Source organism: Aethina tumida, chromosome 3 (assembly GCF_024364675.1).
Source record: "Aethina tumida isolate Nest 87 chromosome 3, icAetTumi1.1, whole genome shotgun sequence".
Lineage (NCBI taxonomy): Eukaryota > Metazoa > Arthropoda > Insecta > Coleoptera > Nitidulidae > Aethina > Aethina tumida.
Window position 1 is genome coordinate 36,133,873 of NC_065437.1, and position 72,089 is coordinate 36,205,961.

Sequence of the window (72,089 nt, forward strand, 5' to 3'; positions counted from 1 at the left end):
AATTGATGAATGCTTAATTCCGCATTTTTTCATATTTATTACAATCGATTTTACGTTTTCTACTACATATTGAAAAAGGTGGAAGAAACTATGCAGTTTTATGATTGTAACACAATAGTAAACAATTGATAATTAATAAAAAATAGTTAATTAGCATTTCTTAAATATTTAAGATAGATAACTCTTGTAGTATTACGGACTATAAATTCACACAATGGACAAACTATGTAAATTACTTCTGTTTCAGATTGTTAACCTTGTAAACGGTTATTGTGTAGGAAACATTTTATTAACCATGATTAAGCCATTTACATATAGTTGATAATTTAAAAAAATATAGATAATCACACAATCAATATTTGTATAATAGAAATACTGAGAGTACTTCTTGTATAATTTTTTTTCCATTTGCGACTGGAGAGTTTTCCATCGAACAAGGAACACAAAGTTCAATTACATAATTTGCGATTATCGTCAGTACAACACGATAATAGATTAGATTTAAATTTGTCTCCCAGCATGTAACACGGTCGTCTCGGTTTTTAAAAATTTCACCGCGTCTCGCGTACGTGTACGACACAATCACGAGTGAGAGTGACCCGTAGAAAGTAAAAGTTGTACGCCGTTTGAAACAGATGAGTCAGAACGACGCGATTAATTTGTTTATTTGGCACCTCCTCCGCCAAGATTGGATTCCATTCACCATATAGTGTTAGTGAACACAAGCAATTATTTATTTATTTTGGTGAGAAGACAACTGAAGCATTTTTAATTTTATTAGATTTCGTTGAAATTTTTCCTTTTAAAATAACACGGAAATAACTTTTTTTCGTTACAGCCAATTATAGAAACTAACCAGTTGCAGGTAGTCATAAATTTAGTGTTAATTGAATATTAAAATAAAAATGATTTAAACTCTGATTTATCTTTACTTTAAACGCCTGTGTAGCCAACTCCTGAAATTGGAAAAACATTTCAAAAATTCATTGTTTAATAATGCTTCTATAATGTGCGCCATGGAGGAGATGAGACCATAAGAATACCGAATCGACCCCAGAAAGGTATCGGGCTCATAATTTCAGAAAATATTGGTACTCATAAGATACTTAGAAGCTGCAACTTTCAGATCTTTATCTTCGTGAATTGATTGATCTAAATACCGGATATGTTTTGGGGTAAGACAGTAGCTTCTGGGAAAAAAATAAAAGCTGTATCTGTTCTTAAGAATCTTAAAAAAACGAGGTTATAGTTTTAATTTTGAATTTTTACCATGTTACGATTACGATAAAAATTTGAAACATAATTTTATCGAAAATTGAATGAGGAAATCAAAAAAAAAAAAAAAAAAATAGCTTAATATTTTTATCGTTATCTTAACATGGTTAAAAATCAAAATTAAGAAAATACCATCGTTTTTTAAAGTTCTTTTTTCTAAAAATAGATCTTATTTTTTTTCCTAAAAGCTATCATCATGCGCCAAAACATATCTGGTATTTAGATCAATCGATTCACAAGGTGTTGAGAATAACAATTTTTACTAATTTTCAGTATTTTTTGATTTATAAAATAACGGTAACAGATAAAGATCTGAAACTTGCAGAATTTCTCATTCAATTTTTTTGTTCAAAAATCGATTTCTTTTTATGATTTAACTCTTGAAGTGATAAAATACAGAACTTTTGCGATTGCTGTGCTGATAAAAACAACAAAATAAAACAGAAACACACATATAAAAATAATTGTTTTTCATATAATGAACTTTAATCATTATTATAAACTTTATTTCTAACACTATAATGATTAAATCAGTATTAAATAGTATTGTTTATATAATTCATCTACGTTTTAGAGAATTTAAACTTTCCTTTAACTTTAAAGTTTAATTTTAATTTAAAAGTGCGAGAAATTTTCTCTGATGTTTCGATTTTTACAATAATTATTGAGTGACAAAACAAATTCTTTCTAGAATTATAATAAATTATCTATTCTTAACTTATGACAATAATAAGACTATGTCAAATTGATTTTATCTTATTTTACGTATTAATTTAAAGGTAATTATTATTGCTTATTAAAGTACATTTACAATATAAACGTTATAAGTTGCAGAATGGGTCATCTCAAGGTCCCGGAAGGCCTACATTTAGCGTAACTTCCTTTATGAAACAAAAGGTATGAAATCAAATATCCTTACAATTAATACACTCAGCTTTTTATTTATCTAATTGGAAGTGAATTCCCTTGGAACTCATTTATGTTTGCATAATTGCAAATCGAGTATTTGAATTATAATAAAAATATATGAATGGGCTTATCGACTTAGGTATTTTCTAAATTTAGATCCGCCAGTGGCGTAGGTTCAAGTATGAATGGAAAATCCACTGAATGCGAGTTCATAGTTTTTTTTTATAAATTCTCTTAATAAATGCAGACAATTATGCCTGCAGGATGTGTTATTATATATTTTTAAGTGTTGTTAAAAATGTAATATGTTTGTTATGTTTGCTTACTTTTATTGCGGAATTTTATTTTTATTTTCGTATTTGTTAAAAAATGATTCACCAACAAACAAGCACATATTTTTACATACATTTGGAAACTAAATATTACAATTAAAAGGTGATATTTCTAACGCCACTTCACAATGATGCCTCTGCAAAAGCCAATTAATAATCAAATATGTGTTTGCGACTCAACATTGTACAACCTAGTAACATTTATAAATAATTATTATTAAAATTTCTAATTAAACTTTCTGTGTTTCTTATCCTGGAAATTTAAAACATTTGTGAAACAAATATGAAATTTATGAATGCATAATGTGATAATCAGCCATAAAAGTTTACGACTTGAACCTTTTCATGATAATCACCTTTTAACAATTGAAATTCAGTTATCGAGAGAAAACCTGCAAAAGAGGATCTGATGTGTTAAGAAATTTGTAGTTAAAATAATCGTCATTTTGTAACCCAGCGTTGAATCGTAGCTCATATTGGAGTTTAAGTGCTGTTAAATCGAATCAACAAAGGGGCAATTGCAAAATGAATATAAATATTATTGACTCATTCTTTAGAAATGTACAACAAAAAATGAAAAAAGCTCTTTCATAACAGCAGTACGAATTAGTAAAGATCATTCGAATGTTTACTAGATACGAGTTAATACAACATTTATCTCTCGGTGACAATTGTCCACCATTGGACGGGATCAAGTCTCGATAATTCGGTATTTTGTAACAGTGTGTAACAGTTGTGGGTCACAGCAAAATTGCACACTTCTACCGAATGCCAAATGTTAATTTTTATTTCATATTCACGAAAAGTACAACCGCCCAGTCTGTAAATCAAGTATTCCTGAAACATTTTCAAGTTGTTATAATTCTAAACTTGATCTAATTCACCGCAGTTGCATAAATATTATGTAAAATAGTATACAATATTGTAAATATGATGTCACTTCAATTATTATATAGTTGCAATGCTCCACTGATTTAGTTACAAGTACTGAGAATTTTCACTTTTACAAATTGCAGAGCTCGCTGTAAAAATTTGTTCGTCCAACCTCAAAATGTCTAATGCCATATCGATTTATTGTGGGAATAAATAATTCATGCCTTCTATAACATATGTTAAAGTAATCAAAACTGCAATGCGTTACTGGTGAATTAAAAGTCAATACAATTTCTCTTAGAGAAACTGCAATATCTACATGTATATTGAAGAAATGCATTATTACTTTGCAAACAAACAAAAGCCGACTATCAAGTTCCTCAAGTTCCTTGGCATCTGAACTACTGGACTAATCTCAAACTATATAATATAGTTTTTTTGAATTTGTATTATTAAAATACTTTAGTTCACAAAAGAGTTTATTTTTAAAAATGTAAATTCATTGAATAACAGAATAATTTATACAACCCACAAATCTACGAATTTCTACCTCCGTATATTTAGACCGCAAAAGAAACTATACCATTCTGAAGTCATCTATAAATGCAAAATATTTTTCTACCACGTATTTTAAATTTGATTCTGTAAATTACTGTCTCACATATAAAATTGATTTTAGAGTAATTTTACTTTCATAAAAAATACCATTTGTTCCATTTATTACACAACATAGTCTAATAAAATGGACATTATCGGGTGTAGGATCAATTTATTATTAGAATACGGTGTAAACAATAATAACAGAATTAAGAAATGACTATTGTCCGTAAAGAAGTGAAATTCAACGCCAAATTTTTACGCAACAGTAATTCATCAAAAATTATTGTAATTTTATTATAAATGTTCGTTAATTATTTTGCCATTCAGTTTACTTCGAAACACACAAACACCGCAAACTGGTGAATTCGATAAGGCAATTATTAATTCTTATCGCACTAATAACTCCATGGTTTCGTACCAATCTTTGGCCGGATTTCTTTTTTCGCTTCAATCGACGTGCATCATTGAAAATTATGAAAATATACCTACATTATCTTGCGGTTTCGTTATTTTACAAACCAAAATTAGCCTGATTTTTATGAAATTTACTATTGCTTCATACACGGCGTTACTATCTTGCTGCTGCTTTAGTTGTTGAATTTATATATCGGAGATTTGAACGTGTGATAACATTAGGAACCTGCATAAAGAAATTTCAATTATGTAATAATTTTGACGTTTTTATGAACTGATACTTTCTACCACGTTGAGAATTATAGGAAATTAATCTGATTTATTTATACATACATAATTACTAATGCTTGATACAAAACATACAACAGATAAATTATTAGAATGTATATTATTTATTCCGGCCTGGCAAGTGGAAGATATAAACAATAGGAGATCAGGCATTCCGTAACATAACATTGTCTACGACAGATGGGAGAGTACACGCATTATTTATGACTTATTTATGCAATCTGTTATGATTTTTTTTAAATCGTTGCAATAAATAATGGAGCATTGTATTGCATACACATAGTAGGTAGTATTTATTGAAAATATATTGGAAAAATCTGTATTGTGTTCTTATATAGTGCTTAACGTGGGAAGATGTAATTTATTTAACAGTCCCAGCTCTTTAATTAACATATTAAATAATAATATAATAACATTTAATGTTTCAATTTCTCGTTTCATTTAGTTTTTCACCACTTATTAAAAGTTGTTAAATAATGGCAATATAGGAAATCTCAAATTTGTTGGTTAAAATTTATAGTCAAGCTTTTTGATGAATTAATAAGATAATTCGTCGTTTAGCTAAACCCGCTTATTTGTTGCTCATTTCCCTTATTACACAATTCAAAACATTCATCACATGGGGCTATTATTATTCTTCATTAAAATTTATTAATGGAAAGTCACTTAGGGCAGATTATATATCGCGTAAAAATATTACGTAACACACAATATCCACAACAATGATAAAATTTGGATTAACGAAATTCCTGCATACAGATTGGTTTTATTCATGAGATGTTGGAAAGTAGAAGATGCGAGTTTGCGCGAAAAACATTCGAACATCTCAATTTCGGGTACCACTTTCTCCACACATCTGATGCTTAATTATTTTAATTACATCTACGTTTTTGTTCTTTTGTTATCCTTGCATAGGTGAATTAATTGTTAAATACTTGATGCTATTTAACTTCTATTAGTATTATTAGTAATAATTAATTTTTAATGTAATTTTTCATTTGTGTGAAATTACAAATCTTTTGTATATTCGCTCAATTAATTATTGTGTTGCTTTAAATAAGAACATGGACTAAGAAAGTGGCATTTTAAATATCTTCCCCAATTACGCAATACAATATTCGCGTGTTTATTAATAATTATATACAAGATAAGAGGCAAAAAAGTATGTTCGAAAGTTTAATTTGCTCATAAATTTTAACAATCCAGTCTTACCCTTGTCCACAAAAATTGAGATAAATATGAGAAATTATTAATGACTCGTTTAGAAATATAATCACTATGAGCATAGATGAAAATTTCCACTGTTATCCACTGCAAATGCAAATTGTTATCTAATTACCATTATCTTACGTGTTCATTATTCACTTAATTAATTTAATTAGAAACAGAATCGATAAGTGACTTAAAGGTGCTTTCAAAAATATCTATAATGGGTGGATCTTTGCAATCATTAAATCAGTCGATAGATAATTCGTCTGTAATTAATCTCAGCATTTCACAAATTAATACCTGAAAGTCATTCTAAAAGTTGGAATCCGTATTTAGTTTAGATGTTTAAGAATGTTTACTCACAATACTGTCACGCACACTCTTACGAAATCCAGCTACGAATTCTTTCAGATCCCCTGGAAGAAAAAGTATCCTCAACAACAGTAGATGAACAGTACCCTGATGAAACGTATACCCCGTTCCAAAGCCAGCCCTTGGGACACTCCAGACCCTTTTATTATCAACAAGAGGCCGCGGCCGCTTACAGTCACAGAGCTCAACCACCTTACCATCAACAAATCGGATATGACTCCCCAGTAAGATACAACGGTTTCAAAGATGATTCCTTCAGACAGGCGTCCTCAACTTCAGACAGCTATGGACTGTTGGGTTCTGGCAACTTCGGAGTGATCAAGGGGGGAACTTTTTATGCGAATAACAAAGAGGGTGGGGATTATTCCAATTTTGAGGGCGACTTTAACTCCTACTTCCATAATGGTCACGGTAGACCTTCGTATCACATTGGTGGGCCACCAAATCCAAGACCTTATCAGCACGAGCAGTTCGCCAACTTCAAGGACTTTGCCGACATCAACACGCCAACTGACAGGCAGTACTCACAGTATGTTGTTGTGTATGTCAACAAGAACGGCACAAAAAATGACGAAGAAGTGAAGAATAATAAGCCAAAGAATATTTTTGAAAGTTTACAGTTGTTGGACAGGGAAGATTCGAATTCGGAAGACTATAATACAATGGAAGATGAGGAAGTACCTGAGAAGAAACTTTCAATGTCTAAGAGAAAACTCAAGCAGCTTCTACCTGAGAAAAAACACAAGTTGAAGAAAACCAAGACACCAGATAGAGACTACGAACCACTTTTAGCTCTAAGTTAGAATCTGTTGTTAGTTAAAATTCGTGTGAAATATTCCTAAAGTTTGCTATGGGGTAAATAGCGTAGCAATCATTTCTTCAATTTCTTTCACAGTCAAAATGTGTAAGTGAAAACAACTTACAAAAGAACAGTTTATGGTTTACGGCAAAAAACCGCCAACATTAATTAATTAATTACCATACTTCATTTGTGATTTGTGGGCCTCGTCAAGAGCTTTAATATTAATGTGGATAGTATTATTACCATCTATGTAAGTAGCACTACGGTACAATCACATTAAATTATTGTAAACTCAGACAACAGGCCTTGTATGAATGTATTGCTTACGGCCAGTATATCATATGTATGATTATGCTTGTAAATCAGTGTCCCAGTGGGAAAAAGTCACGAAGAGTAGTTTATTGAACTTAAATAAAAAAATTATTCCATTTAAACGTCACACTCGTATTGTACTTCTTTTCACTCTGAGGCACAATAGTTATTAAAAAGTATATTATTTAAAAAACATATATTTGAGGTAAACTGGAAATGTGTATTCAGTAAATGAGTTTATTTAGTTTATCTTCAATCTAGGCCACTGTAATTATGTATATTTCTCATGTTTTCATTTTTAGAAAAAATAATTCAATTTAAAATGAAAATTTCAAAAAATAATAATAATGTAATTATACGACTTATTGTCTGGATTTACTTAATTATTTAATTGATATAAAATCGGTTAAATATTTACATTAAAATTGATTGTTTCTTTTTTAATGAGGTGTTCTTCGATTCTATTGCAACTAGCTGAATGTTTAAGTTATTATACAATTTCTTTTTAAAATTTTTAAGAAAAACTACCTCGCATTGTTTTAAGGAGTAAGTTTAAACATAAGTTACCAGGTGTGAATACGCCATATTCAAATTTATTCTTTTGTAGTAATAGTATCAAAAAAATCAAACTTAGAATACATGACTGAGTATTATTTGTAAATTCTAGTATAGGAATCAATAAAGATATATTTTTGTATAATTCAGTTTTTCTTTGTTATAAGAAGAAACTTTGCATAGAAAATTTACCTTTGAAACATCAATAGATGGCGCTTTATTAGAAGGGAATATTTTGTGACTATTGATCAACAGAGGGCGCAATCGTCAATTTAAATTTCTATAAAAAATAAGTATAAAAACTTTGGAAACTTATTTAATATTAAAAAATATAATATTAAATTCTAAATTTCTTAAAATTATCTACTCCCCTTATGACTTCACTCCACTGTGGGTAAGGAAGTTAAATTAGAAATAAATTACTTTTATAGCCAGCGGAAATGTTAGTTATCGTTCTTTCTTAGTCATTATCAAAACTAAACCACAACATGTTGCATATCACAGGATAAGTTTAAATATTTGCTGTACTTCAAAATTATACATCATAACAAATTAGGTAAGTTGTTATATAATTTAATTAATCAAATATCACTGTTATTCTACAGTGACGGTGAAAATCTATATTACAGTTATCCATTTCACGATTAATTAAAAATGGAAATTCCTATCCATTTCGCACGAAATCTCATAGTCGAAGAAATCTGTAGAACTGTTAGTCTGAATTTTCTCAGTAGATGGCGAGAACATTTGTTCCATATGAATCCTACAGGTTGACCAGTCCACGTGAGACAAACTTTTTAACAACAATTGTGGGTAGATATTTAAAAAATTATTGGTATATTTTTGGACACTTTTATTAAATAATATAAAAATGTGTTTATGAACGTATCAAATTTGATTGTAAATATTTACTCTTCAATTAAAAACTCAAAGCTAATGCATTTATTCCGATAATTCCTATTGTGTTATTCATATTTTTCGATCGAAACAAAGGTAGGAAACAAATTCCATTTCGCATTAGCAATTAGAGAAGCGACAGCAACAAAACGTATTCAAAAAATCATTAATAATTATGAGCGTAAAGCCGGAGAGGAGTCGCTCCCCTCTGATGCGATGCATTACACGGCGAACTCGCCACTTTATTTTATTAGGGGATGCGTGTTTGTTGGCCATACGAAAAAAATGCCTTGCAATTGGTTCCGGCCAATTTACATTTAAGCTCTAAATTCACCAAAATGCTTTGTTAACGCTAATTGCCAAATTGAAAAATATATTAACCGCATTTTTCATCCCGTAAATGTATCTCATTTGGAAATTTTGCACGCGTGTCCGTGATTTTGTTCCGGTAATGGATAAAGTGAGTGAATATTGAAGTGATAAATGCTTTTGTAAATCCTTTTTTACATTCGTATATCCGCTGCCAATAAACAGCGAAAAATCTTCTAATTGTGAAATTTCCTAAAAATGATTTATATGATTTAATCGTAAATATATAATGTTATCACCTTACGAACTTTTGTGTGAAATAAATGTGAAAAGGAAATATGAATGAAGTGAATAAATGAGTGGTAAAGTTTTTCAAGAGGATTTTATTGTTTGCACACATAGTAAAATCATGATGAAATATTTGATGAAACGAGTGAGAATTTAGAAAGGTGTGATTTGAATAGGTCGGTTAAACTGGGGACCTCAACGGTTTTCCGGCCCTCCTCTCTCTCTCTCTCTGCTCAATCAAGCCTCCGCGTACAAGACTGTAAAGCCATAAAACGCGATTTATAAGTTTATTGCTGCTGCTGCTGCTGCTTCTCATTTAAGAGACTACAAAATGTAAGCTTTTACACCTTCCACGGTCGGAAAGTATTCGGGGGCCCTTTTTTTATCTATTTTGGGCTTCATCTAAAATATTATGTAATAATTCAACGGGCATACTCCATAATAACTGGAATTGAAATCTGGAAAGGGTGTAAAATTTTATAAGTTACAAACGAGCTTCGCTAAATTTATTGCTGTCTTATTTCACATCTCACATCAACCGAGATGTACGTACTTCTAAAGCGAAATTATTTTACTTGTTTTCGTATTTTTATGCGCCTAAGTTTTAAATTATTTCAAAACGGCTAATAATTTTAATCATTTTTCTAAATGATTATAATGTGGAAGACGGATTGCGAAGGCAATGAAAATTTAAAGAGGATCTCCAATCCTCTTGGGTCAATGAAAGTCAGATCGCCATTACAAGACTATAGTCATAATGTTAAGAGTTTTATTAAGATAATATTTATATCTGCGCTGATCGAATACCGAATGAGTACCGAATTCCGACTACGGACGCTTCGAAAGCCAAAGCAAATAGATCGGGCGGCGTAAGACATTTATTTGTTATATTACGTGTGCAATATGGTTTAGTACGGCGTATCACTCTCTATACGGTCGGAACTAATTTGAAGTTGGCGGAAGGATACATTTGTCATAGAGTCCCTTGTGGGCCATGATCGGGTCGGATGAAGTTATGAGAGGCAGAGTGCACTAGATCACCTCTCAGAGAGCGCCGGAGACCGGAGAGCGTCGCCGACAGAGAAGTCCGAGTCACGCACTTCGCGAATTCCGTGAGTTAAAGGGGAATGGGGACATACAAAGACCAGCAGCACTGTATGGAGTATGCGAATCGCACATAGGGACACTACACGTCTTACATTTTTTATTAAACAATGATATTAATTTCGCAATTAAAAAATAAAAGTTTCAGCACAGTATTACAGAAAAACATTAAGTCATAATCATCATCTGTCTTCATGATTAAGGAGAATCACGACTTCCTGTATATTGTAGTGCTCAAGATTTAGTTTAGAAATGATAATAGAATAGCTTCTTAACTGATTATACCTAATTATTCGCATTAACAAAAATTGTAAGCCTTTTAATTGTTGCCATATTTATTTAATTTTTCCTTTGTTGTATGTTTAAATAAAATTTCTCATCCCAATGTGCGGCTCGTTTTCCGAAAGGGGTCCGACGGACCGTGAGTCTCCCGAGACTCGACCCAACAAAAATCATCTCCGTAGCCATTCCCCTGCAAAAATCATCTCGTTCCTGTGTGTGTCTACGTATGGGTGGGTGTGGAGTGAGAAGATGATCCGCCGGTCCGATGGTCCGCCGGTGGACAGATAAGGATGGACGACTGCCTGGAATAAGGAAGGCCCTCTAGACGAGTGAATTCATGTAGAGAATTGCTCTATGAGAAAGAAAATCACGAAATGAACTTGACGTCGGCGTAGTGATGATAAAATAATCTAAGGTTGATGATGCCAGGCACTGATACGATATTTCGAATATCGCTTTTAACACTAATTGAATAAAAAACAACAATATTGTTAACACACATACATGGCATATATTTATAAATATTTAACAGAACGTTGACGTCACATATCGAAGTTTATGTTTTTGACGGTTGTTTCTTATCGTCAGTAGAAAATTAACTTTGCTGGTGCACCAATAAATAATCTATAAAATACACCTACATAACACCATAATCGTGTCCAATATAACTGTTTATTCAAACATTAAAATATCATTTTACGAAATGAGTCATTTAGGTTTATACCTCCAGTATGAATTAATAATGATTTACCGGTACGAAGGATATTGCTTTTCGGCAGAAATAATTAAAATAACATCATTTCCAGACGAATTTGGCTAATGCGTAACAACTGATGAATGCCGTTAGTTTAGTGCAGAATCTTTAATCGTGTGAAGATGAGAGGACTGGCAACAAGTCTGATTCTGAGTGTGTTTGCACTGTCTGTTTATTCAAGGCACACTAAGTATAATGGTAAGTCAAATATGATCTCTGTATATTCATAAAGTAATAATTTTTATTATAGGGTGCCCGATATATTTTGATTTAAAAATGGAGGAGAGGGCACCCGTGTTTCTAACATCTTCAGCTGGTGAACTGGAATTAGCACAACCTTCAAGAGGGCAAATTCGTTACAAAGAAGGGGAAGACGTTTATATGGCTTGTCCTGGGCCCAAGAATACTTTTACAAATTGTAATATTTTTGGTTGTTAAAAGACATAATATAGTCATACAGAATATTTTCAGTTTCCCATAATGAGACGAAAGCTAATTGTCAAAGGGATGGGACATTAGAAATAGGATCAAAAGCTGTTTCTATAGACGATTTACTGTGCAAGAAATCATCTAAAGCAGAAGTTTCTCTAACTTCAAAAAACTGTGGAAAAGGTGGCCGCATGTCTTCAATTGGTTATTACGTTTTTAAGAAATGGTTAGGAGTGATAAATATATGCTACAATGGACAAGAAGGTTTAACGGAGTTTAGCCAACATTACCTCTTTGGAAACGAAATTAACTGTAAGTATTAAACTTCTTAGTTCATTTACCAGTTTTATCCTTATAAACGTTTTTAGATGCTTCCAAAACAAATCGTCGGCCTTCCTTTAACGCTGCCGGTTTAACGAAAGATGTTCCTGCAGATGTGGTCTACAAAAAAGCTTACCAAAAATCCCGTTTCAACCAATTACTAAAATCAGCAAAAATAGCTTCGAAATACATAACCGACAAAGAATATTTGGTGCGAGGTCATCTGGCTCCAGATGCAGATTTTCTTCTGTCAAGTAGCCAATTTTCCACGTATTTTTATCTGAATGTCGCCCCACAGTGGACTTCCATTAATAACGGTAACTGGAAGAGGGTTGAGAATACTGTTAGAAAAGCCGCAGCTGCTCAAGGTACCACATTTAGTATCATTACTGGTACCCATGGAGCGTTGCGACTGGAGCAAACCAATATAACTTTGTACAAAAATAAGATTCCCGTTCCAGAGTATATGTACAAAGTTGTTTATAATGAAGAATCTAAAAAGGCAATAGTTTTTGTTGTTATAAATAATCCATTCATAAATCATGTAGCGAAGAATGACTTGCTTTGTGATAATATTTGTGCTGTTACCGGTTGGAATGATAAACAATGGGATAATATAAAGAGAGGATATGTCATTTGTTGTGAATTCAAAGATTTTCAACGAAAAGTTTCTGGTGTTACTCCATTGCATGTAACAGGTATTCTTCAAAAATGAATGTAACACTTTAATAATCTTTAACTATCATTATTTTTGTATTATTATTTGTGATAGAAAATAAATTCTCTCTCATAATTTATTATTAAATGTTAAAGTTTATGGATGTATATAGTTTATTATATAATTTTATAATAGTTGATTTAATAAATAAATTTGGTGTATTCAATTATATTATTGTTTTTATATCAACCTTCGATTAATTAAACAAGATCAAGACCACTTTGAATGGGGAATGTCACCGCAAGCTCATTCAACCCGTAAAAACTAACGAATAAAAGATTTTAAATGCGATCCACAGCGGAATGTCGGTGATGCGACAGAATTGAGCCTCTCTAAACAAGAGAATGTTATAAAATAGATTTAGAATATGCACCGGCACCATTAGAGATATCGTTGGGGCGGTCGTCGAGGCACCCCCTCGACGTGCATGTTTTATGCCCTTGGGCACCCCGATATGCAACTCGCTAATGTATGTTGCAACACCATATGCCCGCGTTAGAGGACCTGTCGATCCATCGACAACCCCTGACGGCTTTATCGCCACCCCCGCCTCGATTTGTTACATATTTTACTTGGTCTGATTTTCTCCGCTTGTTTGTTTGGGCATTGTGGGATCTAACCTACTAATTTCAAGCTAGTGAGCACCCCTGCATCCTGTTTTTCTGATTGGATTTTGTTGTCCGGAGATGGATGCAAAGTATCATAAATTTTATATTTAATTAATTCGTGTGTGGTAGTACAAAAAAGTCAAACAAATCTTATTATTTATCCTAAAATTATATTTTGTTTTTGATATATATTTCCAATCTCTTCTGTAATTATAGTAAAAATTTATTACTCATTGATCCAAAGTTAATATGCGATTCGTTTGTATTTTTTTTGTTGATACCACAGTTAATATTTAAAAAACATTTGTCTACATCAGCAATTAAAGGTCAAGTTGCCTGGCGTATAAATGAATTACATAAAGCAAGTTTAATGCAAAGTTTGTAGTCTACAAGTTTGCGAAAAACCGTATCAGGTCGCCTAAATGAATTTGATCGCACTTATGTCAGTTAGGTTGGAAATTAGCATTCATTATCAATTCATCATTTCGGCCGTTTCATAGGGGCCCCCAACTGCGATATGATAGCTGCCGGTCTGAATCATTGGATGAAGTTGATTCCCGGAGGGGCCGTTACAGGTTCGGGGCCCGTCTCTTTCACACTAAACTTAAATTGGATACTGGTCACTTTCTATAATTCAACTTCTATATCTCATAATACAAACGTTGCGCGGCCATTTCTTTACCCCCGACACAAACATATTAATAAAGTCGTTCAATAGTTAATAGATTACTGCAAAAATAGATAGAATAGATATTTTCTCTTACATATTTTTCAAATCAAATTAATTTAATTTTTCGATTGAGCCAAGTTTTTTAAGAAAGGCAAAATCAGTTTTACCGGTTCAAATGAAAACTGAAGGGTTTGATATGCTCTTACTAACAATATTGCTTACATTCGTCACCATAAACGGTTTCCAGTCTAATTTTTTGTTTTAACTGTATCTTCAGTTCATCAGAGAGTTGCACAAGATAAAGAACAATTTCGGCATCCAAGGATAAGATGTTGATTACTAAAAAGTCGTGTAGAAGAGAAAAGTATTTAACGGCATTTGAATCTTAAACAAGTAAGAGAAAATATTAATATTTGATATTAAATCTGTTAATAATCACCATTACGTAAAAATTGTAATTAACGCGACGTCCCAAATAGGTGGCAGATGCAGAGATCTTAATCTCTAAACCGATTTCTCTTAGGTTCACTAGTCGCCCTATATCAAACTCGCTAATTTGATCAAAATTCTTATTATTATAGGTAAACGAATGTCTTACAAATGAGCTGTAGCTTACAGCAGCTAATAATATCCATTTTTATTGAATGTATTTTGGAAATAAAAACGTTTTTGATATAAAAACCAACAGACCGATAAGGTTAAAAAACTAAATGTTTAGTATCTTATTCAAATCAAACATTAATACAAAATTATTATTGTTTATTTCAGTATTGGATTTCTATATCACTTAATATATTGAAATGTGATTTTTTACGGTATGTTCATTTCATAATCTTACATACATTCTTTCTATTTCACTCATGTTAATACCAATGTGAAAGTTTGAAAAAAAAAAAAATAATTTTCTTATTTGTCTTATTCGAAAGTGGAAATAGAAATTAATATTTTGGTATCGATATGTCTTAGTACTAATTGTGTTGTACTTTCCTAGATATGCGTTGATATTTTTGACATAATTGAGACATTTGTGTTTAAACTTTCATTAAATTATATTAATATTAATATAATAATGATTATTAATATAATAATAATAATAATAATGATAATATATGATATCTTTGGTATATCTGAGACTGTATTGAATCTTCCTAGTTGGAACAAAAACAGTATGAATGTTATGTTTTAATATGATTTTTCCAATCTTATCGATAACTTTCGTGGGCCACCTAGTGTGGTATTATTAATATCTATGAGGTCTCATTGCACGTCTTATATTATATGTGGCACGTATACTATTGGGTCGTTCGGTTAGAGTTTCGATGACCCCTTGTTTGTGTCTAAGATGATGGTTAGATAGTTTATGTAGATACCGATCGGTGTGTGTAGGTTTTCGGTATACTGTATGATCTAAATGTTCACCCACTCTTTTTACTAGGACATTCAAAAAAAGTATTTGGTTCTCCTTCTCCATTTCCATTGTGAATTTGATATTGTTATGTTGAGAGTTTAGGTGTTTTACAAACTGATTTAGTTTGTTGTTCAAACTTTTCCATAGAGGAATTGACGATCTACATTAGTAAGAGGACTGTCCAATGCTAATCCTTCAGTTTGTTCGAAGTTCAGTTTGTTGCTCCAAACGAAATAGCTTTCAGTAAAGCACATATGGAAAAGATCCACTATATCTGGAGAGAATATTTCTCGTATCATGTTTAAAGATTCATTGACAGAAAGTTTAGTGAAAAGTGGTGCTACGTCGAAACTGACCAGTCTGTCTTCTACATCAAGATGTAATCCTTTCAATTTCTCAACAAAATGAGAGGAATCTTTGATAAAGGTTGAGGTGTTTCTAACATGAGGTTGTAGCAATCTGGAAAGATACTTAGCTAAGTTATATGTTGATGATCCAAAAGTTCTAACGATGGGTCGAGTGGCACATTATCCTTATGTATTTTAAGCGGACCATATAAACGAGGAAGAAACGCTTCATATTTGATTAATTGTTTTTGGATATCCACTGGTATGGATAGCGTTCTTTGTGTTGGATCTTTAGTCAGTTCTCGATAGCTTGTTGGGTCCAGCAGTTCTTCCATCTTGTTTTTGTAATCCTCGGATTTCATTATAACTGCTACATTTCCTTTAACTGCTCGGAGAACTATGATAGTTTTATCAGTTCAGAGTTGTTTCCATGCAGATTTCTTGGGCTACTTTTTTGGTAAAGTTCTGGCACAAGGAGTAATGGTAAAGTTTCCACCTTTTGCAAGTACAGACGTACGTCTGTACTTTGACGTCTGAAGAAACGTGTGGAAACTTTGCCATTACTCCTCGTGAAATACCGGTAGAGAATAAAATTTATCAACATTATAACTTGACCAGAAAATGTAGCGCAAGAAATCTGAGAGATAATTATACTTATTAATTATTGGGTTGAAATTAAATACCAAAAATATATTAACCTAATTCTGAATGCATAGAACTCTATAATTAATTAATTTTCTATAATAATTATACCAAACAACGTATTTCTGAAAAAGGATCGATTAATTAACAGGGTTTAAAATTGAAGGATGCGTCATAAGTTGATGGAAATATCCAAAACAATATGAAAGCAAACAAGTTAGAATCGTACCAAGTAAAATATGTAACAAATTCACGCAGGGGTGAGGATATATCCGTCGGGCTAATAAATCGAATCGAGAGGTCTTTCAGTTTACGCATATGGCATTGCAACTTCCGTCTAACTAGATTCTGGGATGATGGGGGACTTTAGGGCCCAGGTTGTCTTAAAATAGTTATTTTTTTTTTTTTTTGAAAATGACTTATTCAGCATTTGTACATATTTTGGAGGCGGGGAATCAGGGAGAGTCGAAAGTTGGACGAAGTGTCGTATCTCGTCAAAAAGAGCGACGACGGAACGGGCACCGGCTGGAAGTTGGCTGTTGGTATCTGTGCCTGCGGACATTATCCTAAAGCATGCACATTTGGAATAGCGGGTCTTGGAGAACGGCGCGCCGTCCCCCGTTGGCGATAAAACTTTTTCTAAGAAGCAAAACTGTCATCAGCACGACGTGTATAACAATGTGTTGCATTGTCGTGCCGAGGCAAAACGGCACGCTGGCCGCCATTTGTATTATAATATTTATTATTTGTATCTCCCATCTGAATGTCGCGTTGTCCCTTTAGCCTCGTAACGCCCGTGCAGTCTCACGGTCTCATAGAAATGTTATTTTATTTAACTCTCGAAACGTACTCCCCAGACTACTCTTTTTCAAAGTCGCGAAATGGTTCTTTCTCGCATCTTTTATGACAACAGAAGTGTTTAAAATTGCCTCCTCGGAGACGGTCATATCATTTAATTTTCATGGCGTTTCTGCCGCTCCCACCATTGGCAGCCGGCGCTCAAAATTAAAATATAATGCGTCATAACTATGTTACGGTTTGCGTTAACTTAAATCTTTCGTATTTTTCCCCAAACGGCCTCTGAATTATTTATCGTCGAGGCGAGGTTTATTGTTACACCGCCACGGGCTTAAACTCCTTAATGTTGCACTTTTAATAGTGCATACCGAATAAAAGAATCAATTACAACAGCCGCTGCTTTATGTACACATAATAAAAGTTGCCGTAATTTAATAAAACGGCCAAAAATTATTTCTATATTAAAGGCTCGCCCACAAGGAATAAACTTTTCTTTTGTTTGGAAGAAAGACCGACCGGAGTACGAAATTAACTTTTACTAAAATGCCGAAACTTGCTGCAAGGGTGTCATTGTTTACCTAATTTTCTGCAATAAAGATCCTCGCGAAACCCCGAATTCTTTACTCTTCTTTATTCATGTTCTGATAAAATTAATAAAAACATTTCTGGAAGCACTTTTTCGAGAAATTCGTTCAAAAATATTGCACCAAATTAATCAACTTGAAATTTTTTCATCCTCAGGGAAAGTTCTTATTATAATATATCAAATATTATTTACACTTGTACGTAAGTATACTTTTCAATTTGCAACGCCAATTGCTTATAATGCTAACAAGTGTTGTTTCATGAAACTAAGGTAATCCGCCATTCATTTGTATTATCAAATACATAATATTGTATATGATACAATAAAGGTGACGTTTTTTTCTAGTTTCTCCTGAAGAAAATAGAGTCTCAGTATTTTCTAAATACCTACAATTCAATTTAATAATGATATTTTTTACGCCATTTAATATTTTTTTAAATTATTTTAAACTTTTCATATTCTTTCTAATCTCAGATTGTATTTACAGTGGACTCTTGTTAATTCAAATCTTCGATAATTCGAACCTCGAATGTATTTATATTTCTAACAAGTTGAAACCACTAAAATTACAGAGAAACCAGTTGGGAGGAAAATATCTTACTTTTAGTTCATGTAAATCCAGTTATTAATACAGAATATTTGTCACAACAAACTAATTTATGGCATTCAGTAGGTTGGAGAAGTGTAAATGAAGAGTATCTGCATCCTCACCAAAGCACAAGATTTTTAAGATTACAATTATGACATCATGAAAATATCCACATATTCTTATCAAACATAATTTTCTTTGATAAGGTAACTTTCACAAGAAATTATGTTTTTTACATATACAATAAACATGTTTTGGTTGATCACTTATGAAAATCATATTAAAACTGATCAAAATTAATAAAAAGTACCTTTTTCCTAAATTGAGCAAAAAATATAAAAAAGAGAACCCCCCAGAATCTTAATAATTGTGTCATTATGAAAAAATTAAATTAATTTAAACATGATTGAGTCGTAGGTGACAGAAATATAAGAAAAAAAAACAATTTTTGAAATATAAATAGAGAAACTTTTTCTAGAAAGGACAGATGTTTAAATATATTATAGTTATTTTATTTTGATTGAAATGAATGAAAATGTAAATATTGCTTAGACGACTAGCAACAAAATCAATGTGTCTCAAAATGAAATTAATTTTTACTCTAACCCAATAAGCAGTCTAAATAAAATTTACTTAAATTTCTTTAAATGTTTAAGTAAAAGAAATGTAAATAATATATTGTCGAAATATCGATTAAAAATCGTTGTATAAACAGGATCAAAAATTGCAATCGTTCATTTGTTTTCAGCTACCAATAAAAACGTAGACAGCACCAGTTCTTGTGATTCCTGGAAACGTATATACAAATATATTATTCATGTTCGATAGAGACAATAAGTCCCCCATTATGGGGCAGACTTCTACCATCTCTGTCTAACTTCCGAAGGGTCAAATGCTTTTCTTATTGTATAGATTTGACGTACTTAATTTATTTTTCATTGTATCAGAAGTATATTAATAAAACTTTATCCTACATAATTAATTTATATTTAATTGTAAGTAAATAAATTAGTTTTTATTAAATAGGGATTAATATTTAATTAATATACATACGTAATGATACATACAGTCGAGTAACAGTTCATATTTGTTGGTACCAATTAAAAAGATGCTTATTCCAATTAACGGTCATAATGAAGTTAATTTGTGTTTTTAATTAAATATGCCAACAAGGGGCGAAACAAAAAAAATATATAGGAGGAGTGAGGTGCGGGAAGTTTAAGGTTTTCCAATTAAGGAGCACAGTGGCTGAGCAAGGTGCATAGACAATAAAGAATTAAATTAAAACGCAAAAAGTTGGCAATATCCACCGGAGATATGCTCAGTCCCGGCCGCCGAATTCATAGCAAGCGGGTAGAAAATTTTTCTGGGTCTGCTAATGAATTTAGGCTCCCGTCCGCAGAGTTGCTAGATTGCCTCAACGCTGCACCGGAATTAGTTCGGGCCCCCACACTCCGCCCTCCGGGGACTTAACTTGCGTCGTTGACAATTTGAAACTTATTTTAACATTCATATAGAAGTATGTGTGCCGTCCCTAATTTATATGTATATTTATTAGTATCTGCATATCTTGTCGGGAGCGTGAAAACGGACGGGGTGAGTGAGACTCGCACCCAAATATGCCCGGTTACGTTGAGAAAGTTGATTTATTTACGCCCTCCTGGAGAGGTCATTCATTTTACACACACTGCTGTTGTGTGTATCCAAACCCTTCGTTCGCGAGACCGGCTCGCCGTTCTTCAACCCCTAGAAAATGAATTAAAATTCGAGTTTAATGAAGCTATGTGTTTCAGTTAGGTGAGCGAGATCGACTTTGTTTCGGATCGCGAATGTCTTCGGCGCCATGGGATCACGTTAATTATGAGAAACAAGTCCAGCGTTGACGCGTCATCCCACTGCGACCCACTGCGACCCACTGCGACCCACTGCGACCCGCTGCAGCCTCGTATCTTTTCATAAACATCGCCGTATTGTGACAAACTTCGCGTTCTATTTGTGATAACTGCCGCCACATTCCCATATTGCATCGAATAAACAGACAATTCTCTCTTGGTTTCCCTTACTCCGCATGTCTGTCATACACCTGCTGTGTACTAACTGTATTAACACTACTGTACCAATTTATTAAAAGTCTCGATTTATTGGATGTATTTATTATCTCTTTTCAAAAAGGTATCATTTGTTATGTATTATTATATTTTCTCGTAAATCTGTAAAACAGTCGGAGATATCAAAATCTGGTTAGTGGCAATTAAATCTGGAAATGCTCGTAACAGTGTCTCAATATTCTGTATAGAAGAAATTTAAATACATAATACATATATTGTATAATATTAAATGAAAAAACATGATATAGATGATAAAATTATCCACCCCGCGGACGTTCTAACGTAATTACGTCGGAAATTGATTCGGAAAGAAGCGGCGAATTGAAAAGTCAATCGAGCGAATTTATCCGAACGGCAGGCAGCATATATGCATAAGTAATAGGGAGTTGTAATACAACTTTCATTAATCATGTATCCTGTTAACCTCGGTCCCGGCGGGACCGCGTTCAACGTTATTCCTTATTTTTCTCATATATCACGGGGAAAGTCCTGACACTTGTCAGGCCGACCAACAAACTCAAGATTGCTATTCGGGATCTGCTTTGCAATTTCAAGTGCCAATTATATATTCCCGACGCATAAGCAATTCTCAGCCACCCGAGAAATATCAAGACATTTGAAATTATCCGTCACTCTTGGTCCGAAAATTTCACGTCACGCCATTGACTCAAGTTTTTTCTCGACCATGATCCCACCGTGATCCAATTACATCCGGGATTATTAAAAAAACAAACAAATATCTTACGGAACGATCAATTAAACTTAGTAGAAGTAAACGCATTAGTTGTGCCGCGTGTGCGGCAACCAAACGGACAATTGATATTGGGGGACCCGAATAATGTCGATTGACACCGCTCCCATAAAAAAGCAAGTGTGAGAAACAAGTTCTATTTGCCCGGCATAATTAATTGAATCTCTTTGAAGGCGCTTCCACAATAGATCTCAAGTACATCGGCCGACAATCTGGTTAAATATACTGGAGGGTGCAATCAACACGGATAATACACCCTGGTCCAGTAATCGCATTGTGCGTACTCATTGGCTGACTCATGTTTGCACAGTATTTATTTATGTCTTCTGCTTCGTTTCATTTTAATCTTTCCATCGTACTGTAAATAAACCTAAACAAACACTCGTTTGATAATAATTTCGTTCCGAACAACTATAATTATTTGTCAAAGATCAGTCGATGGAACGACGTGAAATTGATGGCGAAATTGAACCCGACTTCGACAGAATGTGGGCGTCCTAAAATTCATAAAATTTTTCCTTTCGTAATGACGAAGTCGTCCATGAAAGGAACACAAAAAAATAGCAGGGAGACTACCATACTAGTCTTATCAGCGTTTAAAACTTTAATGGTACTGCATTAAACGCTAAGCAACTAATTATTGTTGCACACGCGAGAGACTTCGACCGGCCCAGATCACTTAACCAGTAAATAACATTTTAGTTTCAAAATTTAACTAGTATCGGTTCCCCAGAGGTGACGCCATGCATCATTTTACTGTTTACCTTCAGTTTCGTTGTTTACACGTTCCTTTTTACGTTGTTTATTTCTGATCGCGACTTGCATTCCACGTTTTAATGTTTTATTCATTACGAATTTCACGTGTGCCGTAATTCCGATTCCCCTGGTGTTAACATTTTAAATAACGCGGCCGAGGGTTGTAAAATATTTAAGCGATACGATCTGCAAACAGCCAAGCGTTTTATTAATTTAATTTTATAAAACGAAAAAAGTCGATTATCGCGTTTAACTTCGGATATGATAAAATCATAAAAATATTAGATAGCAATAAACATTTTTAATATTAATGTTTAACATTAAAATAAAATAACTGTAATGAATAAAATATAAAAGATAAAATTCTGGATAGCTAGTGAAAAAGGTAATTATCCTTTTATTCAATAAAATAATCAGCAATTATTAATCAAGGCTGTATAAACAAATTTATGACTTCCTTTGAGTCTACAGCGACCTACGAACTTGCCTTGTTATTAAGAAGCATATTTATCAAATCTCGCAGTGACCGCGGTTTACGCACGGAACTACTCGAGTTCTATGTATGTACCAGTCCCTACAAGTAACTGCGATATAGTAGTAGTACTGGGAATTATTCTGTTTTTAGATCTGACAGAAAATTTTCTGTAACTGGCCATCAAAAATTCTTTCTCTTGTTCGATTTTAGACTTAAAGAGTATTTCTAATTTGATTCCTCTTATTGATGTTCTTGGTGTTGTACTGAAGGTAAAAAATTATAGTACTTAATTATCTTGTTAGTTCACATACCACCAAATATCAATTCCGATGACTTTGAGGTTCCATATCTGATGGAAAATTTTTACACTTATGTCATTATTATATTTCTATTTGTCTTGCAAATGGTTTATAACTGTTGGAAAGAAACATTTTTATTATTAGCATTAAGTAAATTGTTCATGAACTCAATTTGGGACCTAACATACAGATAGTTCTATTAATTTATTGCCCTTCTGGTAGGTGGACAATATTTAACAATCCACATGCAGAATCTTTCTTGGTCAAGAAGTACGGAACAAGTTTACCAGCTTTAATCCACTGTCCAGACCAATGTTGTTGTAATCAACACATTTTATTGTCGCGTGTCGATCAATAATAGACTCATTTATGTGGCGTGGAAGAAGGGAATTGCCAATTATTAAACGCCTAATTTTGTTATCCTCACTTAATTTAATTCAACTTAACTTTTTCGTGAAATTAATTGCATAAAGCCTCCAATGGTTAATGCATAACAGGTTAGAGTTTCCATTGGTACGGGTTCTTGACGACATTTACATTGTTCATCTTCATTACATTTATTGCAAGTTGTACGTCTTCTCATTTTCTCTAAACGCATTGAGAAACTTTGCATCAAATTATATAATTTTTATGCAAGTTATTTCAAATAAATTAAAAACCAAAAACATAAATTACTTTTTCCTAATTTAACATTATTGTCTTTTCTTGATCACTTACCTTATAAAATGTTTGCAAATGCATTAATTACTTTCTGATTACAATATAGTTTTTCTAATCCTAATTTGTATTCAGTTTTGTGTAACGAGTGTTTCGCTATTATTAATTTAACATCGAGCATTAGCTTAACCGAATTGGGATAGGGATGTAAGGGTGTCGACTGAAAATGCTAATATTAGCTTCGTTAAAGTACTTAAATAAATTCAACAATTAAGATCCAAATTAGCTTACACCTCAGATAAGAAATTTTCCAGTGGATCCCGTTGCAAAGCCATACTTAGCCTCTGCTGAACTTTCCTCGCTTTAAGCTCGAATGGATATCGCCGCCGAGCTCGGGGAATTTTGGTTTAACAGCGTTCGTTAAGAAAATTACATTAAGATGGTTAATTTAAAATGGATTCTTTCGTCCGAATTAAATTATTAGGTTTCATATTAATACACCAACACAATTGCGTTAAGTCGACGTGAACGAGCACAGTTAAAATTCGATGATCGTCACTCAATTTAACGCGTCCCGACCAATGCTAATGACTAAATTGCATTGATTCCTCCCGACGAGCTTCCAAATTCATTACATTCATTCATTCATAAGTTCATTTATTTGAATTCTTTTAAATATCTTTAAGGGTTTCTTTCTGTTTCATGAATTAAACAATTTTTTTATTATTATTTATTCGTTATTTAATTTAGTAAATAAATAATGTTTAATGGGTAGCAGTAAGAAACTTAACTATTACGAAATAATACTAAAATTTAAATTCATATTAAAAAATATGGGAAATGTATATTAATAGCTGATTCACAAACACCAATTTATTATCCAATTTATTGATAGTACTTTAAATATTAAACGTGTCAATTTTTTACCGGTACTGCCAACAATTTTATTTTTATGTTTAGAAATGTAAAAATATGTAACCTGAAAGCGATTTGATAATGCATAAATTCCATGATTGATCATTAAGTATTATTTTCAAAGTAAGATCAATCCATCTAAAACATATTCTTTCCGTAACCTGACTTATAGTGCATAACAAAGGAAGTTAATAATGTTAATACTTAGCAAGTCAAATTTAAATGACCAAACTTTGTTTATATGTTGGTAATGATTTAGTTCAATAGAATCAATTAATATCTTAATTAATTATTAAAATCTTAATTAATTAATAAATTTATTATTATTAAATGTAAATGTAAATGGTCGAACATTTTCATCTTACAATATTAGAAGATTAATTTTAAGAAAAGTCAGTAAAACAATTTCAATTGAACTTCGAAAGGACTATTTATCAATAGATTTTGAAAAAATTAATACGATTTTTATAAATAAAAAATATATTCACAAAAAATAAGAAATTAATATAAAAAATATGTTAAGCAAAGAGGAGGAGGATTTGAGGAGTTAATAATGTTAATACTCAGCAAATCAATTTTAAATGAACTAGAATATTAAAACTTTCATAAATTAACACGATTTTTATACAAAAAATATAGACAAAAAAAAAAAAATTATAAAGGATAAAGAAATTCGATAACGATTCATCACCAAGTATTTATTTCATCCAACAAAAACATTCTTCATATCACTTTATTCTTATAACAAAATAAAATACTAATTTTAATACTCAGGAAAAAAACATAACTGAACTTTAAATCAACAGATTTTTGTATATAAAATATCAACAAGAAAAAACAATACATACCAACGATTATGTTAAGTTAAGACTTCTGCCCAACTTTCCTAAGGGAGCTTAACTGTCTACTCTTGCAGGTCTCTACCGTCACTCTCGGTTCCAGAACCATCCTTGCTTAGCTGATTCCACTCAAGTACTATATGTATGCAACCATTAGTACTACTTGCGTTTCACATGAACACTCCGACATATTATATACACACTATCGTTCATAAGTAGAGCAACTTTAGAAATTTTTATTTATCTTGATAAAAGTGTACGTTTAAATATACATATGATTGTCAATTATGCACTATGTTTGATAAAAACAATACAACAATATAATTGTTTATTAGTGAGTTTAGTTAGGTAAAGTAGAACAACTTTAAAATAAAACAACCTTACATACATTTAGCCTTCTTTTATTTAATATCTAGTAGCATGCCAATTTTTTCTAATAATTTCCAAACACCTTTTCTTCATTGATTTTAGTAGCTCTTTTTGTATAGATCAATTTTTCACAAAATTTTTCCATTAGATTGATGTCTGGGTTTTGTGCTGGCCAAGGCATAACACGTACTCCTTAAGAAGCGAACCATTCTTTAACTAATTTAGACGTGTGTTTCGGATCGTTGTCGTGCTGGAAGGTTCATGGTTAAACTCATGTTACCTTCAGCCAATGGAAGCATATGATTTTACAGAATGTCATGGTAAACTAAACGATCTATTATCTCGTCTAACATAACCAGTGGGCCCATGCGAAATCTAGAAACCATAACGTCTCCACCATGCTTCACAGTTGGTCTAGTGTATTTGGGATTATACCTTTCATTAATTGGTCCTCTCACCTATGAAATGCCATCAGATTTAAATAATCGGAGTCGACTTTCATTGGAAAATTGTTTTCCATTGCCCATCTGACCAGTTCACATGTTGTCTTGCAAAAGGTAGTTTCACTGTTCTATAGTTTGCAGAATTGAAGGGCTTCTTTGCTGGTTTTCTACCATAGAGACCTGTCCAAAACTCTGTTAGTCTTGCGCTTTTTACTAATTTTCGTAACACCTTCTGTTAAAATTGGAAATCGTTTTCGAAATGATCGATTTGTTTAAATTGAAATATACTCCAATTTTACTCTGCTTTTCACCATTTCGGAACTTTTCTAAAAAATTTGTTGTTTAATTTGTATTGATAAATAGTCACTTCTTGGCTCAAAGCTGTAAGGAACGATGTCGAACACAGAAATAAATTGTAAAATCAATTATAAAAACTATGTAAATAAAGATATTCGTATATAAATTGAGGTACGCAATGTTTGGGCACTTATTAATCATAAAATTAATTTAAATTAAAAAGAATTGATCTTTTAATAGAATGATTATGTTTTTTGATTTCTTGCTCTACATATGAGCGATAGTGTAGTTAAATCGAAATAAAAGAGATTCTTTTCAACCATTACGATGTATCTCGGAATCAGTTTTGGACGTGTAGTTGAGAAAAGAAGTTTCACCCCATCGTCGGACCTTTCTGTTTAGATGCCGTGTAAGATGGGAAACAGAACCAAGTGAAATGAGATAAATTAAGTTTGCATAGTCCCGTAGTCTCCAGTCGACAGAGCGGCCGTTTCATTTGAATTTGTGATAATGTCGTGAGTAATGCAAGAGAGCGAGGCAGACATGTCCTTCGCGCGCGCCGCGGAAGGATTCATCGCTTTTTAGTTGCATTGTTTAGTTATACATATATCCGGATTCCCAGGACTGTAATCACTTTTTACGACGTGCCCGGCACATTCTTGGTCTGATTATTATTCATTAATGCGCTGTCAAATGTGTTTAACTGCCCGGGTCCTGCTCCTCTGAGATATTAACATGTTAATATCGAGGCTAGCCTCGCCATACTACTAATTATGTGGAATTCCGAACTTTGTTTGTCAGGAGCATATCCATACATATTTTAACGGCTTTGCCAACAACAATTTTTATACCTTTTAAATTTATTCTCAACTAAATTGTCACAATACTGTAGACCTAGTTTGGTGGGGGATTGACTAGAAGTGGTAGGAAAAAAATAGAAGCTAATTAATTACCGGCGCTTAATGAAGTGGTGGAGACAGCTGTATCGTGTTTTTAATTAAATTTCGAAATTAATATCGCCGAACGGGGCTGTATATCATCGGCAGCGTAGCACCACACATCGACAAAGCCTCATAGGAAGGTGAGGAGACGCACCCCCTGAGTGACGAGTAATTAGCCAAGGTGGTTGACGGTCGGCCGCCGAAGGTGTGGTTGATTTGTTATGGCTTCCGTCCGTCACTCACCTCGAAATATTGCGTTCGAGATAAAAACACGTCGTAAAGTTAGTTGCATACATTACGGCGCGGGCCTTATCAACTATCGGATGGGGTGTGACATCGTGCCACCATAAATAATCTTAATTAAGACAGGTGTAGGGAGGGTCTCGTGTAAAGTGTCCGGTGACATGTATTATATATGATCGACAATGTCCATTATAATTCGCTGCATTTGTTACATTTTTTTTTCGGTTTCACCACATTATTTTCATCAGGCTCCAAGGAAATGATTTAGGACCACGCTAAAACGCAACACGCTCACAAACATACATTCGAAATTAATCTCGTTAAACTTATATTAGGCAGTCTTAAAATATTGAGTTACCAGTTCATTGTTAGGCGGAACCAAATCAACGTCGAGTGATAAGGACAACTGGATGTAATTCTATCTTCCGCCATCTGTTGACTCGTGTTACTACGTGCATCGAAGTCCCCTGTAAATCAAAATTGCTCTATCTAATCTATGAAATAATGTTGGCATATTTCATTTCTAAATTTTTATACTTTATATTAGCATTGTATATGTTCTTGAAACCAATATCATCTAAAATTCGAAACATTCATGGTATTCCAAAACCACATGGGGTGCTAATTGAAGCGTTAATCTAGCCAGCGAGCATAATATAGGAAGGAGCACGTACGTGCGACACACCAATTTGACTATGTTATTAAGAATATGCGTGCCCAAAAGCCATGAATTATATCGGAAGATTGTCGTTGGTGACAAGCCGCTAATACGAGCTTTCCTTGCTCAATATTTCATAATCGAATTAAGGCGTCTACCTGCCTTTGCACTACGAGCATATTAATTAAACTGTTCACCTGACATTGTGTTAAGATTTCGCATAATTTATTTGATTAACTGTGTCCTTAGCTATTCCGTCGGCATTTCACTACATCTGCATACTAAGGACATAATTAAATTATATTAAATATACATACAATATGCTGTTGTTAATCAAAATTTGAACAATTTTACTATAAAGACTACTGAATGTGTCTTTTTGAAGTAGACTGATTAAATAAGTATAAAGAATATGAAAAGAAACTGAAGATACATTCAATTTATTCTGATAATGTTTATCAATATTTGTCAAAATGCTTTTTAGAATACTTATAATTTGTTTAATAACATAAAAGTAACACATCGTTTTAAATTTCTAAATCTTTTTATTTATCGTTATATAATTTTTGAATTGAATTTGTAGATTTCGATCTGCAGTAAGAATTTTATATTTTCCAATGAACGTGAGAAAGAGCCTTTATCAAATTCCCGTGTATATATATCGTCCGGTGCAATAATCCGACAAAATTAAATAAGCCCGTCGGATCGCATACATTTGCCTGTTTTTATTAAATTAAAACGAATAAAAAGGAACGGAACACAAAAAGCTGCACCGAACCCCAAATCCTTTGAGGTTGTTGAATCAATTTCGCAAAGCCCCGGAGATGCCTCATGGTGGAAGTGTTAGAATTCTGTTTATGTAACGCATCGCAAATTTACATTCGCTAGCGTGTGATACATACATGCCGCTTGATATCTTTTGCGGTAGAAGATGGTCCGCAGACCGTTTTCTTTTGCGGCCATCTTATAACATATTCAATACACGATAACGTAAACAAACATGGTAAATATTTGATAAATACACCGCACTGAGTGCGCAACAAGAAAGGGCCATTTTAAAACACCATAGGATATATCAGGGCCTTACTAATATTTCTTCGATAGTTTTCCTTTTCTTTGATCGGACTTCATAAATTATTGATCACAAGATTTAAATTTGCCGGACTACCGCTTCTGTTCAAGGAAAAAATAGGAAAATAAAGGAAAAGGGGAGATATTAGGAAATGTTAAATTTAGTAATAATTAGTTCATAAAAGTAGTTGAGGAATGAAAATAATATCACAATAACGTATATATAAACATAAAGGTAGGAACAGAAAAATAGATCCCAGAATAAATTAAATAAAAGTATTTATGGCAAATATGGAAAAAGAAAGGAAAGAATATGAAAGTTGTGGATGGAAAAGAAATTAAATAAAATGAAACAAGTAAGTAAATAAAGTCAGAAGAGAGATGTAAGTTAATAGAAAGGATTTCAGATTAAATTGGAAGGCGATAGATTCTCTTACAGAATATGGAAGTTTCAATATACATTTAAAACATATGAGCTAAAGGACACGATTAGAGTTTTCGGGTTAGGAAAAGAAGAAGAAGAAGAAGAAGAAGGGAGTATAGATCATATATAGTTCAGATGCGAAAGAGAAGGAAGAGAAGAAACCAGAACAAAACGACGAGAAAACACAGTGTAGTATATCTACGGGAATAATTATAGAAGAGGATAATAGGAATAAGGAAGATAGAATAACGTAACCCCAAAATTTGTCAGGATCGTTAAGTGGGTAAAAATGGATTTGGCTTTATAATCTAGAGATTAGGTAGAACTAGGCATGAATAATATTTTATTCATTTATATATTATATTCGCAAAAGATAAAAATAAAAAGTTAATATTACTACGTTGTATTCCCCATCTCATCAAAGCTTTTTGCTATAGCCACTGTTCGGAGACGGGTTTAAGTAAATTAGAAAACAAAGTTGTTCTCGCGTTCGATTACGAAATTTAAATAATTAATTAGCAATCGATAATCTTAAACGGGCGTTGCATTTAAGAGAAACAAACCGGAGCGTAACATCCCTCGGCGGGGCCGGATTCTAAGACGCGTTTCTCCAGGGTGTTTCGGGGCAGCTACGGCACCAGCCACTCATTACGTTGAGCTCCCCGTTTACGGATCCTCTTTCAATTAGAATGATCGAGAGCTCCGGAGTCTCGTTACTGGCCTTCGCACTTCATCACCGATTATGATGGATGAAGCAGCGGCGCATTAGTTGAAGGGATTCGGGTCGGCGCAGTTATGGAAAAATAAGCGACCGAAAGATTTTATAGCCGGTACATAAATCACAAGTAGCGATCCGGTTTCGTTGCTTCGAATGTGCAGTCTCTATATGGGATTGCAATATGATAATCTTCTTTCGTCTTTTTCGTTCAAGTCATCGTTTATCATTAGCCATTAAATCTAACATATGAAATTTTTCTCAAGATTTTGAAATTTATTAACAAAATACACACATTATTTAATTGAGTGGCAAAATGCACATTTTTGATTAGTTTTTTTATACAAATATATTATTAAAATAATATATAATTTGAAATATGGAAATAAATCTGCATATCAGTGTGTAACATAATAAATACAAATATTGGACATGTAACTATCATAAAACATTCATAAACATAATAAATAGACAAACAAACTGACAATTAAATAAATAAATCAATCAATATGTTAATATAGAGTTAAATTGCATATTAGAACGGTCATGATATGTTTATAACTAGTTGTAAAAATATACAGAATATTCAATTTTTTGGGATACCAGATCTCACTTTGATATACCGAGTGTCCTAAACGTTATACACAACCAAACTTATATGGAATCACCGAGTAATTACGGGATTCATAAGGAAAAAATATTTTTAAAATAAAAAGCTGTTTATCCGAATCAAATTTACTACAAAACTATAGACAAAATCATTAAAACAAATTTTATATGGAATAAATAACAAAAATGTGTATTTCTCAGATTTTAAGAAAAAGGGTTCTTGCTATTCTAATAATCAGCGTTGCCATCCCTAGCATCGATACAAGCCCGAATTCGACGTGGCATGCTTTCTGTTCAATTATTAATATCTTCTTGAGAAACATTTCCCCCTTTATCTAAAGCTGTCTGTGTTGCCAGAAATATTTTGACGAGTTTTAATTCTTCTTTCAATGTTATCCCATAAGTATTCAATGGGATTAACATCCGGCGAACAAGAAGGCCACTTTAATTTGGTCATTTGGTATTAATCAAAAAATCTTCAATTGTCCAGTTTTCATGTTCCAAACACCAACTTAAGTGGCCAACTACCTTCTGCTAAATAACAACTTTAGCCTGCACAAGTTGCATTTGAAGCTCGGCAAAAATGGTTCTAGTCTTCTGTAGTGACTCTTCCACTATTTCTCCTGTGCCTATTTTTTAGGGTTCCCAACTTCAGAAAGCTTGAATACGTTTTCGTTTTCCTGTGACATGCCTTGTTCTGAGAGAACAATAATTTTTCCCCATCTAGACGTCGGATAACCACATACAAGGCATTTTAAATAAAATTTGAGAAAAGATGTATGTATATACAGTATATACAAAATTAGACCTACTACTTAATAGTTGTTCTAACATATTTTAGATGATGAATTTCGAAAATATTAAATTTTGATTCGTCCGAAAATAGTACTGATTTCCAGTTTCTTACTGTTACGTTCCGATACTAATGAGCGATTCTTTTTTGGAAGATAGGTTTTTTTTTGCTGGACGTCCTCCTAGCAACCCTGCCTCCATTAACCGACGCTAAATTGTCCTCGAACTAATTTATTTATCTCTATTATTTCTAATAAACATTTTTGTGACGATCTAATATTCTAGAGGTTTGTCTGTTTCGTCCATCTCGTTTTCGATTCTCTACATTTCCATGAACCGAAACCTTTAATTATTTTTGATACCATTTGTTTTGATACGAGAAATTGTTCGCTTATATCTTTTTGAAATCTTGAATTTCTCTCCTACTTAACATGAAAAATATATGGAACATAAATGAACTAATATAAATGTAGTAGCGGGCATAAATAATTGCTTTATAATTTAGTTTTCAGACATATATTGTTACACCTAAAGAAAAACTTTCAGTAAATTTAAACACCCCAACTTTTTTATTTGGTGAACACTTATACATCTCTAACATTTGCCAATAAATAAAGAAATAATTCCTAAGAGCCTTGTTATTTTTGGATAAACTTTTGGGGTGCAACGTCAGTAACGTGCACACCGACAAACTAAACTTTTAAAACAAAAAACTTGGAAATGTCAAATTTCACGGAATAATCCCGTTTTCCGTTGCCGAATATCGAAACTGTTGGAGTGAGAATCCTGGGGGAAAGACGGTCGACACCAGTTTCTAGTGTTAACAATTCAGCAGTTTTATTTCTAGCTGTCGCACTAAAGTGTAATAAAATTCAATATCCTTCCCCTCTCTACTTACCTTGTTTAACAGCTTCTGTGAAAACTAACACTTCAATATTACAGCTGAATTATTCACCGACAGATTCTGTCTGAGGAAACAGATTTGACTTAATTAATCCAAAACTACAATTTGGTTCTTGGATACTTATTTCTAATTTTGTCTTATTTACATAAATAAATTTTAAAAATAATCAAAGACGCCCGACTGGAAAACAATAAACTGGTATATGAAGTCTTGTTGCAAAATTTTGACAAAATCACTCAATTCGTCAATTTATAATAAAAAATATTTATGTGTAACTTTAAATTAAATTAGTCATTTAATTTCGCCGTATATAACTTTTTATGGTACGTTAGATTCAGTTCAAAAATTCTTAAATACAATTTTCTCACATTTATAAACTTATTACACGAGAGTTAATAATGGATAAATAAAATATTGCAGATTAATAATTCGCGGTCGGCCCGAAGTCCCTAGACAAGTTTGTATTATTCATAAAGTTAGAGTAATACAAGTTGGGCCAAAATAAGGTTTTTAAAATTTCATGAGACCACTTCGGCGTGTTCATGTTTTAGGAAGGCCTCACCGCAGTCGTCACACATACTGTTTATAGACATCGGCCGGTCATATCAATAACATCCGGAATAAATGCCTTTACTGATTTGATTTCCGGCCGGTGTTTTAGTGTGGAGCGTCTTCCCAGGGAAATCAATTTTCGCTTCACGAATGACCAGATAAGTAATCAAATGGAAATATACGTCATATTAAAATACTAACTTAATTTTCTGCGCGACAACATCTGCGCTAATAGAATTTTATTGTCACAGTTTTTCATTTTTGAGGTAGGTTTTTGATAGGTTTATGCTACCTGTAAAACTTTAGTATCTGTGAATTTTACAATAGATGACCTCGGTGGGGCATTAATCCAATGAGGTGGGCACATTCATCCTAATGTACCTCATTGCATGACACATGGAATGAAAATTAAAGTGACCAACTACCATACGCAATGACATGCATCCCAAGTCAGAACTCCAGATGTTCAACGTAGAGACCTCTCCACAGGAAATTGTGTATTCAGTCTTTCTCTACGGTACCTTCCGGCATGTATCCGATCATCATGGACAAACAAAATTTGAACTCCTTTTCACTTATATGGAACCCAGATTTCTAAAATAGGCAATTATTCATATTAATGAAAGAATCTTTTGTGTCTGCATTATATGATTATAACTCACTCATACATAAATTGTACAAAAATAGCGCAGTGCCTGAGTATATAATATATAAATACGGTATTAATTAAATTAATATTAAATAAATTAAGATTTGCAAGAGGGATCCCCATAAAAGAAATTCCCGAACGTCCAATCAGTCTTGGCACAACCCCGGTATTTATTTGGGCCACGGCATGGCCACAACTCAACCATTTTCACTAGAATCATTAAAAGCCGTGAGATATAGATCCGGTTTTTGGGCAGTGCGGCAAAAGGCATTGTTAAGTAATAGGCTTAATTGGTGTTTTCCAGTTGCGCGTCCGACTCCCGATTCCGCTAACCGATGTTAAAGATGCCCCATTCATCTTGCCGGGGCATCGCGTCCTCCAGAGATCCCGCCAGCGGGAACGGTAGAGATCGGGGGATCTCCTCTCAGGGGCACTATGATTCTTCCGCGGAGGCCTCCCGACTTCGTTCACGGACTTGTTCCAATTCTTGTTCGTTTAATGTAACATTACGACACAATGGAATCGTTCACGTAAATTCACAAAACCATGTTTATTTTAGCGTTTTCGATTTCTCTTCGAAACGCTCTTGTGTGGGGGTTGCAACTTCTCGCCGGGTCGAGCCCCATTTCCCGAGTGTAATTAGAATATGCATGGGATCGACTCGGTTTAAATATTTGTTTCTATTTTGTTGTAATTTGATTCTCTTTCTTTATAATATCATCAAGGAATACTTTGTCCTATTGCTCTGTAGAAATTTAATAATTTTGTGATTTTTCCTCTGTAACCAACTATTTGGAAACTTGACTAGAAATGAAAATAATAAAAATAATTTTTATATCCTGAAAAGAACTATATAAATTTTATGTAATAATAATAAATATATATAGAGATTTCCGATATACATATATTATTTTTTGTAAAAGGGAGTACATAAAGTAAACACACGGTTAAAACTCTTGGACCTATTTTTGGGAATAAAATAGAATAACATGTTATAAAAAATTATACATAATTTGTTGCTTTATTACAAAGGTATTTAACATATCTTTTTATTTGGTTAAGTTTAACACTGGTAGAAAGAAATATAATAAGAAACTAGAATAAAAAAGTATTGAAATTTGTAAATTTGCAAAATAATGTACTTTAAAACACATAAATATTTTAATACATGGAGGAATACATTTCTCTGTTCTAAAATAGTGAATTAATCCATCGTGGCATTGAAAGAATTTAATTCCTGAGGAGTTGGCGGCTGTCACTTATCAAACCAAACCTGGACTCGACTGTTTGTCTGCCTGAGTTTTATCGTTGTATGTATATTAGAAAAATTGGTGCTTCAATAAAAATGTCTTTGGGTAATGTTGAGGGGGCAATTAAAAAATAGAATTTATTTGCAAATTTGATGAATCATTGACAATTATTTAATATTTCTATTCTTAAAACATTTTAATTACAAATTAGACAGAAAGTTCTTTTTGAATTATCATTTATTATACAATTAAAATGTTTTTGCCCAAAGTTGAGAATCTGATTCCCGAACAAAAGCAACAAAAACCACAAAACAATACGTCTTACTCCGTTACTGTCACATAATCTGTTTTTCCCTCACACACAGATTTGAATCCAACCGGAAGCATTGGGAAGCATTACAATTCGACCATTTTCCTTAAAGTGGAATTTCATTCGCAAGCTCTCCTTTCATTTTTACCATGCTCTACCATATTGCCATCGCCTAACAGCATCCTTCAATCCGTCTTCGTCGTATCCTCCAGCGTATTTTTCGCACCTGGTCGTCGTGTTCATCATAGAGTTAGTCTCTAGGTCGTTTTATCACGTCAGTACTCACTTTAAAACTTTCCTATTTTAACAATCCCGCTTGAGTCCCCAATTTGTGTGATTAATGTGGGACTTAAAGGAAATACGGAAAGTGTGGTTATGGCTTATATTAAGTACTAACGTGATCTCGAGCTCTTCTGGCATTTAAGTACACCCGGAAGTACCACATATATACAGTACCGAGCAAAAGAAGAACCTATTCATAATTTTATTATTATTATTATTATACACACCACTCTCTATACTTACACGTACGTCTTTAAAAGAAACACTCTGTACGAACTGAAGGATGTGGACATTTCTGTACATGTACGCCTGAGAGAGGACCACTTGTGTTTCGAAGAAAAACAGAAAAGCCTGTCTTGCGTTGGCCATTCAGAATCTAAGCTGGATTATTACCAAGTGGAATATAGTACTCTTTCTTGACGAAAGCAAGTTTAACTTGCTTTAATTTAGATGAGATATACGATGGGTGAGGCATCCAAGTAACACGATCCAAAATACTCGGATGGTACACTTAAACAAGGCGCAGGAAATGTGATGGTTTGGTGATGCTTTTCTGGTAGTGATCTTCTCTCTACATTAAAAATAAATGGAACTATGGATAGATACCAGTACTTAGAGACTCGCAGCAGTACTATTGTAACGGAGGAAAATATGTCAATTATATGGCGATTCCAACATGACAATGATCCAAAGTATATGGCAAAAATAGTAAAACAATGGTTCTAGGACAATGAGATTACAGTTTTGAAATGCCCACTACAGTCCAGATCTTAACCCCATTGAGAACCTTTGAGACGTCATGTGGATAAGGAAATTCGATCCAAACAAAAAGACAAATTCAAAAATTAGCAAGAATTATTTAGTGTAATTGTGTTAGCATGGAATTCAAGTACAAGCGATTACATTCAAAGATTATTGGCTCTATGAAAAAGATATGCTTAGAGGTTATAAACAATAAGGGATATGCCACCAAATATTAACTTAATTTAATAAAAAAATAAATTTGTTTCTTTACTTTTGCTCCTCCATATTTTTTATTTTGAATGAACTTATTAATATTGTTTAAAACTTACTTTTGTTTTTATAACAAAAAAGTTAAAAATAAAAATGTGTCTCTACTTTTGATATATAAAGTGAGTCGATATGATAACAATATATAAAACAAATTTATTTTCTTAAGGAAACCCGTAAGTTTTTCTATACTTAATTTTAATATTTAATTTCTAAAATAAAAGATGAAAGATAAAAACTAAAATTGTTTTCATGTTGACAATGTTTTATTATAAAGAAGTGCAGGCGAATGTAAATTTCATGGATTTTGTGGATTAGTATCCCCTATAAACAATCTATAAAACAAATTACAGGGGATACCATGTTTTGTTTGCCATAAATACACCTTATGAATAATTGATGGCATCTTTTAGGGGATCATTTTTTGTTTCCGAAATTGTGTGAGGGGTAATGCGAAATGTTTTAACCTGCTTTCCGTGTCTTGGTGCGTTCCACTACTTTACATCCATTTCCCGAACGTAACGTTACTTATGTCATTTTACGCATTATATCAATTTCAAAAAAATTGTTTCTTATGGATTTCGTGATGACGTTATTGTTTTGATGCCGTTACCCGGCATCAGTTCTCGTTAGGCTCATTTAATTTACAGGGGGGGGGGGGGCAGGGGGGACGTAAAATAATGCTTATAGAGCATACTTAAAAAAAGTAAATATTTATTAGCATGTGCAAAAATCCCGGAAAGATTTCTTCATGATAATTACGAGGTAATTTAAATATTTATCAGCAGAAACCTTAATTATGATCCCATTAGCACATAAATAATGAACGGTGTAATTGCTGGTCTCGCGGACTGAAACTTAATTTCGGACGAGAAATTCTTAGCGTCTGCAAATAAATTTGATATGACATGCCTAATGTATTCCAAAACAAGATTAGCGGCTTCCCGTATATTTTAAAAGCTTTGCATTTTTTAAAAATGGAGACTTCAACTTTAATTCCAAGTGACACGTATGAAGTCCCGTCCGCCGTTCCCAGTCAATCTAAATCTGAAGGGGTCTCGGGATTTTGCATAAAACATCGGAATACACTTAATCAACTGGATGTAATTGAGAGCACCGTCGAAGGTTCCACGTGATTTTTAGTGAAACCGTAAAATAAATGGTTAAAACAAAAATAAATTCTAACATGTCGTGAATTTTTATACGACTTAATGGCTTGTTTTTACGTCCGCATTTCATCCCTTAAATTTTTCAAAACGAATACAGAGCATTTTCGAATGATATTTATTCGTTTTGAATTTTTCTGCAACGGTCGCTAAAATTTATTGTTTAATTCGTTTATGCGGTTATGAATCAATAAAAATTTTGACGTTTTTATGATGGAGCCTGCGTTGCAAATGTACGTTAAGGGGTCAAACGTAGTTTATGATCATCCTCCATGGAGCCACACATCACGCTCAATTAATAGCAACGATAATCTTATTTAACGAGACCCAATTGCATCACGGCAATGTCATATGACTAATGGGTGTTCAATTGCGACATATGCATAGCTCCGAAGCAATTAACTACAATTGTGGAATTACCCCGTGCATCCAGCCCTACAAATTATGACCGTTAATTTTCAAATCAATAAAGTTCACATAACCGACCATCATTGTGTTTGCGTAATGCATTTAAACGTTGTCCACTGTGTGTGTGTGTGTGTGTGTGTATGTGTCTCTTTTAATTTTCTCGTTTGTGGATGGCACCGTTCACTGGTCATCAGTAACTAGAAGACCGTGTCTGCCAATAATTAGGTTACGGTGCGTTTTTATGCGCTACCAATTCCAAAATCCGGTTAAACCTATCAGACACAAAAAGTACTTATTTGAATTTAAACTAAACCGACATTTGATTGTTATAATTGATTTACGACGGTAATTAAACGAATTGTGGATTAATTAATTACATTCATTTTTATCATGAAACTCTCCCTTCAAACAGAAATTTTATCTACATCCACAACTGGCAACTAATTAACACTTTTCCTAGACGACCGTATAATCATGAGTATCTTAATTACATGCGTTAATTACCGGTAAGATTATTAATTATTTTGCTACATATTTCATTAACTAATTGAATACTTGTGTTTACGCAGCAACATGAAAACCATTTTAAAATTAAAGTAGCGTGTCAATGTGGACATTAAACAAATTAATAATGATACCTTCGCCCTAACCCTGTTTGTAGCTGATTCGATTCTAATACTTTATATAAAAAATATATTAATTAATTATACTAAAAATACACAATAACTTAAAAAATCATGACCATACTTTAACTATTATTGAAATTAGTATATAAATATACTAACTGTAAAAAAGGGCAAGTCAATCGGAAAAAGTATTGTCGGTTTTTTGTTATTTTTTCTTCGTTTCTTTAAGATATGTCAAACAAACGTGTACTTAATTTTTGTCACAATTTGTTTTATTATTAATTTATTCTAAACGTTTAACAAGCCTAGAGTACGAAAAAGAAATAATTTTAGGCAATTAAGCGAGTTTGATAGGAGTAGAATAGTGGGCCTTGTTTCGAGAAATAGTACGACGTTTGAACAGAAATGTGAGTATTGTAATACGATGTTGGCAGTCATGGATGGAGTGAAGAGGGCAGAAGAGGTAGTGCAAGAGCCACAAGACAATCGTCTTAGATTACTGGTACTAAAGGAGAGGAAGAGTTCAATGAATGAATGAATGAAATTTTTGCTGATAAAGGTAGACCAATTGGTATTCGATTTGTTCACCTTCGCGTAAGGTCGCCCAACAGTGATGTGACGAGTGGAATCACTGTGTTTAGTTATGAATCATGCTTTTGCTTGAGCATGCATGTGTTAGTAACACGGGAACGTAATATGTTATTTTAATCAATTATTATTCTGTAATAGATTAATATTTAAAAATGAATAAATTAATTATATATAGGCGTTTTTTTTACATTAATTAAATGATTTCTGCTTCTTAATGACTACACTATTTTTAGTGACGTAGTTAGTTTTATTTAATATATTATAATAAATATTAAATAATTATTTATGGTAAAATTAAATGTAAAATAAATTATATAATTATTAAAATAATTTTGATGTCAAACACAATCGGACTAATTAACTAAATTCTAAATTATTTAAAACAAATTGTGGTGTGTATGTATGTTATATGCATATTTCAAATACATAATTTATTTAATTTTATTATTAGAAATAATTATACAATTATAGAATAAGTAAATGCTAAAAATTAAAAAACCAATATATTTATAGAAACATTATTGCAGATATCATATTACTCATTTTGTTTGGACAATAAAATAAGAGTAAACATTTATTTTATTTCTAAAATGCGGAATATAATAATAAAGTATAAAAATACTGGTAAATGTTAAACATTAGTACTCAGAGAATGAGATAATTTTTTTTTATATTAAAGGTTTTTTTCATATTATTTAATTGAACTGATTTTAAAAATTAATATTCAAAAGATATTTTGATTAAAAACAAATATTCTGTAACTTTTTTACGTATCACTACTTCACCATTTGAGTTCTGTATTTTGTCATTATTATTCCACTTTAAAGGCAAATTCGTTTTGGCATAGTAAACATAACTGTTTTCAATATTTCATTAGAAATGTCCATTTTTATCCATACAACATACTATTTCCAATCTGATTCATAGATATATTTCCTATTGCGATTGTAGGTTCCGTTATATAATTATATTTAGCAAATTTCCAATCTTTACCTCATGATCTGAGAAAGTGATAGATTATTTAAAATTATTTTTGACACTGATAAATAAATGTACTCATTCTAAAATAATAAATTTAATATAATTTAATTATATCTGCATATAACTTATATTTATAACAAATCAATAAAAGTTTTATTTCAAATTTGAAGGACCAAATATTCCTTAAAATATCATTATTTTAATTTTAATTTATTAAGTGTATAAATGTAAAACAAAATTATTTTAGGACAATACAAATTGACGTTAATTTTATTATTCCTTAATAATAATTTGTGTGTGTGTGTGTGTGTGTGTGGTCCTATTAACACGTGAAAATTATGAGAGGAATTTTACGGTCACCTAAAATATTCACACTCGTAATCAAGTTATTTATTCGAATGTTTAAGGATTAATTTATGCAAATGGGCAAGCAATAAAAGTTGGCACGTGAAATATGGGCATTATCCTCACGCACACGGACAACGCATATTTTAACCGTTAGTGGCCTAAAAAAGAACGGCGTAGCAAAGAAGAGTCACGGTTAATTAAAATGTCTTTTGTGGAAAAGTGCTTTAATATTTAATAGTTAAAGGTTTGGGGTAAGTGCTTTAATTAATACAATAAGTTAATATGTTTTTACATTGTGGTGAATGCGCAGGTTTTAAATTAGTTTTCTACTAAAGAACGACTTGATGGCGACGATTCAACGTTGATGGCGATCGATACTTAATGAAAATGGAAGTGCAGAATGGAAGGATCGAATTAATATTATCGTATCGGTGTGAAACCGAGAATTAGCAACGAACCGATCGGGTGCGGACGTTCGGAGCGCAATAAAGGTAATATAAAGTGTGAGTAATAAAGCGGAATGGGGCCGAACGGAAACGGAATCGAAAACGGATGTGTTTCAAATGAAGTGTCTTCAAATTGAACATTTTCGCAGTAAAACTGCGATTTCGGCCATTGAGATGTACGCCGTGTTTAAGCCGACGATACCCTGGGGTGAGATTGCTCCTGTTGGCACGCATCACCATCTCCGTTTCTCCTTCACTCCAATTACTATTGAATAACATTTAAATTTGTCATTTGCCACACTCCAACACTAAAACCTCTTGTATTATTATTGTTGTAGTTAACCTCTAATGTCACATTACTTACTAAAACAAAATGATAAATGAAATAAATTTTAAAGTGTGTTTTATTTGAAAGAAAGGTAAGAATTAATGAAATTAAATTGAAAACTTAAAACAACTAAGTTTAAGAAAGCAATCATTATTGGAAATCTGTTAAAAAATCCTGAACAAAGTGAAAAAATAGATTTATATTTTTTTCTAAGGTGGTGGTACCGCGTACTATATTAATGTGAGAGTAAGGTATAGATCTTTGTCACTAAACTTATCATTTCAGAACTACATAGTGTATTATAAAAACATCGAGGATGAATAAGATTAGTGATACAGCTTATGGATAGGTGAAATGCTTCATATTACTCCTGAATCATCCCATGCTGATTCAGGAATAACATCATCATCATCTTTTTAATGAAGTTCAGTGTAACGTTGTTTTTTAGTAATCTATAATAATAATTCAGACAATCTCAATTATTATAATAGAAAAGAGGGGCAAAAACAGATTAAATAAGGCAGATCATTAAATTGGTTGTATCTAAAAGACATATTTGTTTTTCTAATTTTATTACTTAGTCACGTCGGGAAAAAATAAAAACCTAAATTTAAAAAAGAATAGTTCTAAATGACCAATCTAATAGAATTCAAATGTCAAAAGAAGATGAAGATAACCAATTGTAAGATAAGAGACAAAGTAATAAGTAAAAAGGGTCAATAAAATTGATTGTAACTGAAAATATTTATAGACACATTTGTTTTTTTTTATTTTATTACCGTCACATTAGGAATCATAATCTAAATCGATAAGTGGTATTTTCAGAATACATATTATACTACTAAATTAATAATTGAAAAAGAAAACTCTCTTAATAGAATAAAACAGTAACGAATGCTTTCAAAGATTTTCAAATGTAGTTAGAAAATACTAAAATAGTATTAAGAAATTAATAAATAACTAAAAGATTAATAGAGTTCAAAAGGGCCAACTAATTGGATTCAAACCTGAACGAAAAAACATCCAATACTCCAAAATTCAATCCACAATTCTCATTCTCTTCCGCATCAATTTAATGTACTCTATCGACACGTTGCTAAAGGGAGATGAAGATAAGAAGAAGAAGTCTTCACAAATGTAAGGTAAGGTAAGGGAATCAAAGGAAGAAGAAAAAAATGAAAGGCAACAAATTTCATTTTAAGTAAAAAAGTATTTTTACATAGATATTCGTTTTCTTTAAGACCTAATAGACATTACATGACTAGAAACTTATAACGTGTAATTGTGGGCAAAAATCGCATTCACAATTATAGAAGCCTGGTCCCGACGATACGTACACGGTATATGTGAAATCTGATAGACACCGCGGCCTCTCAATCCGAAGTCAATTTGATTTTCAGAGTTCCGCCTCTCATGGGAATCTAATCTGGTCTAAGCTCGACCTGCAAGTGGCCACGATATGATGCGGCGAGTTAGCAGCAGCAAAACTCAATATTCAGCGGACTGGAAACCTTATTAAGGTTGCCACTCAGACGGAACTGGATATGTCATATCGTATGCAGATGGGTCCGTGGTTACAACTCGGCCGCCCACGGCCCACGTAATTAAGCGTCTTGCCGGCCTTATTTGCGAGCTCCGCTCACCCCTACGGGAATCCTCCGCGATCTTCTAATTCCCATTTACGACTGATGTGATCTGATTTTAACTTGGGCATCGATGCACAATTTTCCACTTGCAGATCTTTGATCTCGCCACCGACGGATGTCTGGGTTTTGCATCTAAATCAACTGCTTTTATACTGCATAAATAAATACGTTCGTTGCATTTTCGCATGAACTTGTTTTGGGCGTGGAAAACAGAGAGGCGGAACAAGTTTATTTGCTCGGGTCATGTGTAGTTAATGGCAATCAAGAGACAGACACTAATCAATAGAAACTAATTGTTCAGATTGTGTTCGTAGTGCATCCGAGACTAGGAGACAGACATTCGAATGATTAGCAACGTTGTCAGTCATTCCCCGAGTGGCGTCAACCCAGCGCTTCGTGTCAACCCAAATTGCATAATTAGATTGTGTCTGTCTCTCGGAATGCCCTCGTGATAGATATCATTAGAACAATTATAAACCCCTCCAGATTAAGTCTGTGACTTTCAGACAGATCATTTAATTAGGCGGAATCGTGCTATTTGTACTAAGGATCAGCTATGGATCAACCGCGAACCAAGGAACTTACACGCCACACTTATTAGCTAGACAAACAGACAAAAATTCATGTTTAACGCCGCCAGCGTTTACTATTCTTTTTCCTAATTATGACACGGCTGTGTTTGCATTTAATTATGTGACGGAAAAACCTGGTGCCAATCCCAGTGGGGTCTTTTTCGACGCCCCGAAAAAGTTCCCTTAATGTTATTTCAGAAATTGTCCATTTAAGTACTTCCATACTTATAAGAAAGCATGTTGCAATTTTAATAAATATTTTGTTTTGGTACGTGAGTGAGTTTCACCTTAGATGTCATTGTACGATAATTCTACAAGGGGATTCGTGCATGCGGTTAATCATAGAGTGGATTGGACATATTTGGCAAAGATTATAATGCAGGACAGGAAAAGTAAACAATTTTTCATCGAAGTTGTCACATTTCGGCAAAATGGGCACTATTGGACGTTTACCGACCAACTTGATTGATATGTCCCCGGTGGTTTCTTTCAAAACAGAGAAATGACAAATGTTTTAAAAATATAAAAACTTTTACATGACAAAAGTTTCGGTGAAAAATTACGGAGGATTGAATTTGCGTTCGATGTGTGGCTTTACACTGGCTTGTTTCGGCAAGTTAGAAAGTTAAGTCCGGTGGGATTGCATCTACTGGGCAAACATCACAGGGAGCTATAGAAAGAAGAGTACGGGGGGCGGAAGGTTGTGGCTGCTCGGGAATGGACAAACGTGAAAGAAGCGAAACTCAACGAATACATCGGCTTTCCATGTGTGTACCTATCATTTTGCATGAGTGAATTTATTTTATTTGCCGTCCAGAATGTGTATTCTGTGGATTTACCACTGTTCACAATGTGTGATTTCACTTTGGGTCCCGTTCCCATATGTTTATTCTCGTTTCTTTCTTGCCGTCCCCGCACTTTACATATTACATCAAAGTTTGAAAACTTAATTGTTCTTATTATTGCGGACCTTCCCCTGGAGAAATGTCGACGGCAAATTAAAAATTAAAACTTAATTTTCGTTTGTGACATTTTTCTAATTGTAAGCTAACATACTTCATTATTTAAACTATAGGTTCAACAACCATAATTATACTATACTTTTACAATAGTCTACCCATGCGATTACTTACAACTGATGAAAATTACACATATATGTCGGCTTCAAAAAATTATTTGAATCCCTTTCTCGTCCACTACATTCGCCTGATTTGGAATTTAAAGGTTTGGACCAATCGGGGGAATACAACAGATAGTAAAACCATCACATATATCGAATTGAAAATTATACAGTATTGTATACAGTAATTTGTGTCCTGAATATTATGTTCAAAAAAATGTATATTAAAAATTAACTTTCCTTCATAAATTTAAGAATTACATAGTTAAAATTATTTGTTTTGGGTTGGCAAAAAGTAGTGTTATGTTATGTTATTTAAAGTTTTATTACTACAAATAATTTGTAATTAGTATTTTAATTAATTCTACACTAATATATTGTAAAATTCCCATTATTAAGAATAACTTCCAAACACCTTTTTTTCATGGAAAGTAACATATGGTCAATAATATTTGCATCCATATTTTGCCAGGAATCTTGCAGAACCGTGAATAAATCTTGCTGATTACTATACTCTTTGACTAATTTTGTTGTTCACTATCTCCTATAAGTTTTCAATGGAGTTTAAATCGGGAAATTGACAAGGCCAGTTCATAACATTAATTATTTTCCTTAAAAGCCACTGCTTCAAATATTTTGAAGTGTTCTTCGGGTCTTGTTGGAAAAAAAAGTTTTAGTGGCATATTTTTATCTGAATAAGGCACCATGTTCTTACTAAACCAGTTTACTTTCGGGTATACTGTAAAAGTAAAAATTATTGAGGATTTTGTAGAGATTAGTAAAAAGTTGCTCTACTTTTTGCCAGCTGAATATTTAGTTGTTTGAATTGTAGCTAACAGAATTAATTTTAATACAAGAAATATCCTCCGATATGTTTGCATACGGTCAATTTATATAATTTTAAAGTTGCTCTACTTTCTACCAATATTGCATATTGAGTGAACAATATTTTCTTAATTTTAATCCTTACAATATTATAATTCTTACAATATACTTGTAAAAGCCAATTACTTTTATTACAAGCTTCGTAATGAATTTTTGAAAGTTCTGAAAAGGGTGTAATTTAATTTTTTTGTTATAAATTTGAGACAACATAAGATGAACACAAATATTCTATGATTTATCGACACGAATACGAAAGCAAATCCTGTAGAAAATGAATAAATTGAATCTTATGGAAAAATTGTTTTTTAAATGAATTCGATCCATTTATATGTGAGCAGCGTATGGTGTGGGCGGCGGCGGGGGATCACGGAACGATAATAATTCATTTCGTGTTGCCGTGCGTTCCCTCTGCGAGAGTGCTAAGCCCGTCTGAAAGTTTTCTTGGATGAGAGGCTGGCAGGTCAGGTCCGGCACCGATGATTTATGGAAAATATTACGGACAGGTCGGTGGGTGTGGGGTGGTTTGTTACAACGAAACTAACGAATTCATTCAGTCCCGACGGACACGACGGACCAATGGAACGCCTCATCGATACCATTAGGGAATGGGACCGCGGTCACTTCTGCAATGCGAAATTTATTTCGAATTGTTCGGACTTTTTCTTGTATGACGTTAAAAATGGCCTGGACGGCGAATAAAACATGTGTCAGACGGACGAAACATTTATAACGGACGGGCGGGATCGATGTATTTGTATTCCGAAGGTGCAAACGGTGGGGACGTCGCCCTTCCAAGATTGCCCATCAAAATTACCATCGATGTCTTCAATAATAATGGAAACGTGATTGTTTTAGCACATGGGCGTAACAAATCGAATAGTCAAAAATATGGCAACGATAAATAGTGGATGTCCGGTCGAACTCTTTGTATTCCCACGTTGTTATCGATGGGATTCCCCGGCGGCCCCGCCGAAATCCTGATTGAAATCGGAAATCGCCACGTCCGTTTCCGTTGCGGTTTCTAATTCATCTCGGGTCGAAAGGAGCGTTGTTGTACCAGAACAGTGGAAATCCACTCGTGGCGCATACATTTTGTATGACGACACCTTAGCCTTATTACTTTCAGCTCGCGGCCGTTGCACCACTTCAATTTTCCGACGGCGATGCCCGTTCTGTAAATAATCCGGCGGGTTTTTCAGAAATGTGGACTGGGGCGCATCCAAAATTTAAAATCACTTACTCCGAATTAAAGTTTGAATTGTTCTTTGTCTAGTAATTTGTAAATTTCAAAGGAACGATTTATTTAGTAATTGTGCTCCCCATGATGATGTGTATATCATCATCATGCAATTTAATTAATCATAACGATTTATTAAATTGCAAATAATCCATATGAAACATGCATTTTAATGCTGTTTATTTGATATTTAACACGCGAAGTCATGAAAATTGTAGTTTATGCACTCTTATTCATAAAATTTTAACGAGCGACACGTAAATAGATCATGTCAACTAATTGCAGTACACATTACGTTTTGATGGAGACAAGATAACCTGTATTTTAATAATTACTGTTTATTTATCATCATCAGACCTTTGTCAACATGAAATTTCAAAAGTATAACTTTATATATTGTCTACCATTAAATTTAATTTTGAATGTATGGATAAATGTTATTGTCTTCTTTAAGTATCAAGTATTATTCACAAAATTGGTACTGACTTTGTGTAAATTCCTTTCATTTTTAATTCAAGCAATAATTATGGTTGATCTACCATCAGACCTTTCTCAATATAATTTTTTTTAAGTATACCTTCTCGTAATCTCCTCCAATATTTGTAACTTTTGATGTAAACTTCGTTTTGATCTTGTGTTAAAATTTATAGCAAATTCCTTCCATTTAAAATTTCGAAAGTATCACTTTATATATTATAAAAAATTGCTGCTGTTTCTATACCTATCTATCTTAATAATAATCGAAATAAGAACCCTTTAAAACAATCTATTTTTGCCAACAAGATACCGGTGCAATAGAACTCCGCTTCTGGAAGCGACGAAGTATGTTTTCTGCGTCATTTTGATTTTTAGAACATTCCTCGTGTAGGACGTTGTCGAAATGTTGAAATATGACGGATGACGCAGATAATTGTACCTCAGTTCAATTTCTGCAATGTTAGTTGTTCGACGTATAAGCGAGTAATGTCACGAAGACAAATTTATGCATTCGGATTCGGTCTCTTTCTGGCGCTGCTTGAAATGTAACAAGAAAATTGCACTAATTTACAATTTGTCTTTCCATAAATAGTCAAATTATTTTAAATAATAAACGAGTTTACGTTTAGATAAAGCGAAACACGTGCTTTAAAAGTGTATTTCATCTCACATCAATAAGATGAAAATATAACCAATTATTCATCAAAAAGAATCCAAATAACAAAAAATGCAATAACTTCTTTGACAACCTAATACATATACTAACACCCAGAACACGGATATTTTCATAAAATATGATAAACAAGTAGATACTCATTGAAATATCTCAAATAAGCATGTTTAAATTTGTTTTATTTAATAATTTATATTGTACTAAACGTTTAACATGCCTAGAGTATGAAGAAGAAATAATTTTAGCTAATTAAGCGAGTTTGATAGAAATAGAATAGTGGGCCTGGATGAAGCAGAAATAGCTCAGCGTTTGAACAGAAATATGTGTATTGTAATACGATGTTGGCAGTCATGGATGGAGTGAAGAGGGAGAAGAGGTAGAGCAAGAGGTTCCGGAAGACTCAGAGCTATCACAGAGCCACAAGTCCGTCGTCTTGGATTATTGGTACTAAAAGATAAGATGAGTTCAATGCAGATGATTACTGATGAATTTTTTACCAATGAAAGTGTTAGTAAATCGGAGAGTGATCCTCGCTTTGCTGTGGTGTCATATTCATACACATAACACGTATTTAATGTTAGGGTATGCTATTGCTTATGGTAACAGGTCCTGGACTAATTTTTCAGCGAGGTAATACCCGTTCACATATTGCAACTGATGTTCTAGAAATTTAGTTCTGTTCGTTGGTCGTTCTTATCTGCTTAGCGATTTTGGTGTTTTTGACCACTGGTATCTATATTTTATCAAGCTTCAATGTTTTTTATTTTCCATTGAAGTTGTTTCCGTGTTTATGAATTTCAATTACTTCCCTAATTATTCTGTTGTGATATCCAGTTGTTGAGGCCAGCAATTGTGTATCTTGGAATTTTATCTTATGATTTCCATCTAACAGTGCATGTTCAGCTACACCAGACTCGTCTGATTGTTCTAGTTTACAGTTTCATTTGTATTCCTTAATTCTAGTAACTATTGAACGTTTTGTTGTATCGATGTATACAAAAGCATGGTATGCCGTATATCCCAGAAGTTGTTTGATGGTCTCCCCTATCTTTGGCAGATCTGAGACTATGTTGAATCTTCCTTGTTGATATAAAAACAGTATGGATATTGTTTTAATAAGATTTTTCAAATTCTACTGGTAACTTTACATATATATGGGAAAAAAGCTTTACCAATTGTGGGCTCACTAAGTAAATCTTTATTAGTATGTGGTCTCATTGTATGTCTTATTTCTGAACGTTTGTATCCGTTGTCCTGCAGTGTTGTTATGTTAAAAGTTTAGATGTTTTAGAAACTGATCTTGTTTTTATTGTCCATGTTTCTATATCACGAAAGTATCATCATCATCGTAACGATACCAAACAGAAAGTTTGTGTTTCGAAGTCTCAATCGCTTCAAACTTTTCCATAAAGAAATTGGCGATCACTGGACTAAGAGGACTTCAGTCTGTTCGTAAAATTTGTTGTTCCAAACGCAATAGCTTTCAGTAAGACACGTACGGAAAAGAACCACTATATTTGGAGGGAATATTTCTGATATCATGTTTAAGGATTCATTGACTCGAACTTTAATGAAACATGACGCTACGTCGAAACTGACCATGCTCTTGTGGGAAAGCATTCATCGGTACTACAAAACGTTTAATAGTTACTAGGATTAAGGAATACAAACGAAACTGCATCCTAGGACAATCAGACAAGTCTGCTGTAGTTGAACATGCACTGTTAGATGGAAATTATAAGATAAATTTCCAAGATACACAATTGCTTGACTCAACAACTGAATATCATAACAATTCCAACAAACGTCGACCAATAAACCCGAACAACTATAGATATGGAAATAATGGCCATGTAAGACTCCACCTTTACATTTAATATTTTTTTTTTAATTTTTTATCAATTATTCTGTAATAGGTTGACATTTTTCTAAAAAAAAAAAATTGAATAAATCAATTATTGTTTATCCATTAGTACTAAACCTTAGTTGAAAGTACAACTTTGTATATTTTCCACTATTTCATAGCTGAAATTTTGATCTAGTTTTCTTTATGAACCAACTGTTATTCATAAAAATTAGCTTTGACCTTGTGCGAAAAATTATCGCAAATTCCATCCATTTCTACATGACTCAAGTTTTTTGCTTATTCGTTCTGAAAATACCAATCCGATTCATAAAAAATAATTATTTCCCGAAATGGCAAATAATGATTAGTATAATAAAGCAAGTCATTGATTTATAACCTGATTGTTTTTGAAAAGAAACATGAATGAATCGCTGGTACATAAATCTCGATTCAGGCAAACAGCGTCGTATTTCGCGAGCCGTTTTTTGTAATACCTGTAGCCAAAGTAATTGCTCTCCGGACTGGTCCATATTGATTTATGCCCGTGCATAAAAAACCACGAACATGGCTTTTCTTTTCGGTGCCATTCCGTCGCGTAGTGGTAACATCTCTGTTGAGTGGCGGAGTGCACAATAGTTTTAACAACAAAAGACGTTGTGCCGTGAGCGTCGTCAACCTGTCCTCTATGTTCGTCTCGTCTTGTCAGCATGTCCCTAGGGCCTGTACCATTGCAGCCGCCGCCTCGGATGACGGAATAACTTTACTCGCAACACCTACAGCACGACGAGTGAAACGCGCCTCTACTTACCGAAAGAGCTTTCTTTTGCACCTTCTGCTCCTTCTTCCTTCTGCCCGTCATTGTTTGATTTTCGCGCTGACAATACGCCTATTTTACATTCTGTCCGGAATCGGATTTCAAGCTCCCTTTTAAATAAACTTTATCTATGGAGATACACTGAATTTTATTTACGCCACTTTTACATTATCCCATTGTTGCGACCATGACTATTTCTTTAGGGTGTTTATTCTATACTCATCTCTGTATAATCACAGCCAATTTACGAATTTTATTCGATACTAAACATTAGACTGATTGTTAGGAAAAGTTTTTTTTTAATTGCCTCAAAACGACCTTAGATTTTTTCCAGATGACGAAACATCTTTTCATGAAGTCAATTAGTTGAAATTTATCACTGAAATAGTATTAATAACGATGTTCCACTGTCAGTACTTTTCAAATGTCGAAAAAATTATAAGTAAATATTTAGTAAGATATTTGAAAAAAATGTCCCAGTGTTTTCTCATCAAAAAAGGCTTTTTAGGGGGCGTCGAAAGAAATTTAATTTTTAATGACTTGTCTAATAAACATATTTTCATTTCTCTTCACATTGAATATATAGAATAAATTTTTATATTTAATCCTTTTTAATTAAAGCTCGGTACCAAGTCTTGTTGAACATGTTGCTTTATCAATTATTCTTATTAGTCTGGTTGGTTGGATGCGATCATGATAATCTCTACCTTCAAACGCTACATTTCCCCATTGGTCCACCACTAACTATAGTTGCTAAAGCAGTTTGATTAACTGTGGCCATTGAGAATGATTTACGTAATACCCGACAAATTGTTATGTTGAACTAAAACAATTAGACAAACCTGACAAACATGTATTTATAGATACAAATATTATTCTATCAGAAATAATTTATGGTTACGTTTTGAATATAAAGCCCGACGTCCATGGTTAGAAGCAAAGGAGAGAATTTCGATCTTGTGGGGACGTGAGGGGTGGCCGACACACGACGTACAAATTATAACCATCGAACGGAGGCAGTAAAGTTAATTGACACGTTAGGTAACCGTCATAGTGTGCTCGTGCATCGTCCGCTGCATCCGGCTCCTGCATCCCGAGGAGTCGATTTCTTGCTGCGTGAGTGCGTGTGAGTCAGTTGCGGAGGGTTGACTCAACTCCTCAGGGACCGCGAACAGGGATGATGGAAGTCCATAGTCAATCCTGGTAACGCGCCTTTTCAATCTACGGGCGATAAAGCCGGTGCTCCCTTCATTATTTTTCTAGTTGCGTGGCACGTCCCCGTGATTTTATGGGTGCAAGGCACTGTTGTCTGCGGACCGGGAAACACTTTAATATTCGATTCAAATTCAAAGCATCATAGTAGAATCAATTCTTAAGCATGTTACTAAGATAAACGTAGTAATTGAATATTATTCAAATTTCTCATTATTAAATGACTACAACAAATATAAAAGTAGTGAAAATATTAATATAATATATACGAGGAGTTATAAAAATGATGTAAAATATTTAAATAGGTAAATGAATCAAAAAAAATTATTTCTTTTTAGAGTAATTTTAATTAACATTTTTTTATGATAGTCGGCGCATATTCTATGAAATGTAAAGATTATCTATATTTTTGGAATTTACCAAATATTGTTTGATAACCATTCTTTGACTAAAAAATACATTTTTGATAATACCCTCTATTTGGATTGACACAGTAGGTGATAGGTTTTTTGGTTTTGTTCTATCAAACTGATTGTCTAAAAAATCTGTAAAACACAGTTTAAAACGATATTCCTTTCAACTGAATAAATTAAATGTAACTCCAGTATAATGGTGCTCCTGTCCACTATTTGATTACTGTTAAAGAAAGTTTATTTCACGAACAAGGATATAGAGAGGTGGATTTGTATTGACAATCTCGAAGAAGAAGAAACGGTAACAGATGAAGATCTGAAAGTTGCAGCATCGAAGTATCTTATGACCAACATTTCCTGAAATTATGAGCCCGATACCTTTCTGGTGCCGATTCGATATTCTTATCGACCCGCATTGAATTGATCGGTGGATTGGTGGAAGTACATAAAATTTGGGTATTATGAGCATAATATTATTAGTACAATATAATATTCCAACATTATTGTTTGTACTATTTTAAAAAAATTATTGCAATAAATTCCTAAAAAGACTGGTTATGATTTTTCTCTTATTTTAATAAAATTATATACATAAAATGAATATCAATATACACATTACAACAATTTCACGTATTTATATTTGCATATGCAATAGATAATAATAGTAATTTGAAATAAAAAAATTGTTATGCATTATTATGAATAAAGAAATATTATTTAGAAACTTTATCTATGTTTATTATATTTATACTTTAACTTTTTTTATTATCAAGAAATTTACACTTCACATTTTTTATAACTATCTAATTTTAAAGAAATTAAAAAAGATTAAATATATAGTTATTATTGTTATACCAGCATTATTTTATCCTTTTCGTTCAAATTATTGAGTAATTTTAATTAAAACATGTACGCTTTATTTATATTTGCAAATACAATAGATGATAAACAATAGTTTGAAGTAAAAAATTGTATTTTACTTAATTTTATGAATAAATAATTATTATTTAGAAACATTATCTATATGTTTATCATATTTATATTATCATAAAATTTGTACTTCACATTTTTTATAACTACTTAATTTTAAAGAAATAATGTTCACTATTTTTATGAATCCTAAAATTAAAAGAATTAAGACACTATTATATAATTATAGATTATAATAGATAAGTTTAATAGCAATATTTTATCCTTTTCGTTCAAATTATTCGGTGATTTTAATGAAAACGTACATACATTAGAGAAATAGCTCACATTAAAAATAAAATATTAATTCTCCTGATTGTCCTGACCCTTCGACAGTTTCGGTACACGATGCAGGGAGAGAGTGTGCCCGCACCGCGTGGTGGTACACGCCCGACGCCGCTCGCAGATAATAAAATTATGCATCGCAAAATGAAAACACATCCTGCGGAACGTAAGACTAACCGCGCGGGCGTGTCCCGCCACAGAAACCGCCCTGCCCAACTAATACGACACACCCCTTCTTAATGCACACTTGATCCTGGTGGACGCCGCCGCCGACGACGACGTCGACGCCGCGGCCGCCCGAATACGTGGCGGAGGAACGCGCTTATTAAGCGGAACACCCCCGGGAACGGTCGGCGAATGACTTATTTTTTGAGGCGGCGACACCCCTCGGTTGTCTAGTTTTAAATTTGTTTTGACTTTTGTTTAATCACTGCAGATCAAGAGACATTAATAATAAAATAAAATCTACAGATTTTTCCTCATTATTATATTTTTAGTTACATAGATCTAATCATTATTAATTATATATTAAAACATTATCCAAAATTATAAAATCTTTATCATAATTATTTTTGTAATTGAGTAGAAATTAATTTTTGAAGAAAGAAATTCTAATTTGACTTAATATTATACTTCAAATATAAAATGTGAATATAGGCTGATTTATAATTTTTAATTTTTAGTGACATAATTATTATATTACTATTAAGTTTTAAAAAATTAAGTTAAAAATCTTTTTAAAAATTAATATATTATATGACTATTTGATCTCAATTATTATCATAGTATTTAAATTCTAGAAAAAAGTAGATTCCTGTAACAAAAGGCTTTTAATTTATCTTATCGAGCATGATGTTTCTCTCTAGATTCGCACGGGTCAATTATTATATTTCAGTTTCATTACATTAAGATTAAATTGATTTAAACATTGCAAAGGTAGTAGTAGTAGTAGTAAATATTTACTTCTTCCACTAATTTTGTTTTAAAGATATTGTTATGACTTACCGCAATTGGTATTCATTCCTTTTTCACCCTATATCTATCTGCTGAGTGCTTAAAATTATTTTAACCACCGAGACGTACAAAAAACTTAATATTTTTTTTTTATTTTAAAAAACATAGAATTAAGCATTCTCCAGAGAAGCAGTCGGCAACCAGTGGTCCGCCACCCTAACTTTGCGGCCCGCGGCCCGCGGCCCGTTTTGTAAATGAAACTAAAAGAATTGATTATCAAAATTATAGACAAGTGTGGTCCGCCTTTACTTTACCTACTTTGCCAGTAAGTGGCCTTTGAATGGCAATGTTAATAAATATGTATTAACGCGTCCATAACAGGTAACCTCTTTATGAAGTCAAGCGTACGTCACATTCTGTACTCGTCCGATTTGAAACACGACTACCGTGGATTCACATGCAGTTTTTAATATCAGTTTTATATTTAGCCGCAAAGTTCATTAAATAAAACTTGGGGTCGACATTATTTGATGACCTTGCATTATTAAAATAAAATTTTGGAGTCGGTGTGTGAATATAGAATATAATTATATGAAATTAGTAATATAACTAAAATTATAAAATAAACAATGATAATAGTATAATAAATATTTATTTATGATAAAATTAAATGAAAAAATAAATTATATAATTATTAAAATAATTTTGATTTCAAACACAATCGAATCGAATCGAATTAAGTGTCTTGTTAATATCAATATTGTTCACCGTACAAATTGGTCACTAGATTCTAAATTATTTGAAACGAATTGTGGTACATGCATGTAAATGGCTGGTAAATGTTAAACATTAGTACTTTATAGAATGACCTCTATTTTATATAGAGTGTATTAATTTTACGTCACGGCTGGTTCAATAGTATAATAATAATAATAATAATAATAACAATTTAGTTCAGGTTAATAAAAACCAAAATAAACATTTTCTTTTATATTAAAACAACTTTTTCAAATTCTTGAATATTGATATTAAACATTAAACAAGAACTTTTTATTATATTATATATTTTACGAACCACCGCTTCACCATTTGAGTTCTGTGTTTTGGATTATTATGATTCCATTTTAAAGACAAATTCATTTTGGCATAGTAAGCGTAAATGTTTTCAATATTTCATTATAAATGTCCTTTTTTGTCCATAAAACATACTTTTTCCCACTGTACAAGACATTTTTCCTATTGCGATTGTAGTTTCCGTTAAAATTATTTTTAACAAATTTCCAGTCCTTACCGCATGATCTGACAAAACTTACTCTTACTGATTCAGATTTTGAATATTAGACCATTTATGCATGCGTTAATACATATCCTGGGTCTGATATGGCCAGATAATTAAAAAAGTGACATTTTTCTTAAATATAATATTTGTTAACAAAACTTTTTCATGAAGATCGTTCCTCTCGTCTAAATGAGGTTAAAATGTAAAAGTGTATGAAATTACCTAGGCATCACAATATCAATTAGACGAATACATAACATTTTATAGCTATTTTCCAAAATGAAAATATTCAAGCGAAAAAATGCCTCTAATGCTGAAACCAACTCTTACTTTGAAGTGCTGGAACAAATCAGAAATTTCGTAACGAATATAAGTGATAAGAATACGTTGGGTTCAGAGTATCGCACTAATATTTAAATGTTAAAAAGTAAAGTAAATTATACGCAATAAGGTTCTTATCATACAGACATTGTATGATAAACATAAATAATAATATGTTTGAATATCATAATAAATAAAATAACAATCCCCTCTGAGTTATCGCCACAACGTCTCATAAACAATATCAATAAGGTATACACACCGTATACATACTTCAATAAAAAACCATCAACGTACAACGTACGTTAACATAAGAAACAATATAATTCTGAACAGCAAATCTCACATAATAACTTTAAAATAATGAAACCAAATTATGCAACAATATCTTAACAAATTAACAAAATATTATATGTCCGAAAACACTGCTCTCACTTAGGCCTTCACAAATCTATACATGAAAACAACTATTTTACGAGATCATATTGTTTCTAGATAAACAAGAATAAGCACAAAATGATTGCAAATTTCAAAAATGCTGGAAACAGAAATCTAACAGTGAATTGAAATAAAAAGCCGCGACCACGTGCTGCACGTTTACACATTACACGGACAATGATTCGAAAGATTTAAACTAAGAAAATATACTCTACATTGAATCGAATCGAAAAAACACAGATATTAGTACAAAATGAGGCATTATTAACAAGAAATATATAAAAATTCCTACCTCGATTTGGATTTCGCAATCGCACACACGAACGCTTGACCCGAAGAGAGCGAAGCTTCCCACCAGACTAAACTTTTTTACAATATTGTTAGTCTTGCACAAAAATGGTTGAAACAGTGACAGACAAAAATAATAGTACATTAATTAACTCGAATCCCTAAACAATAAATAACAATATCAAACATATACTTAATATAATAATATATATTTAAATATATCTAACAATAACAATATTCATTGGTTTTTAATACAATATTTATTCGAATGGTCACCCCGGAGACTCTCGAATATTTGCCGAATTGGACAAAGATGACGTCAAAGACAGTGGGAAATTAAATTCCAGCAAAATAATAAATTTATAGAATATAAACATAACAAAACAAAATTGATTAGTATCAGTATCAATAAATCTGATGCCATATATAACATACATTAACTTTTCATGGACAACGTGTAGTGTTACACAAAAAGTTACAAGCTCCTTTGTACCCTCATTTTTTTTTGTGATTTTTTCCTTATTTTAAAGTTTGTTGGTACGTCGCTCATCGTTAATAGAACTATATATTTTGATCCTTGCTCTCCCAGCAGACAAAAAGCTTCGGCTCCCGTTGCACAACAGGCAGTGTGGGCGAATCGGGAACGTTCTTATTAAACGTGAACACCAAGGGCTGCTCGTCGTGCGTTCCTCTGGGACCGTGTGAATAAAGAATTATTTTTTATGCCGCGCCACCCTCGCAGCTTTTTTAATCACGCCAAATCAAAAACCTTACTTTATTATTGTTTTACGGGCGGTGCCGGAATTACCCAGACAAGATTGTAAACGTGGACTGCAATATGTTCCTTACGTATAAGAAAAGTTCTTCTGTGGGGTGCGACCAGACATAAACTAAGCTACTGATTTAATTTAGCCGACCTTAAACCCCAGGATTTACGACAAGGACGAGAATCATTTTTATGTATGGTAATCCTGTAAATATGTTCGTGGGTAAATTGTTATGTTTTTGGGCATGGAATTTTTTATTTCATAACTCTATATCTAGTGTTTTATTATTAGATAAATAAAATTAGATTATGTGTTTGCTGATGTAGAGTGTACAATCGTATTGTGGAGGCGAGTGTATCATCAACATCGGGTCTGTAACATACCGAGGAGATGGATTTGAACGGGCAATTTATTTTCAGATTCCGATATAACAATAAATAATGTTACAATTGGCAAATGTACGTCACGTCCGATGACTGGGCCGCAGCACTAATTCGTCTGTTGGGATTTCTCTACACGCAACGATTGTAATTATTTACTATTATATACGCTGCGATATAATCATATTATGTGACGTACGTTTACAATAAAACTTTTTATTTGCTAAATGAATAGGATAATGTTCATAAATTATTATATAAATTGTTCTAGGTATGGCGAGGCAAAAACGAACGCAATGCATTCGATCCTTTTTATGGGCAAACCACATTTATATTTATATTTTCAATATGTCTGCGAATATTTCTGTAATTAACTGCTTTTGTATTTTAAACCGTTTTCAAACACATAACATTCACTTGAGTTCCACTTTTTTTTCTCTACTATTATGTAAATAAAAAGGGATATCAATAACAATATTCAGTATTTAAATATTCACATTTAATTATATTTATTCGTACTTATTTCGGGTGAATTTATTGAAATATTTTTACGTCGAAAACAGTATGTTTAAATTCATTCATTCATTCATTTTCCAGATGACCAACTTGAATTTTTTTTATACCTACTTAGTAATTAAAGTATTTAATTAATATTGTTATTATTCAATCAAATCGAAAAGCGTTTGATCCGTCTAAATCTTGAGAAAAACATCATTGAGACAAAGACAGTAAAAGTCTGCGAGTTTGTCCCGTAGTGGGAGATTGTTATGTTAGGGTGTATGACGTCTCTCTCAAAATTCAGACGAGTTAAACACTTTTTAGTACAAAATATATGTACATATATCAACTGGATCAATCTCAAAACTGTATGTATGAAAATTGCAGAATGTTCATCTTTAATTTGAATGCTTGTTTAGCTAAATCGGTAAATTAAATCTGGAGTTTGTCTAAAAAATGGCGGAACAACTCTGGAAATTAAAAAAAAAGTCAAAAATATGTAATCTAAAAGTATAATCACTTATACAGTACGAAAAAAGTTTGAACCATCTGAATCCTAAAAGAGACAACATGTACAATAGAGATAGTAAGTCTCCCACTTCTCCCACTATGGGGCAGACTTCTTCTATTGTCTCTGCCACACATAATGTCTCTCTCCAAATTCAGACGAGTCAAATGCTTTTCCTACTGTGTAAGAATATATATGTAATAATTATAAGTTCTCAATACGTATAACTAAACAACATGAAAACCCGTAGTAAATATAATTAAAGGAAAAAAAGATGATTCTCTCTCAGCTCTATTATGTTATAACAATGAACTTGTCAATTTTAATATATTTTTCTAAATTTGTTTGGAAACATTCTATTATCATTACAGTTTTAATCAAATATCTATAATTGTTATTTTCGAAAAACAAAGGCAAGACAAAGAGTGAATACACAATAAAAAAATGCTAATTTATAAATTTCGTTGTGCTGATCAGACGGTCTCGGTTTCTTCTGGTGTCATCGTGTTATATAATGTAATTTATATTGTATAAAAAAATAACAGGAATGAAAAATTTTAATAAAAAAACTATACTAATTACATTCTACTTTCAAAACAATTTTTTTCTTTAACTTCCTGTATAAGATATGAATAGTATTATCCAGGCATTAAATATACATAAGGGTTGTAACGAGTACTACAAGTGTGTTCCATTAATTGAGAAAGCAGTGTGTAAATGTAGTCGGCGGGATTTGTGACAAATATATGCGGTTACCAACTAGCTCTACACACAAATCCACTTGAGCACTCATTACTATTCAATTAGCGCATTATTCTATTTGCAAAGTGGCATTACTTATAAACAATGTCCTGCACCTAATTTTAGATAGATTTTTTTCATAAGTACATATTTATGTACCGTTTTTTAATTATAATGTTTAATTTTATTATTGTTATTCCTAAACTGGTCAGTTAATTTCTCATTCATTCAACGATTTCTAAAAAATTTATAATAAAATCATAATTAAATCTACTTAAAATCTACTTAATTTAATAGTAATATTTAGTAATTATGATGTAAATGTTAATATTAAACTAATGCATGGATTTTTCAAAGGAAACGGTACTACTTGAGGCACGCCAGTTAATCGTAAGGGGCATACGACAAAATTTAAGTATTGGCGTTTATCAAGAAGTAGATCATTGACTCGGTTTGTTGTATCTGTTTATTTTTGAAGGATAATGATAGAGAATTGAGGAAAATTGCTCTGTGTGATAGACTCCATTTGGCACAAAACAATACTGTACTGAGTACTGATCCTAAGTCATTATTACTCCAAACAACATTTTTAATTATTTCATTTATATCCTTAAAAATTGCTATTATTATTATTAAGATTAATATTATTATGTGTCAGTTTTCTTAAATACTAATTTAACAGTCTCTATTATACGATTTTCTTATAAAAGCAGTGAATTTTAAATGAGTACATAGACACTTTCACTATTTGATTGTTTTTAAAGTTTTATGTTGAAGTTATGTATGTACTGCTATCGACGTCTGGATGTTAAAGTGTGTAGTAATATTCTTGTAGCACAAAAGGATAGTATGTCTCCATTAGTCGATGTAATAGCCAGCTAATGCATATAAAATAGTGGAAACTCGTGCACAAATAGCATAAAGAGCGTATGGGGCCTATCACGCGGCGGCCACGCTAATAAATATTAATCAGAGGACACGATTCAGGCATTAGGGCAAGATGGAATCCCCGAACTTGTTAATTGCGGGTAATATCATTCTCCGACTTTGTGTTCTCGAAATCTTGTGTGTGTGTGTGTGTGTTGTCGCCATTGTTGGTGTGTTAATCGCCGGATGCGATGACTGGTCTCGGGTGAGCGTCCCGCCGAAATGGCGTTAGCTTGTTCGCCGCCTTGGCTTGGTGACAAATCGTCACCTGGTGACCCGTAGCGCGGACGATGCTGAGGCTCCGTGAGGCTGCGGCCACGACCGTGCTGTGGCCCCGGAGGGCCGTATAAACCTGCAAACCTCCCGAATGTAATCATATCAGGTCAGCGCGGAGTACGCTTAATGGATCCATTACCGGCGTCAGTCTTCTTATTGCCGCCGACGGTCATGATGGGACTCCGCACATGCAAATGAAATGGTCTTTATTAATACATAATTTAATATATTAGTGTCACGGACTTGCAATGCCGGCCGGGTGTGAGGTTTTTCGTGTTTTATTTCGTTGAGTAATTAACCGAACTCATAAAATTTTATTAGAGAGAATTGCATTAGTAGAATGCTCAGCCAAAAGGTCGCCTTTTAACCACTCCGGGGAGTATCACGTGATTTATTCAAATGGGCAAAATTGTACGTATATATTTTATACCACTGGCTATACAATATTAAAACAAAAAATTATTATTTACGACTCTTAGTCCAAATAATAATAATGTGATTATTAATATTTACAACAAATATAAATGGTAATGTTGGCTCAATCTTTATTACTTTTGATTAAGTAAGATTCAAAAAAATGTGTATTAACTCGATTTTTTAGAGTAAAGCCTCAGAAGAACTTAAATAATAATAATTCCATATATACAAGATGTTTCATAGCTTATCCGAAATTTTTTAACCAGATATGCGCTTCTAAATAATCAGTCGCACAGCAGCAAGGAGGAACGTTAGAACTAGTGAGACGAAATTGAATAAGAGAATAGAGAAAACTTTGAACGGCTCTTGTAGAATAAGGTTTGTTACAAATTTTAACATTTTTTATTTCGTTTTCTGTTGGATTAGATTTTTTTAAGAAATCGGTCGTTTTTAAGAAATTAATTCTGAAACACCCTGTATATATTATAATAAAAATTTGAGAAATTATTCTAATTTTTATATATTTAATTCAATTTATGAAATACAATTTTATCAACACTAAGTGGTTCTCCTCTTTATGAGTCTACAACAATTTTCAAGATTTGGTAATGTGGAAGGAAAAAATAAAACTAACCAATAAAAATCAATAAGTTTCAGGTTAAAGAAATATTATCCTACTCCAAAAAAGATCCTTTCCTGAGTTCTAGCAAAATAGAAGGTCTACCCTGAGACACAACTTGGAATTAATGTTTCTTCAAAAACCGTAAGAGATAGATTAGAACAAGGGGGTCTTCATGCGAGAAGAACAGTCTAAAACACCACTACTATCAGAGAATAATAGACGAGTTTGTTTGAGTTTCCCTTTTACTCTGGACTTTAAATGATCCGAAACAAGCGATCTGGAGTGATGAAATCAAGTTTAATCTAGTTAGCAGTGATGAGATTTATATGTAAGGCGACCTATTTATGAAAAGTTTAACAGAATGTTTAAATAACTGATATTTTAGATAGTGATAGTGTAAAGTAGTTCTGAGTATAAACATTCAATGTGTTCAATCATTACTATCTAATGAGAAAGAATAAATTCATAAGTATGATGTGATTTTTAATTTTAAATCGAATTTATAAGATATTCAAGAGCTCATAATAATTTAGGATATATAGGTGGTAATATCTTTTGATCTTTACCATCTTCCCAACAAGTCTTATGGAAGTGAATTATTGTTCCAGCAAATGTATTCTATGAACTCTTTTGAATTTTTTGTATTTTTAAATTTTTTTGATAGCAGAAAGCATTGTATGAAGAAATTTCAAATATACATAAAATTCGATACTAACTTTAGTTATACATTTTTTTAAATTCATTGCTAAAACACAAACTATTCCTTACATCTACATAAAATAATATTAATTCTAAATTAAAAAGAGCGTATTACGAGCGAATACGGCTAAAGGCTAAAATTAAAATAAGATCAGTGACATGTAATTTTATATAACAATACAAACAAATATAATAAATACACTCTAACAATATCCATAATAATAAATTAATGCCATTACCCATTTGACGATACCTAAAATCAGATAAAAGCAATTTTCATTTCGGCATTCTTCCATCAGCACGTTAAGTGCTAATTGCCTCCACACCAACAATACCCGCCAACGTAAAACGACACCATTTAATATAATCCGTGGACGATAACGCGGCGCGAATCGCCGGTCATTAATGTTGATTGCCGGGCGTCGGTGCCGTCGTCGTGCACGCTCCGCGTCCGGGAGTATTGAATGCAGGAGCAGGCGGAATGCCTGAATGACTTGGCCGTCGCGTAGCTGGAGAGAGCCAGTTTAGAGCCAGTTATCGCGCCCATTACAATGGCCCGTGAGAGGTAAATGGGCACGTGGCTCGTCCACGACCACCCTGGGACGTGTGTGCGGCGACGGCGGCGGCGGCGGTCGCAAAGGTGGCGGCGCCTCTACGCACCGTGATATCAATCTCTCTCTATGAAGATCTCTCGCGATTCACAGGAGACACTTGAAAATCGCTACAACAAACGGGAGCTCACGTTCTTTGCATGATGTAATAGAATCGATTAAATCATCATAAGGAAATGTTTAAAAGTGGAGGTTACTAAAAACATTAAAATTAATATGCAAAATTAAAACGGAGTGAAATGAATATTTAAAACTTTGATTTACTTAAATACCTCAGAGAAACCGTTTTAAAAATTAAGAGGAACTCACAAAATCATTACCGTACCAATCGCAGGCTGCAATAACAAAATTAAAAGGATCAAATTTTAAAGTGAGCAGCATCACTGTGCGACGTCTGCGGTGGCCCACCTGGCGCGGTCGGCGCCGCCCCCTCATTGGATGTTTTATCGCCAATCTCGATTCTCTTTTCGGCACATGCTTCGCCCAGATAGGGTTAAGAAGATGTAGTGACAGTAAATGAAAGTGGATGGGGGGCCGCGGCGGGCGGTCAAGATGAAGCCTGGGGGTGTGATGCCACCCCGGGGTGCAATTCTGAGTCCGGCGGTTACGACTGTCCGATAGCCCTGCTATCGCCTCCGCGGAAACCGCACACGCCCTCGTTCACCACGCCGACCGTGATTGTTATCCATTTTTTATTGTCTTTCGGTCTAATCGAATGGCGATGCTAACTATATCGCCGGCGGCTAACTTCTTTTACTGCAGCTCGCAGAAACTTAATTTGTTACGATACAACGTTGTGGAATGTGATTCCTGGATGTCTTTACTGCTATGGACCGTAAGGGTTGCATTCAGCTCATTTTCTTACAGTGTTTGATTTGTCTAGAATAAAAGAACTTATCTTGAAAACAACATCACTTATGTGATGGTAATAATAAAGTATAAGTATAATAATACTAATAAAGTATTAGTAATTATTAGTATTATTATTAATAATACTGATAATAATATAAATTTTGTAAGTTAATGGTTCATGATAATTCATCAAGCAAAAATGTTATCTTCACATTTACCTTAAGACTAAATTTATAACATTCATAAAATGTTAGCAGAAATAACAAATTTTCATTATTTAAAATAAGTAAATAAATCTGAATATTTTGCTGTAACTTTAATATTATTTTAATATAAAACAAGAGAAACACAGTCTTGTGGAATAGTTTTTAAAATAAATCGATTTCATCAAATGTATGTGGTAAATATTTTTGGTGGTAAATAAATGTATATACTAATGGATTCGTATTGATTGTAATTTATATATGATACAGCTTCTGTTTTATATAACTCAAGTCACAAAGAGAAGAACCACTTAGTGTTGATAAAATTGTATTTCTTAAAGTTAACCATAATTATAAATAAAATTAGAATAGTTTCTGATATTTTTATTATAATATAGAATATATTGTAGTATATATAAAATACATTACATACATGAACTTCTAAATAATAAGTCGATTTCTTAAAAAAAAAATTCTAATAAAAGTCCAACAGAAAACACACTATATCTCCCATAAGTTTTCAATGCAGTTTAGATCGGAAAATTGACATGGCCACTTCAAAAGATTAATATTTCTCCTTAAAAGTCACTATTTCAAATACAAATATTTTGAAGTGTCCTTCGAATCATTATCTTGTTGAAAATGAAGCTTTAGTGGCATATTTTTATTTGAATACGATACCATGTTGTTTCTCAATATTTCAAAGGATGGGACCCATTCAATCTCGAAAAGCAGCCTCACACCATTATGGACCTATAATCGTATTAACAGTGAGCATGGTACACTTTGGGTTAAACTTTTCATGAATAAGTCGTCTTACATATAAAATTCCATTACCGCTAACAAGATTAATCTTAGTTTCATCACTCCGGATCGCTCGTTTCCAATCATTTAAAGTCAAGTGTAAAAAGGATCTGGTAAACACAATTCTGGCTCGTCTGTTCTTTTCTAACAGTAGTGGTTTTTTAGTCTGACTTTTGCACATGAAGACCCCCTTGTAGCAATCTCTTACAGTTCTTGAAGAAACATTAATTCCAAGTTGTGTTTCAAGTAGATCTTTTATTTTGCTGGAACTCAGGAAAGAATCTTTTTCGTGTAGGATAAAATTTGTTTATTTTGAAACCTATTGATTTTTCTTTGTCGTTCAGTTTTATTTTTTCTTTTTACATTACCAAATCTTGAAAATTGTTGTAAAACACTCGTTACCATCGAGCGATATTGATTTTCCTCTCATCGGACTGAAAGAACAATACAATCTGCTATTTTAATTCGGAAAATATGTTAATTTCTAACCACGAGGTACTATACTTATTCATTCAATTTACGTTAGTGTATACTGTAAAACTAAAAAATATTGTGGATTTTGTAGATATTTATAACATTTAGTAAAAAGTTGTTCTACTTTTTGTCATCCGAATATTTAGTATTTTGATGTATAAACTAGTAGAATTACTTTTAATACAAAAAATATTCTCCGATATGCTTGTATACAGTGTACAATTTTTGAGAAGAGTTGATGATAGTCGATCAACTTTAATTGTCATTTAGATAATTTGACACACAAGAAATTGTGGGTCCCCTTCAAAATCCAGTTTTCCAACAGGATAATGCCTGACTTCATATTGAAAAGATTGCTTCTCTAACATTTCGAATGAAATTTAATTCCATAGCCATTGAGATCTCGGGACAGCTCACCGATTTAACAGGTATAGGACATCACAAACAGGAGACTCTTAGTTCTTCCTCCACAATCTTTGACGAATTTGTAGCTTTAAATAGAGATGGCATGGAATGTCTGTCTAACTCATTATTAGTTCAAAAAAGTGATTAGAATATTCAATAATTTTTACTGAATCCATTACATCAAACTGTCCTCCAAAAAATCAACGAAATCTGATCACGGTATTCTACTTTCTACGTCAGAGACAATGAGTCTATTATTATTAGTATTTAAAAATCTACAACACCGTATGACATTTATATGAAACTGTACGACATACTGAAACAGAAAAATTAACAACAAATGCAATGTTGTTAATTATAATTGGATGAAACGTATGAGGAATGGATAGAAAGAGTGCGAATCCAATTAGAAGCGGCCGCTATAAATTTCTTAATCGTGATGTGAATATAGTTTGCCGCGTATAGCCACGGAGGCATTAAAAAGGCAGTTAGAAGGTAAGAAGTGGTAGGAAGGCTCGCTGGTGTCGGCGCTGCTACATTAATTTGTTGGTGTTGGCGTTTTTATCAGACGGCGGAGACGCTGCCGTTTGCAAGCGGTGCGTGCCGCTTATGGTAGTGTCCGTACGACCGAAACGGCATCCGGCGATGATGCGATCTGATCACCGGCTCCATTACCTCCAAACTGCCAATATACGGATACATTATACCAAAAGTCAATACATATATGAAAGTCGCCGAGGCTGCAATAACCATTTACTACTATACGTAATTCCCATGGCACATGTTCGATGGTAGCCAGATGATGTCGGCGAAGTCTGATTGCACCGCCACACAGACGGGAATGAAAACAAATTGCTTCCAGCGGAAGAATATTACCGGCCCTAAAAGTCACACACACACACACACTCACACACGGCATCGGAGGCAGCCGCACGGCTCTTATTTGAACCGGTATTACTTGTGTGTACTTTACGACAAATTGTTATATTATGTTTGCGCTTAGCCGTCGTCGTCGTCCTCGCAGTCGACACCCTGCCCGACCACTATTACGCCTGTTCCTGCTATTACTGCTATTACTGCACGACGTCTTCTCACAATTGCATCCTCCGACGCGTTATTGAAACCTATAATGGTCCAATAATCATATAGCTATGACTATATACTCAATGCTTGTGCTTGTGAAAATTGATAAATTTCTAAGTAAACAATGGATGGCTACAATGAAATAACTAATGGACAGGTAATACTAGTTGAAAAACCTCAACACCAGGAAATCAGAGGATTATTAATAAAGAAGAAAGTAATTAGCAAGAGCTTTACCACATAAGGATGTTGATTTAAATTTAGTAAATGCATTTTTAGAAATGGTGAAAAATATTTTATAACTAGACGTAAATCCTCATTGGTCTATTTAGCATATAAGTTTATGGTAAAGAGTAGTTGGCAGCGCAATCAGTTCGGTCGAGTGGAGGATCCTGTTGAGCCTTGGCCAACTCCCCGGACTACTCGCCTAATCCATCACCATATTGATCTTCCATTTTAAAACTTCCACGTTTATTTTAAAATTTTCGCAAACATATTATATTTTATAAGGATCTATTACCATCAATAATGCTTCTAAAAAAGTCATCAAAACAAGAAACATCATTTTAGGCATAAAACCTTAAATACAATCTACAATTGAATGATGTGAATGACAATAAATATGTCATTTTTAATTCAGAATATTTAAGGAGGAAATTTATTGACCTCATAAATAAATTTAAGTTATGAATTGTTGATTACTAAAGTAAATTTTAGACTGTGTCATTTCATGAATATTTTAAAATGGAGTATTATTCATGAATGAATAATGGAATATAATAATAATTATTTTATGTATGTGAATTCGTATATCAGTGTTAGTCAGTTTAAATGTTTTGGAAATATAAATACAATTTATGGATCACTGCCCCACTTCTTTAATAACTGTATCCATCTCATTCTTCAACAACTTTTATTACTTAAGATTTTTCATATTTTGAGATTTAAGTATATACATATTCTGAAAAACATAATTAAATTGTTCCCTCAATCTTACAAAAATTTAATTTCTGTCTAAAATGGTTGTAAAAGCAAACATTTATTAAAGAAGAATGAAAGTAACATTGTTAAAGAACAAAAGCGGTCAGAATTGGCGGATCGTCGGATCGAAGACCACGGCGACCGCGCGTTGTTGTTAGATTGTAAATCCTAACTAACCGATGGTAAGTGCAGGGGTGTGTGAGCCCAAGGCAACACTCCATCACGACGTGGGCCTCTGGGACCCCGATACACTGTACTCTTTACTGCTCTTACAAAACACTTGGACGCTTTCGCTTTTCCAAAATTCCCGTTTTACGCCCAACTTTACCCTGACCGACACACCACGTGATAAATTGCCTACCGTACCTAAAATTCAAATTATATTCTCCTTTGGCTAATAAAAAGTGTAAAATATCTAACTTCAACATACGGATGGACTTTCCTCAACATCGATTACTGTTTTTTCAACTCTTGGTAAAGTACCATCACCAATTGAAAAATTCTGACTGTGGCGTCGTTTAAGAAGCAGTAACATCCCCGTTTTACTTCCAACTTCATCGTGGTCAACACGTCACGTAATAAAATGCCCATCAGCCCTAAAATTAAAATTGCATTACCGTTCGCACAATGATAAATGTTAAGCATCTTTATCTAACTTGCACATGTGGATCGAGTTCCTTCAACTTTGATTTCCACTTTTAAGAAGTAACACTTGTTGTATCGAGCAATTATTAATTAAAATGCTTTAATAAACGTTTTAGAAGAATGGCAGAAAAAGGAACACACGCAGTGTTTCACTTAACCGGACACAATCAAGTGCAAGGCCATCAATCGCCGATAAAAAATCAGATTGTAGCATCGGAAACGTCTTCGACACCATTTAAGAAGCAATAGCTCGAGGCGCCATCGCCATCCTCGTTTCTCCAAGTTAATTAAATACCGCCCGTTTTGGCCATGCGGCTAATAATCGATTTTTTTTAGTCGCGCCGATTCGAATCAAATAACTATATAATCATAAAAATATCTCAGTCCTGTTTCTGCGTTTTCCTCGGGCTCGGCTCGGGGCCGCGTGCAATACAAATGGGACGTGCGTACCGTACGCCTCAGCGGCCTCAGTGTTTCGCCGACGATCGAACGGCGGAAAAAATGTTAATGGGGCGGAGTAGGCGCACATCTGAAACATTGTTGAGGGGCAATTAAAGCAAACAGTCGTAACCGAGGAGTTTACAAATCGGATTGTGTTTGACAAAAAATCTGGTTGTCGTTTTATCACCCGGTGAATCATTTTACATTTTCGGAATACACAGTGATCCTAGAACGTCTTTGCAGCGCTTCACTAAATACAATGTGGCTCACGATAAGTTATTTTTCTAATCTGTTCCTTCCTTCTTTAACATAATATTTTTCAATTAACACTTTTTAAAATGACACCAGACCTACGAGAACTGTATGATTAACACCTGGTTTTAACAAATAAAAAATATGATTATTTTATCCGTTCAAAATAAATAATTTTTATATTGATATCATCACTGGATCCGATTTTCCCCCATCCAACCTATTTACTTTTCAGTTTAATTCCAACGAGGCAAAGGGATATGTGCCACATGCCACCTCGCTGAAAGATAAGAACACTTGGAAAAAACACTACAAGCCAACGGATACAAACGCTCAGAAATAACACGTACATTGTTCAATGAGACCTCATACTGATAATAAAGATCCACGTAGCGAGCCCACGATTGGTAACGCTTTTCTCCCATATATATGTAAAGTTACCTATAGAATTGGAAAAATCCATATATACCAACAAGGAAGATTCAACACTGTTTCGGATCTGCCAAAGATAGGAGAGACTATCAAACAGCTTCTGGTATATACCGCATACCATGCGGAAAAATATATATCGGTACCACAAAGCGTTCAATAGGGACCAGGATTTCAAGATACACACACGTAAACACGAATACAAGTTCAACAGAAAAGAAGAAACATTCAAGCTTGATAAAATATGGACACCAGTGCTCAAAAACACCAAAATCGGTAAGCAGATAAGAACGCCCAACGAAAAGAACGAAATTTCTAGAACATCAGTTGTCACGATCAAAAACAAACCTCTGAAGATGATAACCACTCGTGCTAGTGAAACGTCAGAAAATAATTCCAACAAACGCCGACCAATACACCCGAACAAGTATAGATATTAATTCCATCATATCTATATCAGAAGATAAATAAGTTTCAGTATCGACTTCATCATTAGAGACCAATTTTTTTTCACCTTTTAGTTTGATATACACAATCTGATGTTTTTTCTCTTTTATATTTCTCTCTAAAAAATACGATTATTTCAATCACACAAAAAAAGTTTTATCTTTGACCTCATCTACTTTCTTTTCGATACACTTAATCCAACGTTTAAATTTTATTCAGTTGACATATTCATTTTTCAGATCGATACATTTAACCCAACGTTTATCTCCCATTTCTGTTCTTTCTAAAAATTACGATTGTTCAACCCTTAAAAACATTCAGCATCGACTTCATCATTAAAACCAAATTTTTTCAGAAGACACCTTACAGCATTTAAGCAACGTTTTTCACCTCCTCTAAAAAATTCAAACCTTCAAATTAATTAAAGTTCAACAATGTCATCAAATAAGTATTAGCAATGACCTCATCATTAGAGCTACTTTTTTCCTCCTGGACATATTTTCACCAACTTGGCGAATAGTATCTATATCAAATAAAAGTAAGTTCATAGAAACTTGAAGACAAAGACAACATGAAACAATCATATTCGTTTGTCGTAAATTAGGAGACGGGCGGTTGACTACCGGCGCCATTAAATTGATGAGCTGTTGTACTCAACAATAATTGACACGTCGCGGATAGGCGGCGAAAGAATGCGGCGGTTGGCGGCGTCGTCGGCAGCGTCGGATGATACCGATGCATTGTTCCAACACCCGCACCCTTGCCCGAGCCTCGGCGCTGCAGAGATAAGCAATTTTCTCGGCTCGTGATTGGGGATTTCCTCATGGGGATAAAAACTCCATCTACAAATGAACAGCCGTGACAAGAGCTATAATTCGTCGTGCGGACGAGCCGGGCGAAAGAAAGACGAAAAGCGCTGGAGATTACGGCACAGTGGATGCGGTCATATCTTCTGCGGCCCGTGACCACGCACCGGACTCTCTCACATACGTGCGAGGGTATCCACTGGATTTACGACATTTACCGGCAATACATCACTTGTGCTCATTTACAGAAGCCGTACGAGGTAAGCGCGACATCCTTTCTAATAAAACCCAGACAAACACCACCATTTTTATTATCAATAGAATTTGGAGGTGAATTCCAGGCGGCCGACCCGCAGATAAATGGAGCCTTACACACCTAATAAATAATAAAGAAATATTATGACTTCTGACTGGTGTTGTATTTGGTACACTTTGCCGTTTTTTGTAATAATTTTATGGGTTCAAATCGTGTTGATTATGACCAACA

At 33.1% G+C, this 72,089-nt stretch overlaps 2 protein-coding genes and 3 long non-coding RNA genes across 7 annotated transcripts in view; 2 read left to right on the forward strand and 3 right to left on the reverse strand.

Annotated features, from left to right (window-relative positions):
* LOC109598687 (uncharacterized) overlaps positions 1-8,014 on the forward strand; it is a 14,147-nt gene extending 6,133 nt beyond the window's left edge. The window contains exon 2 of the mRNA XM_020014592.2: positions 6,312-8,014. Within this exon, the coding sequence (XP_019870151.2) occupies positions 6,312-7,075 (764 nt within the window). The 3' untranslated portion in view covers positions 7,076-8,014. The remainder of the gene's footprint in view (positions 1-6,311) is intronic.
* A 2,899-nt stretch (positions 8,015-10,913) lies between these two features.
* LOC109598688 (uncharacterized) lies at positions 10,914-13,212 on the forward strand. Of its 2 annotated transcripts, XM_049964576.1 has the most exons (5): positions 10,914-11,574; positions 11,628-11,773; positions 11,826-11,993; positions 12,047-12,316; positions 12,373-13,212. In XM_049964576.1, the coding sequence occupies exons 2-5, from the start codon at positions 11,698-11,700 to the stop codon at positions 13,038-13,040; spliced, it is 1,182 nt and encodes a 393-aa protein (XP_049820533.1). In that variant the 5' UTR covers positions 10,914-11,574; positions 11,628-11,697; the 3' UTR covers positions 13,041-13,212. The 2 variants fall into 2 exon arrangements, with proteins under 2 accessions (XP_049820533.1, XP_019870152.2); XM_020014593.2 differs by having other exon boundaries at positions 10,914-11,773.
* Positions 13,213-25,880: 12,668 nt separating this feature from the next.
* Positions 25,881-26,559, reverse strand: LOC126264897 (uncharacterized). The gene is made up of 2 exons (XR_007547495.1): positions 26,296-26,559; positions 25,881-26,235 (listed from the first exon to the last, which is right to left on the reverse strand). It is a non-coding gene; the product is annotated as an uncharacterized LOC126264897 (long non-coding RNA).
* An 8,656-nt stretch (positions 26,560-35,215) lies between these two features.
* Positions 35,216-51,252, reverse strand: LOC109598693 (uncharacterized). The gene is made up of 3 exons (XR_007547491.1): positions 50,856-51,252; positions 36,244-36,571; positions 35,216-36,190 (listed from the first exon to the last, which is right to left on the reverse strand). It is a non-coding gene; the product is annotated as an uncharacterized LOC109598693 (long non-coding RNA).
* A 483-nt stretch (positions 51,253-51,735) lies between these two features.
* On the reverse strand, positions 51,736-57,399 carry LOC126264893 (uncharacterized). Of its 2 annotated transcripts, XR_007547490.1 has the most exons (3): positions 57,339-57,399; positions 52,077-52,484; positions 51,736-51,998 (listed from the first exon to the last, which is right to left on the reverse strand). It is a non-coding gene; the product is annotated as an uncharacterized LOC126264893 (long non-coding RNA). The 2 variants fall into 2 exon arrangements; XR_007547489.1 differs by lacking the exon at positions 51,736-51,998 and having other exon boundaries at positions 52,013-52,484.
* Positions 57,400-72,089: the final 14,690 nt, after the last annotated feature.

What these genes read in the sequence shown, in the direction of transcription:
- LOC109598688 (XM_020014593.2), top strand. Translation starts at nt 11,698, where the DNA reads ATGAGAGGACTGGCAACAAGTCTGATTCTGAGTGTGTTTGCACTGTCT. An exon ending in AAGGCACACTAAGTATAATG is followed by an intron (nt 11,774 to 11,825) that starts GTAAGTCAAATA and finishes TTTTTATTATAG; the next exon opens with GGTGCCCGATATATTTTGAT. An exon ending in CTTTGGAAACGAAATTAACT is followed by an intron (nt 12,317 to 12,372) that starts GTAAGTATTAAA and finishes AAACGTTTTTAG; the next exon opens with ATGCTTCCAAAACAAATCGT.